Source organism: Taudactylus pleione, unplaced genomic scaffold (assembly GCF_031769625.1).
Source record: "Taudactylus pleione unplaced genomic scaffold, aTauple2 ptg000172l, whole genome shotgun sequence".
In the NCBI taxonomy this organism is placed as follows: domain Eukaryota; kingdom Metazoa; phylum Chordata; class Amphibia; order Anura; family Myobatrachidae; genus Taudactylus; species Taudactylus pleione.
Genome location: NW_028284574.1, coordinates 9,856,081 through 9,928,169, shown reverse-complemented (window position 1 = coordinate 9,928,169; position 72,089 = coordinate 9,856,081). Strand labels below are relative to the sequence as shown.

The window sequence follows — 72,089 nt, the reverse complement described above, 5'->3', positions numbered from 1 at the left end:
TTGGGGTGTGTTTGTTTTTTGTTTTTTGCAGCCTACTGCAAGCATATTTCCATTGTGTTTTTGTTTCACATTTTTAGAACATTATTTCACCAATTATAGTCATGTTTTATATTTTTGTTTTAGGCATTTAACAGGCCAGTTTGTAGTGGATCCAGGTAAGTGTCTATTTAATTAATCCTAAAAGTTTGTCAATTTTTAATTTTAAGGGTTTTATGCTGAGTTTTTAGATTTTACAAATGTTTCAGGCTGTTTATTAAAAATTTAAACAGTGATTTTGTCATTTATTTATATTGCACAATTTCAAAGTTAAGGATTGTTTTACCAATAATAGTAGTAATATACTTGTGTATGACTTATCCTTTTTTTTACTTTTCCAAAACTAACAATTATTCAGAACACAAACAACACATGTAGGGGTTCCAGAAGATGGCACAACCCAACCCTGTAAGAATATGCACCATTATTACTAAGCTAAGAATTTTTTCAATTTTTTTTAAAAAACATTCTCATGACAACTAATTTTTTGCTATTAAAACTTTACAGAGCGATGTTGGCCAGCTAATAGTGGCCATGTTGCCCCCCACCAACCTTCCTCAGCCTCCTCCTGGGCGTAGGCATAGGAGGCATGCAAGGGCCAAGATATATAGAGCACGTGTCACCCTTTTTGGAATGCCTGATGATGTGGTTTTAACCACTTATCGCCTGCGTCCAAATATTATCCTAGACACTCTTTCAATAATAAAGAATGATCTAGAAAGTCAGATTAACATTCCTACAGCAATCACACCACTTACACAGTTGTTGGCGGTGTTACATTTCTGCGCCTCAGGATCCTTCCAAACCACTGTGGGGCTGGTGGGTGGCCTCTCCCAGCCCTCATTTTCACGGATCCTGAGGTGTGTGCTAGATGCATTCTTCAATCATATAGCACATTTTATTAGTATGCCTTTGGATATGGAAGCCCTTGATGTGGTAAAGCAGAAGTTTTTTGAGATTGCAGGCTTTCCACACGTCATTGGGGTAGTGGATGGCACTCACATAGCACTTCAGCCCCCCGCATGCAGGGAACAAATCTATAGGAACCGAAAACATTTCCATTCACTAAATGTAATGGTACTATGTGATGCCTCCCTCCAGATCCTCTCCCTGAATGCCAAATTTCCAGCTGCAGCCATGATGCGTACATTATCCAGCATTCAGGGATTTGGCCTAAATTAACCACACTGCAAGCTGGTGACACGTGGCTTCTTGGTAAGTATAAATCCAGTATGTAGCTATAGTAATAGTGTAAACATGGTTTCATTAAAAAATGTTCCATTTCCAACAGGTGACAGTGGACATCCTTGCACGCCCTGGCTGCTGACTCCTTATTTGAATTCCACACCAGGGCCACAAACTCAATATAATGCCGCGTTTACTGCCACCAGGCAGGTGGTGGAGCGCTGTATCTGCCTTTTAAAGGGCCGGTTCTGGTGTCTCCATAACTCTGGTGGTGCACTCATTGTACTTGCCGGATATGGTTTCTCGCATTGTGGTACTGTGTGGGATTTTACACAACATCGTAATAAGGAGTCAAGTACCCATGCAGCCAGAGGATGCCTTGCCAGAGGATGGCCCCTCGGAGGAAGGTGTTGTGATGCTGTCAGGGGTGGGGCCAGACGTGATTATGTGGTTATAGTAGCATGAACGTATGATAATAAAACTTAATCTTTAATAGTACAAATTAATAAACATATAATTACAAACAAATCCAGCGAATTAAAATGGGTATAGATAAGTGAACAAAATAATAAAGTAAAGAAATAAGTATTAAAATAAATGCTGTAATTATCCCATTGATTAGCTGCTGATGTAGAGAAGATATAGTTCAAGTATATCAGGTTCTGTACTTGAGAATGTATCAGTCTATCAGGGAATTGTAACGAAATATAAAGAGAAACAGTGTCTCATATTTTAAATACACGCCCCACTGACACAATGTATCTCTTAATGCAGAACTCTATGATTGGTACACTTATTCAGCTATATGTGATAATTGGATTCACAGTGCTGAATATAATTAAAGCAGTCAATAACTGTATGGATTCTAATAAAAAACGCTCTCATACAAAATGAATGATAGATGAGGGAACTCAATTTATCATCTAAATTGATGGATCATTCAATATGAAATAAACAGTAATTCCACTAACAGTTGTAAAGTATTGGATAAACAAAATTGTTTCCTTTATTGACAACACTCTATCTTAACTCTTTATTAAACTGCGGAGGCTGCTATAATAATATTCCTACTGGTAATAAATATTGTAATCAAATATTCTCATGATTTCTCAGCAGTATGCATGTATTTTAAAGAAATTGTAAAATATAGCAAAGATACCACAGCCGTATTGAATGGCAGCGTGTTTCATCATTGACATTGTCCCATTGCTATAGTTTTTAGCCCCACTTGTGGTCAGTATTGTATGCACTAATGTGCGCTCACATTCATAAATCGATATACACTGGCAAAATAGCAGGGATCCCACGCATGCACTAAATGACAGCATGTGATAGCATAATCTCTATTAGATTGAGCATCATATTAGCCCCGCTCGTGGTATATATAACAAGCGCTAATACGCGCTGTCATTATGACCAATGATAAACATAAGCAGCATGTACATTTACACGGACATAGTATTATTAATCACAGCTAGACGCCGATGCGCGTCTCGCTGTAGCTTTATCAAAGAGGCAAGCTGACCGCTGCCTTTCCCGGTTCTTTTATATGTTGAATAGCCAATCCCTGTCAATATTGTTTTTCAAAAACGGCAATCCAAGTTTATGATTGGTGATCACACATCCCATTCTAATTAACTCCTTGTATATCAGTGTGGCCCATAATAGAATGAAAATAAAGATCAGTATAAATAAAAGACATTCTTAATTTTTATATATGAGTACACATTAACAAAATACACTATCTTATGGTCAATAATAAAATATACCATTTCATAATCTCATATAGACAAATATTATTTATGAATCAGCTAAAATATATACATACATATACAAATATATACGCATACATACATATATACATAAACCTACATACCTACATATAAACCCCTAAGACACATACATAAAAATATATATAATTAATAAATATACATTAATTGTGAGTAAATGATTGTAAGTGTAATGCATATAGTGTAATGAAATATCAGTGATATAATAATATTTTAAATGTGCATAATATAATTTAATATCAATGTTATAAGTGTCATAATGTCCTTGATTAAATTAACTATACTTGGTGCAAAAATAATTTTATTGTAGATCAATAAATATACGTATTAATAATATATTACAAAAATAATAATAGTAGTGCCATAATGTCCTAAATAAAGTGAAATAAAATAAAAAAAATTTATAAAATATATTCTCACATAATTAGTGCAAGTTAATAAATATTTCTGAAATATATAAATATGTTCCACATGAAACATTTTATAAAAAAAGTGTAAATTAGTAAAAATTATATATATATGTACTCATAAAAAATTATTATATGAAAATCATTCCAAAATTTCAATCATAAGGGTGTTGATATTGTATAAATAGTGGTCACCTCTACAGATAGTTATCGATTCATCTATAAAAACATTGAGAAATTGATATTTTCATTAAGTCCTAATGATGTGACACTATTCATCAAAAAAATCTGTCTGGCTTCTTTCTTAAGGAGTTCCTGAATTATATCACCTCCTCTTAAACCAAGATTTATTTTTTCCATCCCGAATGCAATTAACCCATTACTCCTGCCATGATGGTAATGTCGGAAGTGTCTGGCTACACTCGTTAAGGGTTTCATCCTGTTGTTATCCCTGTACGCATTATTGATATTGGATACATGTTCCAGTTTCCTCTTCTTCGGTTGTCTTTTTGTCATACCAACATATACCTTACCACAGGGGCAAATTAAACAATATATAACTCCCAATGTGGCGCAGTTAATGAAATCTCTTATCTCACATCTCTTCCCATATCTGTTTACATAATAGTATCTTTTAACCATAAACTCACAAGCTTTAGTGTCCACATTTATGGGAACCAGTGTTTTGTTCTCTTGGTTTCTTCTTAATCTCAAAGTGACTATGGGTGAAGCAATCCTTAAGGTTCTGTGACCTCCTCCAACTGATATTAATTCTAGTACCGAGAGCTGCTGCCAGATCCTCATTTGTTTTAAGTACATGTAGATGTTTTTGAAGGGCATTTTGTAAGCTCTTCCATTGTTTACAAAAAGTGCCCACAAAGCTTATCGGTTGTTTTTGCTCTTTTTTTCTGACAATATCATTCTGATATAGAAGTGTATCTCTATTTCTCAACTGGGTCTCATGATATGCTTTTTTAATGATCTGATTACTGTAACCACAAGATTTTAGTCTTCCTTCTAACTCCTTAGCTCTTTTCTGAAAATTTTCATCTGTAGAGCAATCCTTTTTCATCCTAAGAAATTCCCCTTTTGGAACGCTCTTTTTTGTAGCTGGGAAATGAGAACTTTTGTAATGTAGTATACTATTAGTTGCTGTCTTTTTTCTGAAAACATCTGTAACCAGATTTCCTTCGTCACTAATTTGAATAGTGAGATCCAAAAATTGTACCTGTAAAGGATTTATTTCTGCAGTTAATCTCAGATTCAAGGTGTTACTGTTCAATATGTTAATACATTCTATTAGACTATTCTCTTCTCCTTCCCAAATGATGAAGATATCATCTATGAATCTGAACCACATCATTAATTTGTCTGTATATAGAGAATTATCTTCCGAGAAGACCACCTCCTGCTCCCACCAGCCTAAATATAAATTAGCATATGTCGGGGCACATGTACTGCCCATTGCAGTTCCCCGCACCTGCAAGTAATGTCTCTCATTGAATACGAAGTAATTTTTTGTCAAAATGAAATTCAATAGTTTTACAATAAAGGCATTCAATTTATCATCTCTCCTCTCCATATTCAAGAAATATCTCACTGCTTGTAGTCCTGAGTCATGATTAATGCTTGTATATAAGCTTTCCACATCACAAGAGGCAAGTATGGTGTTCTTATTAAGGGAGATACCATCTAACGTTCCCAATAAGTCCATTGTGTCATGTAGATAAGAGGGTAATTGTGTCACATGTCTTCTCAGATGTTTGTCTACAAAAATACTAGCTTTCTCCCCAAGACTTCCAATACCAGACACTATTGGGCCTCCTGGGGGATTCTGTTCATTTTTATGTATTTTGGGTAACAAATAAAATGTTGCGGTTTTGGGGTTATCCACCCACAAAAAATCTAAATCTGTTTTAGTAATCACACCTTCTTTAAATGCATTGGTAATCATATTCTGATATGATTTCAGATAATTTTGAGTTGGATTAAAAATCAGTTCTTTGTAGCACTGAACATCAGTTAATTGCCTCTTAGCTTCCTGTAAATAGATCTCTTTAGGCCAGATAACTACGTTTCTGCCTTTGTCTGATGATTTGATTTCAACATCATCCCAATCTTCAATTTCATCAATAGCTCTTTTCTCATCCCTATTTAGATTAAATTCTCTGTTTTTCAGACATGATTAAATCTAATTCCTTAGATACCAATTTTACATACACCTCTACTTGTGGACAGATTTTCATATCTGGTGTAAATGTTGATTGTTTTTTGAGAATGGGTTTTTTATGACAGATGTCAGTATGACTTCCAGTACTTTCCTCAGCTAAATCTTCCAACATCATAAGTGCATTTTCATCTTCCTTATCCAAAATAATAGAGGAACATTCCAGTGGGGTTTCAAAGTGATAATCTACTCTTTTTTTGAAAAATTTGTGCAGGAGTAATTTGCGTGCGAAGAGGTTTACATCTTTCTCCCATTCAAACCTATCCAGATTTTTCATAGGTGAAAAGGATAATCCTTTGCTTAACAAGGAAATGTGTTCTTCACTCAGAGTTTTATTTGACAAGTTCACAATTCTAAGTGTATCTAACTGTTCATCTATCTTCTGAAATTCCTCCTCTGTCTCTGAGGCATTTCTTCCCATTTGGACTTGTTGTTTCTTTTTCTTAGATCTCTGACCCCCTCTACGTGTTTTTTTATATTTATACCTATAGGTTCCTCCACAATTTCTGTGTCTCTCCCTAAAAAACTCCTCCCTCCAAAGGAAGTATTATGTACCTCATTATCTGAAGACTCAATTTCTGAGGTTGAATAAGTAGCTGTTGGTTCCTGTCTTTTTCTACCCCTTTCTTTATTCCATCTAAAGATCAGATTTTGTGAATAGTCATTTTTATCTCTTGTAAACTTCCTTCTCTTCTGCTCTATAATGAGTTTTTCATTCTGATCTATTTCACTTTTACATTTTTCAAATGTCTTCTGAAATTTTTCCAGGTTCTCAAATGTTTTCAATTTCTCTCCTAACTTTTCTCTCTTTGGTATATTCATCAAACATTATGTTATCGTGCTTAATTAGCACTTGCATCAATTTCTGCGAGCATTTCAGTAGGGCTCCTTCCCATTCTTTCTTAAGATCTTCTGTTGCCAGATCATATGCTGGGAAGACCTTAGGTCTCAAACCTCTCGGAGTAAGATTATGTTTGATGTAACTTTCAAAAGTCGTTTTGTTCCAGAAAGTTTTGGTCTGTTTCAACCAAAAAAATTTCAACTGAAAAAGATCATCAAGCCAGTTGTCACTAGACCCTAATGACGTATTGTCCATAAATATTTGATCTTTATTATCAATCATCTGGCTTTGTCTGTTGCCTATTTCTCTAGAAATACTAAAGGTTGGTTTACTCATTTTGAAATTAAATTTTTTGTAAAAGAGAATTATTAAAGAGATTTTCAAAGTAAAAAAAAGGGGATTTTAGTTAAATTGTTATATTACATTGAAAAAGAAGGGGGGTAGGCTTTAGGTCGGTATTCGAGTATTAATATTAATATTTTATTCAATAAATGTTTTTAGTTATACTCCTTGTGCTGATCTCGAAAACTGCATAGACACAGTAGAATAATATACACAATGACACAAAAGAAAGATCGCACCAAGGGAAATTGTATCAATAATACATTCATGCAACTAAACCCATATAGATATTAATAAAATAGCTCAATTGTGTATCCTATAATATTGTGGGGTGCTATTCCCAGACCCAAAATTCGGGAGGGGTAAGTTGGGATGAGTGGGCAGAGGAGGGAGGATTACTAGGGGAGTATTGGAAGAGGGAGGGAGGGTTACTGGGGGAGTATGGTGGTGGGGAGGGAGGGCTGGCTTGAGCAGGTGGGGAAGGTGAGGGTGAGGGCTGCAGGTTGGGCCCTGTATTACACATTCTGGACAATAGGGACAACATACATGAGTGTTTGTTTACATTTAGGAAAAGAATTGGAAAAGGTACAGACATTTTTAAGGGTCCTCTAATTTAATCATTTATACAAACGCATACTTACATCGGCGTATTAGCATCCGCAAATTGGCCAAAAGGACTGGCGACCGGCGGCACAAATCTGACCACCGCCTCTCAAGTTGGGCAATATTGCAGCGAAAAACCACATGCCGAAGGGCACTCCTCACCTCCGCATAGGCCGCATGCTTTAAGCGGTTGGTAATGGGAGGCTCAGCGTTGGTTAGACGCCTGTCAAGGATATTGACCATGATGCTCAATTCACAGCGGGTAAATGCCGCGGATCTCATGATGGCAATGGCAGTTTTTACAGAAAACATGAAATATACATGGGGTAAAAGAAAGATGATTGGCTAAAATATTTACTTAGTTTCATAAACTAAATAACTATTGGACAATGCATTAATCATGTGACACGAAAAAAAAAGGACAGATTTGATTGGTTAAAACACGCACTGTGCAATTGCAAACCTAAGAGTGCAAATGATCCTAACGCAAAATGCTAATTTATTTTTAAAGTTAACACAATTATCTTCAGTACATTCAAAGATAATAAACATTACTTTGCATTAGAAACAAACAAAACACACGATAACGTGGAAACAAAAAAAAAATGTGATCAATAAAGTTTATTCACAAACTAAAAAAAGCTTGATAAAAAGAACAGCAAGAGTTAAATTGACAACAAGCTAATAAGAAGCTGTTTGATAGTCCATGTAAACATGACATATGACCATCAATACAACACATACGGCCGCAACCATCACAACATAATTAGCATACAGCGACTGACAGCGCCTGACTACGATTGACTTGATCGTTCGATCATATCAGTCGGTAGCTAGAGGGGGTGCAGTGCTAACAAATGGGAGTCACTTTGTTTACGATCAACCAGCCATATGATCGCTTCCGTTTGGGATTTTGCGGTCGTAGCCCGTACGACCGTGCGGCCGCTACGACCGCCTCTGAATGAGGTCCTAAGTCCTGTAAAGGCAAGGCCAAAATAGAAAAACCTGGGATCCACATTCTACAGTATCCACACATTCCCAAGAAGGTACGAATTTGCTGCTGGTTCTGCGGCAGCGTCATGTTCTGTATGGCCTGGATTCTGTCATTTGTGAGATGTCGTAACCCCTGGGTTAGGCAGTGTCCCAAATATTTTACTCTGGATTGGCACGGCTGTAGTTTGTCCTTAGCCACCTTGTGTCCTGTATGCGAGAGATGAAGCAACAAAAGTTTAGTATCATTTAAACATGACATAAACGAATCAGAACATAGCAATAAATTGTCTACATATTGAATTAGAATAGATCCATTGGCAGGTTGAAAAGATTGTAAACAGTCGTGCAGGGCCTGGGAGAAGATACTGGGGCTGTCTATAAAACCATGGGACAATCGTGTCCATGTGTATTGTACACCTCTGTATGTGAATGCGAATAGGTACTGACAGTCAGGATGAAGAGGCACAGAGAAGAAAGCAGAACAGAGGTCAATGACAGTGAAATGGGTTGCATTTGGTGGGATCTGCATAAGAATAACAGCTGGATTTGGCACTACGGGATATTGGCTCTCTACTACCTTATTAATACCTCTAAGGTGTTGTACCTGCCTATAATCTCTCCCACCGCTCTTCTTTATCGGAAAGATGGGACTATTGGCTACACTAGCTATACGAACTAAAATTCCCTGTTGTAATAATCGCTCAATTATTGGATAAACTCCTAATTCTACCTCCTGTTTTAGTGGGTACTGGGGAATTTTTGGAGCTTGCCTACCGCCTTTTACAGTTACCATTACAGGGCTTATGTTTGCCATTAATCCACTGTCCTGTCCATCCTTGGTCCAAAGTGAATCTGGAATTTGGGATAACATCTGACCTACCTGAGATGGATTTTCATTTACAATGGTAGAGTGATACATTATCCTTTGGGGAGTGTCCAATATATCCCTCACCTCGTGCGCAACTCTCTCTGGGATATCTAAAAATACACCATGAAATGAGTACCCCTGTCACTCTCGATGATTTTAGGGATACCGTACCTGCATATAAATTCCTGAACTATTTTCTTGGCAGTAAACGCAGCAGTATTAGTGTCCGCTGGGTAGGCCTCAACCCAGTTAGAAAATACATCTGTGCACACTAATACATACTTAAGGTTCCTGCAGGGTGGTAATTGGATGAAATCAATTAGTATCACCTGGAAAGGTCCATCAATCGGTGGAATGTGGGACGGTTCGGTAGGGATTGCTTTCCCTATGTTATTCCTAAAGCAGGTCAGACAGGACATTGCTATCTTCTCTGCTTGTGAAGAAAAACCTGGTGCGCACCAGTATTCTCTCACCAACTTGCACATACCTTGTTTGCCCAGATGAGTCAGACCATGTGCTGCCTCAGCCAGGCTGGGGTAATATGCCTTGGGGGCTACTGGCTTACCTTGTCCATCCCTCCAGAGCCCGGAGGACTCTTGCTCACATCCCTTGGACTTCCAAATGGATTTTTCCTGAATTGAACATAAATTTTGCATCTCAATTAATTTCAGCATATCAGTTGCTTGGAAAGACATAATTTTTTCAGTTGGAGAAAACATTTTTAACCCTGCTGCCCATTTAGCAGCTTCATCGGCTCTGTTGTTGCCCAGTGACACCGGATCATCCTCACATGGATGGGCTTTACATTTAATTACTGCCACCGCTTTCGGCAGTTGGATTGCTTCTAAAAGATGTTTTATGTGTCAGGAATGTGCAACTGGTGTGCCTGTTGCTGTCATAAAATTTCTCAGTTGCAATAGAGCCCCAAAATCGTGCACCACCCCAAACGCGTACCTCGAGTCAGTGTAAATGTTAACAGATTTGCCTGTTGCCAGTTCACACGTTCTTGTTAGTGCTACTAACTCTGCCACCTGGGCTGAGTGAGGAGGACCAAGAGGTTTAGCTTCTATGATGTCTGTGTCATTTACAACAGCATAACCTGTACATAATTCACCTGTGTCTGTTTGTCTATGACAACTCCCATCCATATAAAAAGTCACATCCACATTCTCTAAAGGTGTGTCGTGTATGTCAGGTCTAGCAGTAAAGGTCTGATTCAGATATTTCATACAATCGTGCGTATCATTATGTCCGCTGAACTCATCTCCCACCAGCAACTCGCCTCCTTCCATCCTTTGTACATCATGTTGTACATATGGTAAATACGTTGCTGGATTCAGCGTACTGCAACTTTTAACAGTAATCTTTGCGGGTGCGATTAGTGCTAGTTCCCATTTGGTAAACCTAGTCGAAGAGACGTGTCTGGTTTGAGCTGAGTTCAACAGAGCAGATACAGCATGGAGAGTGTAGACAATCATATCATGACCCAATACTACATCCTCACTTTTACTCACCAATAAAGCGGTAGCTGCTACACTTCTCAAACAGGTGGGGAGTGATCTTGCCACAGTGTCCAATTGGGCACTGTAGTATGCTATGGGCCTACTGGCATCACCATGTTTTTGTGTAAGGACACCTGCAGCACAACCATCGGCTTCCGTACAATACAAATCAAAAGGTTTTTCATAATCAGGTATTCCCAATGCAGGAGCTTTTGTCAGACTATCCTTAAGATTAAGGAAAGCCTGCTCTGATTCCTCTGAGTGTATGACACGATCGGGCTTTGAGGAAGAGACTAATTCCTGTAAAGGTAAGGCCAAAATAGAAAAACCTGGGATCCACATTCTACAGTATTCACACATTCCCAAGAAGGTACGAATTTGCTGTTGATTCTGCGGCAGTGTCATGTTTTGTATGGCCTGGATTCTATCCGTTGTAAGATGTCGTAAACCCTGGGTTAGGCAGTGTCTCAAATATTTTACTCTGGGCTGGCACGGCTGTAGTTTGTCCTTAGCCACCTTGTGTCCTGTATGCGAGATGAAGTAACAAAAGATTAGTATCATTCAAACATGACATAAACGAGTCAGAACATAGCAATAAATCATCCACATATTGAATTAGAACAGATCCATTGGCAGGTTGAAAAGATTGTAAACAGTCATGCAATGCCTGGGAGAAGATACTGGGGCTGTCTATGAAACCTTGGGGTAACTGTGTCCATGTGTATTGTAAACCTCTGTATGTAATTGCGAATAGATACTGACAGTCAGGGTGGAGAGGCACAGAGAAGAAAGCAGAACAGAGGTCAATGACAGTGAAATGGGTTGCATTTGATGGGATCTGCATAAGAAAGACACCTGGATTTGGCACTACAGGGAATTGGCTCTCTACCACCTTATTAACACATCTAAGGTCTTGTACTAGCCTATAACCCCTTCCAACACCCTTTTTCACTGGAAAAATGGGACTGTTGGCTATACTAACTGTACGAACTAAAATTCCCTGTTGCAAAAATCACTCAATTATTGGAAAAACCCTTAACTCTCCTCCTGTTTTAGTGGGTACTGGGGAATTTTTGGAGCTTGCCTACCGCTTTTTAAATTTACCATTACAGGGCTTACGTTTGCCATTAATCCAGTGTCCTGTCCATCCTTAGTCCAAAGAGAATCTGGAATTTGGGACAACATTTCATCTATCTGAGATGGATTTTCATTTAAACTTGTAGAGTGATACATTATCCTTTGGGGAGTGTCCAACATATCCCGCACCTCATGTGGAACTCTCTCTGGGATATCTAAAAATACACCATCAGGGGTACAATATATAACATATCCCATTTTACATAACAGATCTCTATCCAGGAGGTTAGTAGGAGCCGCAGCAGCCAGAAGGAAAGAATGCCTGGTATGCAACAGCCCAATAGTAACCTCTGTGGACTTAGTTAAAGGATAATGTTCCACTTTACCCGTTACACCCATTGTTGGTATTGTCTCGTTGGTCACCTGTACATTAACGGGAGATTTTATCACTGACCTGGTCGCCCCTGTGTCTACAAGAAAAGGATATTCAGTACCAGCTACATCAACCATCATGACCGGTTCTTCCCTAGTACTTCCCGTTAACCTGACTATCTGTAGACTACAGGTATGACCTGACCCCTAGCGTTGGCTACCATTCTCCAATAAAGCATTTACGGCCACAATTGGAGCTGGTGCCTGCTGGACATTTGCTGGTCTCTGTGCATATCCCTTATGGGGATATCCAGGTCTTCCCTGAAATGGGGTTCCTACTCTTTTTGCTGTACAGTTTCTACTTAAGTGTCCTGTTTGTTTACAATTAAAACATGTCCGTGGTTAGGGTGAAGGCATGTGTTGTTGTGAGGTTTGAGCAGAGGGTAAAGGTGGTGGATATGGGTAAGGATAGGGAGGGTAAGGGTATTGTTGTGGATATGAAGTTTGTGAGTAGTATGGGACCTGTGGTTGTATCGGATTAGTGGGATAGAGCTGTGTTTGTTGTTGCGTGGGGTTAGTGAGGGCATATACTTGTTCAGATGTAAGTGTGTGTGCAGGTGCAAGTGTGTCTGTTGGCTGTGATGTTACCGTCATTCCCTCCAGAGCTTGGATACTGACAGCCATTAGTTTTTCGCTCTGGGCTTCTCTCTTCTTTGAGATGTTTTTATCATGTTCGATGGCGGATTCTATGAGGGTATCTATTGTGAGTCCCCGCCAGCCAGGCTGTGAGGTCTGAACCCGAGTTTTTAAACTCTCTTTCAGACCGTCCACGAGTACTGTGACTATCATTCCCCGGTGGTGAGTGCTGTCTTTAATATCCTCTATCCCAGTGTACTGCCTGCAGAGCCCGATCGCAATAATCTTCTGCAGATTCACTCTTTTTGCTTAATGGTGAAAATTTTATTCCAATTGAGTTACAATACGGGAAATGTTACCTTGGTTTACTTGGTTTGTTAAGGGAACGTCACCATCCAATACACAATCCGTGATAAATTTTGTCACGTCGGTATTGCGTGGTAGACAGGCCCTTAACACCACACGCCAATCTTTATTAGTTGGCTCATGTGAACTACCCAAATTTCTCAAAAATCTTTGACATTTGGCTAGGTCCTTTTTGGGATCGGGGAAATCATTTATGATGGAATTTAGTTCTGCTCTTGTCCAAGGACAATGCATTACCACTTACCTCGTGGGCACTATACCGTTCCCATCTGCATTTCCATTTGGAACGGTTATTGTCCGAATGGGATGCAGACCGGTAGCGCTGCTACCTTTGACCTGGTTACCTGCTGGGGGTTTAATCTGCTGCTGCTACGTATGGTATGAACAACTTCCTCTACGGGTGCAGAGGGTGTTAACACTTCCCTTGCTATTACCGATGGAGATGGCGGCACCACTCGTGATTGTGGTGATGCAGCATCTATCATTTGCACAGCATGGGAAATGGCAGACATTACAATAAGCTCATCATCCACATCATAAACATTTTCTTTAAGGTTGCTTAAGAGAGGGTACAAGTTGCTTGTTACATTTTTATGGGTATTTTTGGTAACTGTACTTGCACCTCCATCCACATAAGGTGGGGGAGGTGAGCGTGAACTGCTGGCAATACTCTCCACAACACTACCTTGCCGCATGTGCGTGCCATTTTGCGGCTCGCCCATATTGCAATTTAGCGACGCGGATGTATTCTCTGGCAATGCGCTCGCAATGCTAGTTTGCGTCGCTTGCTCATTTTTAAGCCACGCATCCCCTTCATGCTGCCACAAATTTAAACATTCATAATATTTAACCTTCTCTCGGGAGCGCATCAGACTGATGTGATCCCGGACATTGTCTAGTACATTTTTATCAAAACTACCAATTCTGGGAAACGGTCTAACACTCTTCATCGTCATTTTAAACCTTACATCACAATACCTTATCGCATAAGTACCGTACTTAGTATGCATAATACGACGGGCCGATCCGATCGGCGCCTCCATTAGCAGCACATCATTGTCTAACATCTCTACTGTTTGCGCGGCTCCCATTCTGAGACAAAATCCTATGCTTTTCAATAAAAATTTAAACTGGTGAAAGACAATCAAGATACTTTCACTTACCTGTGGACGATTTAAGTCGGCGGCGCCCACACACCTGGATAAGATTTGAAAAAGGCAACTTCCACACCCGGATAAGATTTAGTAAGGCAACTTCCACACCTATGGAAGTTTGTATGTCGGCTACTTCCACGCACCTCTCTACAACAAAGACAACATGTACACCTGCTACTGTGTATAGAACGGTAAGCTGCTTACCGAGGGACTAGCACTTAGCCCTTAAAGGTCATACGGTACCTTTAACTGTAGGGAACAAGTTACCCCTACCAACAAACACTCACTGTTACACACTTTTTTTTCCTGCGCAGCACAACCGTAAGTACGTATACGCTATTGTGCGACCAGCCGCATACACAATAATGCGACTACCACACAACCGTATGACAATTTTTTAGCTGCATACGCAAAAGTGCGTCTTTGCTGTGCTCAAACCTGCGACTCAGCCGCGTACTCAATACTGCGGCACCCCTCTAAACGTTAGGTTCTATCAACAAAGGAAAACAAACTTTTTCCTCTCTTGTCCCTGGATTCTAGTCAGCTTCCTTGATTCACACAGAAATGGATAGCGATCTTTCAGCACAAAGCGGTTGCAGGTAAACCCTGCATGTGGCCACTCCACCCTTTGCTGAAATATCGATAACCGTATGTACTGTGTGAGCAGGTAAGTGACTTCACTACGAGCCCCCAACTAACGATACTGGATCAGAACCTCTATACATACCTTCTAATATCCTGCCTATACCTTCTAAGGATGACGCTAATTTGCATACGCAGTCATACAGTAAATAAAGACTTAAGACCTGGAATCTGTGGTTCCAAAGCACAAGTATTATTCAAGTAAAAGTACAGTCAGTTACACGCTTTTGATCCAGACACAATTCGGCGCAAAGGAATTATACAGACCCAAGTACAGTATACATATGCATCGCTTCCAGACCAGATGTTAGGTATCAGCAAGAAACCCCTCGTCTATCAGCATTCAGCACGAAGACTAAAACCCAGTGTTGGAGCACACATATTTATACCCCCCAGAAATAGACAACACAATAGAGAAGTTTGTGGCTGATGCCATTGGTTCCCAAGGGGGTTACATCTGTTACAGAGCATTTAACAGGCTGATTCAAATAGACACAACCCAGCCTCCAACAACTGAGGGTCCCTAGATTCCCGCCGCATGCATCATCCTAACAGTTGTTAATATAATATACATTTTGTTGCTTGAAGTCTCTGTGGTCCATAAGTTGAGAATGCATGATGCGATCTCCCCACCGATAATACCGGAATACTGTGGAAAGAGTACGCATCAGTACAATACCAAACACGGCTTACTTATCATATATAAAACCTTAGTTACCAAACAATCTTTATTTCACAGCATTTATATTAAATGAACAAACTTAAATCTTATACCTTAAAGCTTATGAAACCTTGTATGTAGATATGTAATGTGTGAGTATGCAGGGTTTGATATAAGGATGCTAGTTAACTTGGTGCGGATGCGTACGCATAGAGCTGATAAACAGCGCTTTTATATAGGATCTTATGCATTCGCTAATATGCGACTAGCTAACAGCGCAACGGTGCGTATTAATGTGTATATGAGAAATGGTGAAGGATGCAATCGCATGGTGCTAATATTAAAATCGCCATATGTACTTGATTGTGAGTTTATCTAAAATGGCGCTTGGGCGGCCATTCGCAAAATGGCATCTTGCGATTTCATTTCCAAGATGGCGGCTTGCGGCCAGTTGCAAGATGGCATCGCTGCGATTCAATTTTAAACAGATTTTTGTCTCAGACAATAATCCAGCTTCGACAGGTGCAATATATGACACATTCCATCTTACATAACAAATCTCTACCCAGTAAGTTAGTAGGAGCCGCTGCAGCCAGAAGGTAAGAATGCCTAGTATGCAGCGGCCCGATAGTAACCTCTGTGGATTTTGTTAAAGGATAATGTTGCACTTTACCAGTTACGCCCATTGCTGGTACTGTCTCGTTGGTTACATGTAAATTAACGAGAGATTTTATCACTGACCTGGTCGCCCCTGTATCTACAAGAAAAGGATATTTAGTACCAGCTACATCAACCATCATGACTGGCTCTTCCCTAGTACCTCCCGTTAACCTGACTATCTGTAGACTACAGGTATGACCTGACCCCTAGCGTTGGCTCCCACTCTCCAATAAAGCATTAACGGCAACAATTGGAGCTGGTGCCTGTTGGACATTTGCTGGGCTCTGTGCATATCCCTTATGGAGATATCAAGGTTTTCCCTGATTTGGGAGTCCTACCCTTTTTGCCGTACAGTTCCTAGTTACATGTCCTGGCTGGTTACAATTGAAGCACGTTCGTGGATTGGATGAAGAAAAGGGTTGTTGTGCGAGTTGAGCAGGAGGGGGAAGTGGTGGGTATGGGTAAGGATATTGAGGGAAAGGATATGGTGGGGGATATATGTAGTTTGTGAGTAGTATGGGACTTATGGTTGTGTAGGATAAGTGGGATAGGGTTGTGTTTGCAGTGGTGCGGGACTAGTGAGGGCATGTAACTGTTCAGGTGCAGGAGTGTGTGTGTGGGTGCAGGTGTGTCTGCTGGCTGTGATGTTACCGTCATTCCTTCCAGAGCTTGAATACTGACAGCCATTAGTTTCTCGCTCTGTGTCTCTCTCTTCTTTGAGATGTTTTTATCATGCTCTATGGCAGATTTTATGAGGGTATCTATTGTGACTCCCCTCCAGCCAGGCTGTGAGGTCTGAACCCGGGTTTTTAGGTTCTCTTTAAGGGCATCCATGAGTATGGTGACAATCATTCCCCTGTGGTGAATGCTATCTTTAATATCCTCTAACCCAGTGTACTGGGTGAGAGCCCGGTTGCAATAATCTTCTGCAAATTCACTCTCCTTTTGCTTTATGGTGAAAATTTTGTTCCAGTTAACTACTACTGGAAAATATACACCCAATTCAGTTATAATATTGGTAATGTTACCTTGATTTACTTGATCTGTTAAGGGAACGTCACCATCCAATACACAATCCGTGATAAATTTTGTCACGTCGATATTGCGTGGTAGACAGGCCCTTAACACCACCCGCCAATCTTTATTGGTGGGTTCATGAGAACTACCCAAATATCTCAAAAATCTTTGATATTTGGCTAATTCCTTCTTGGGATCGGGGAAATCATTTATGATGGAATTTAGCTCTGCTCTTGTCCAAGGACAATGCATTACCACATCCCTTGTAGTTACAACTCCGTTCGCATCCGCATTCCCATTTGGAACAGTGATTGTCTGAATGGGATGCAGACCGGCCGCAGTGCTACCTTTGACCTTATTACCTGGCTGGGGGTTTAGTCTGTTGCTGCAACGTATAGTATCAACAACTTCCTCCACGGGCGCAGAGGAGTTTAACACTTCCCGTGCTGTTACAGATGGAGATGGTGGCACCACTTGGGCTTGTCGTGGTGCCGCATCTAACATGTGTACATGTGTGGGAAACGGCAGACATAACAATAGGCTCATCATCCACATCATAAACATTTTCTTTATGGTTACTCAAGAGAGGGTATAAATTGCTTGTTACATTTTTATGAGTTTTTTCAATGACTGTACCTGCACCTCCATCCACATAAGGTGGCGGTGGTGCGCGTGAACTACTGACAATACCTTCTGCAACGCTACCTTGCCACACGTGCGCGCCATTTTGCGGCTCGCACACATTGCAATCCAGCGCCACGGGAGTATTTGCTGGCAATGCGTTCGCAACGCTAGTTTGCGCCGCTGGCACATTTTTAAGTCACGCATCCCCTTCATGCTGCCACAATTTTAAACATTCATAATATTTTACCTTTTTCTCTCGAGAACGCATCAGATTGATGTGATCCCAGACATTATCCAATACATCTTTATCAAACCTACCAATTCTGGGAAACGGTCTAGCACTCTTCATCGTTATTTTAAACCATACGTCACAATACCTTATTGCATAAGTACCGTACTTAGTATGCATAATACGACGGGCCGATCTAAGCGGCGCTTCCATTAGCAGCATATCATTGTCTAACATTTCTATTGTTTGCGTGGCTCCCATCTTGGGACAACTCCTACATTTTTCAATAAAAATTTAAACTGGTGAAAGACAATTAAGATACTTTCACTTACCTGCGGATGCCTTTAAAAAAGGGTGTATCCGCAAACCCTATGGAGGACTTCTAGACGCTTCCACTCACCTACGGAAGTAAAGGCCGCTTCCGCTCAGCAAAATCTTTTTGACTACCTTTCAACTGCTAGGGGGCATTAAAGTACCCTTTGTGTTCCAGTTGATTTCGTCCACCCTCTCACCAGCTCACAATCACAATTTAGCCAAAATTATGCGGTTCAATTATAGTGTTCAAATAAGCCAAACAGATCACACACATAGATTACTGAACGCTATAATCACGCTGGGAGCCGAACCCTAACAAAAATAACAACCCATACACCTGCTTTGTGTAAAGTAAACGGTAAGCTGCTACCGAGTCACTAGGCCAACTCCTGCGCCTAGCGCTTAAGGGTCCTACGATACCCTTAACATTTAGGTCCCGTGTTACACCCTAAACAAGTACTCACAGTTACACTTTAACCCAGTTATTGGCAACAATTGAAAAATGTAAACTCAACAGCTTTGTTCAAACACGTGGCGGCACTACCGGAAGTATGTATACGCTATTGTGCGACTAGTCGCATACACAATAATGTGACTAGTACAAAACCGTATGACCTGACATTAACTGCATACGCAAAAGTGCGTTTCTCTTGCGCGCGCAAAAATGTGACTAAGCCGCGTGCGCAATGCGGCGACACCCTTTTTAGCGTGAAATTCTATCAACAAAGGAAAACAAACTTTTTCCTTTCTTGTCCCTGGATTCTAGTCAGCGTCCCTTGCTCACACGATAACGGGTAGCGATCTCTCAGCACCGAGTGGTTGCAGGTAAAACTGCGTGTGGCCTCTATCCACCCTTTGGTGAGATATCGATAACCGTAGGTATCGTGTGAGTAGGTAAGTGACCTCACTAAGCTAATGAAAAGCTTTTGCATGCTAGGTTATGCATTTCGCTAACATGTGACATGTTAACAGCGCAACTGTGTGTATTAATGCGTGTATAAGGTATGGAAAAAGATGTGATCGCTTAATGCTAATAATAGCATCGCCATATGTACTTAAGTGTGAGTTTAGCTAAAATGGCGCTGAGTGGCCATTCGCAAAATGGCGTCCTGCCGATCACATTTCCAAAATGGTGTCTTGCTGCCATTCGCAAGATGGCGTCGTTTCGATCTTATCTTGAGCTGATCCTGTCTCAGCCAATTTTCCAGCTTCGACAGTCCCACAACGTGGGGATTAGCTAATCAATAAAATAGCTGTTTCCCCGCGTCAAAAAAACAGGACTTCCACGCAAGGAAACACTGATTCCGCGAGAACTGCAGAATCAGCGTGTTATCCACGCTCGCGCAAGGGCGAATAGGGCGGCCTCACGCAGATTTTAAAGCCTGACAGCGGGGACACCTGCGCGTGGAGTCCCCGCTAATTGAATCCTGACCTGCGCGATAATTAGCCTACTTGGATATGCCGCAAAGAATCTTCAGTACAAAACAATGTACAGTATGTTACTGCCTAAATTCCTAAATAAATAGTGCAGTACAGTTGCTTATATACACGTAATGTTATAAAACCACCATACATCACCAGGTTAACTAACAAAAGTAGTAAACCTAGTTTAACTGCTTCAGTGATAACAGACAATTCTCCCCCTGTAATTTGCAGTGAGTCTCAGATATGGGAACCCAGCAGCACTCAAACACTTGCCAAAATAGTGTTTGGAGTGTGGACTATGAAGTAGGGATGAGCGGGTTCGGATTTTTGAAATCAGAACCACCCCGATCCGAGTCGTATCCGAGTCAGGCTCGACTTTTCCCACCTGACTCGGAACTGAAATCGAGGCAAAACGTCATCATCCTGCCTTCCGGATTTTGGGGGTTTTGGACTCTATAAAAGGTCCCCGTGTCGGCGCCATTTCTGACTCCGGCTGTGGACAGTGAAGAGGGAGGGTGGGAGCTAGGGCTGGCTGGGCTGTGTTGTGCTGCTGTTGTCCATAGGGGCTGTGACCACTCAGTCCATAGTGGCTCGCTGGGCTGTGTTGTGCTGCTGCTGTTGTCCATAGGGGCTGTGACCACTCAGTCCATAGGGGCTGACTGGGCTGTGTTGTGCTGCTGTTGTCCATAGGGGCTGGCTGGGCTGTGTTGTGCTGCTGTCATAGGGACTGGCTGGGCTGTGTTGTGCAGTCAGTTGTCCATAGGGGATGTGTAAACTCCAAAGTCTATAGGGGCTGGCTGGACTGTGTTGTGCAGTGTCCCATAAAGGCTGTGCCCTAGAGAGGTGCTGTAGTGTTGTCCAGGGGGTGATCTGTGCATCAGGGGTGCTCCCCCAAAGTGCACTCCAAAAAAAATTATTATTTTTTGTGTTTGTGAATTGTGTGCGCAGTAGCCGCAAGTGCATCAACAAAGTAATGACAAGTGTGCGCCTGTGTCATAAGTAATGGGCTGGGTAGCTCATCTGTTAAAGGGTGCTGTAACCTCTAAAGTGCACTACAAACAAAATAAAAAATTATTTTCTGTATTTGTGAATTGTGTGCACTGTGGCTGCACGTGCATCAACAAAGGAGCAGCGCCAAGCGTGCGCCTGTGTCATAAGTAAAGAGCTGGCTGGCTTGACCGTTAAAGGGTGCTGTAACCCCCAAAGTGCACTCCAAACAAAATAAAAAATCATTTTCTATGTTTGTGAATTGTGTGCACTGTGGCTGCACGTGCATCAACAAAGTAGCACCAAGCGTGCACCTGTGTCATAAGCAAAGGGCCAGCTGGCTCATCTGTTAAAGGGTGGTGTAACCCCCAAAGTGCACTCCAAACCCAATTAAAAATTATTTTCTGTTTGTGAATTGTGTGCACTGTGGCCGCACGTGCATCAACAAAGTAGCACCAAGCGTGCGCCTGTGTCCCATAAGTAAAAGGCCGGCTGGCTCATTAAAGGGTGGTGTAAGCCCCCAAAGTGCACTCCAACAAAAAAAAAAAAATTTTCTTCTGTGTTTGTGAATTGTGTGCACTGTACGTGCATCCTCAAAGCAGCAGCGCCAAGCGTGCATATAACTATTAAAGGGTGGTGTAACCCCCAAAGTGCGCTCCAACAAAAATAAAATTATCTTTTTTTTCTGTGTTTGTGTGTGAAATGTATGCGCAGTACCCGCACATGCATCCTCAAAGCAGCAGCGCCAATCGTGCATCTGTCTGTTAAAGGGTGTTGTAACCCTCAAAGTGTGCTCCACAAAAAATAAAAAAATCTTCTTTTATTTCTGTCTTTGTGAATTGTGTGCACTGTAGCTGCACGTGCATCAACAAAGGAGCAGCGCCAAGCGTGCGCCTGTGTCCCATAAGTAAAGAGCCGGCTGGCTCATTTCTTAATGGGTGGTGTAACCCACAAAGTGCACTAGTCTCCCACAAAAATAAAAAAATATTTTCTGTGTTTGTGTGCGCCTTAGCCACACGTACTGTATATATCAATATAACATAAATGGAGGATCAAACTTTCTCCGATAAAAATAAAATAGGGAAAGATCAAAAACCACTTCCTCCTTGTGCTGAAGCTGCTGCCATAAGTCATGACATAGATGATAACATGCCATCAACGTCGTCTGCCAAGGCCGATGCCCAATGTCATAGTAGAGGGCATATACAATCCCAAATGACAAAGTTCAGGAAAATGACGTTAAAAAAAACATTTAAATCATCTGAGGAGAAACGTAAACTTGCCAATATGCCATTTACGACACGGAGTGGCAAGGAACGGCTAAGGTCTTTCCCTATGTTCATGACTAGTGGTTCAGCTTCACATGACGATGGAAGCCCTCATCCCGCTAAAAAAATCAAACGAGTTAAGCTGGCAAAAGCACAGCGAAGAACTGTGCGTTCTAAGAAGATATCACAAATCCCCAAGAAGAGTCCAAGTGTGGTGGCGGTTGCAATGCCTGACCTTCCCAGCACTGGATGGGAAGAGGTGGCTCTTTCCACCATTTGCACGCCGTCTGCAAGGAGCACCCACAGTCCACTTGCTGATATGCAAATTGAAGATGTCACTGTTGAAGTACAACAGAATGAGGATACCGGTGTAGCTGGCGCTGAGGAGGAAGTTGGCAAGGAGGATTCTAATGGTGATGTGGTTTGTTTAAATCAGGCTCCGGGGGAGACAGTTGTTGTCTGTGGGATGAAAAAGCCCATGCTTTCATGCTTGGGCAGAAGACCAAACATTCCACCTCTTTGGTCTGCCAATATTTCTATCCAAATCCGGACAACAACTGTCTTGCCATATGTACCATATGTAAAGGTGAAATAAGTAGGGATAGGGACATTAACCACCTAGGAACATCCTCCCTTATACGTAACCGGCAGCGCGTTCATAAAAAGTTACTGTCAAGTTCAGAAACTTTGGCTAAGGCCGTAAGCAGTCCAGGGACACCTAAATACCTTTGTCCTGTTGTATCCAAGTGCCTGCAAACCACACCGTCAACTCCCTCCTCAATTTCCTCCTTAGTCAGGATGGGAAGTAGTCCTGCAGGCCATGTCACTGGCTTGACTGACTCACCTATACGGGATTCCTCCGGAGGATCCAGCATTGCTACGCCTACTGCTTCTGCTGTTGCTGCTGGGAGTTGTTCATCATCCCAGAGAGGAAGTATGAACACCACTACTTTTACTAAACAATTGACCCTCCAATAGTCCTTAGCGAGGAGGATGAAGTACGACAGCAGTCATCCTGAAGCAAAACATATAACTGCGGCCTTGACTGCTATGTTGGTGTTAGATGTGCATCTGGTATCCGCCATTAGTGCAGTGGGATTTAGGCAATTGATGGAGGTAGTGTGTGTCCCTGGTTCCAAATCCCATGTAGATTCCACTTCACTAGGCAGGCGATACCGAGACTGTACAGAAACGTCAGAGAAAGTGTCCTCAGAGTCCTGAAAAATGCAGATGCACCCAATGTCCACTTAACCACGGACATGTGGAACAGGGCAGACTAAGGACTATATGACTGTGACAGCCCACTGGGTAGATGTATCACCTTACGCAGCAACAACAACAGCGTCACCAGTAGCAGCATCTCAGAAATGCCAGCTCGTTCCAAGGCAGGCTATGCTGTGTATCACCGGTTTCAGTAAGAGGCACACCGCCGACAACCTCTTAGAGAAACTGAGGGAAATCATCGCCCAGTGGCTTACCCCACTTAGACTTTCCTGGGGATTTGTGATATCTGACAACGCCACCAATATTGTGCGGGCATTACATCTGCGCAAATTCCAGCACGTCCCATGTTTTGCTCACACAATAAATTTGATGTTGCAGAATTTTCTGAAAAGCGACAGGGGCATGCAGGAGACGCTTTGGGTTTCCCAAAAAATTTCTGGCCACTTTCGCCATTCAGCGACTGCGTGCCTAAGACTGGAGCGCCAGCAAACACTCTTGAACCTGCCCCGCCATCACCTAAAGCAAGAGGTTGTGACGCGGTGGAACTCAACCCTCTATATGCTTCAGAGGATTGAGGAGCAGCAAAAGGACATTCAAGCCTATACATCCACCTATGACATAGGCAAAGTAGGGGGTATGCACCTGACACAAGCACAGTGGAGAATGATTTTGGTGTTGTGCAAAATTCTCCAGCCCTTCGAACTTGCCACACGCGAAGTCAGTTCAGACACTACCAGCTTGAGTCAGGTCATTCCCCTCATCAGGCTTTTCCAGAAGCAGCTGGAGAAAGTGAAGGAGGAGCTAAGACAGAGAGATTCCGCTCTGCATGTGGGACTTGTGGATTGAAGCCCTTCATTCGCTTTGTCAGGATTCCAGGGTGGTCAATCTGTTGAAATCAGACCACTACATTTTGGCCACCGTGCTCGATCCTAGGTTTAAAGCCTATGTGGTGTTTCTCTTTCTGGCCGACACAAGCCTGCAGAGGTGCAAAGACCTGCTGGTGAAAACACTGTCAGCTGAAGCAGAACGTGACACGTCAACATCTCCTTCTTCATTTTCTCCCACAACTGGGGCTGCCAGGAAAAAACTTAGGTATCCTAAGCAACCCGCTAGCGGTGATGCAGGGCAGGCAGGTCCAAGTTTGGACATGTGGTCCGGACTGAAGGACCTGGCAACAATTTCTGACATGTCTACTGTCACTGCATATGATACTGTCACCATTGACAGAATGGTGGAGGATTACATCGGTGACAGCATCCAAGTAGGCATGTCAAACAGTCCGTACCTGTACTGGGAGGAAAAAGAGGCAATTTGGAGGCCCCTGTACAAACTGGCTCTATTTTACCTGAGTTGCCCCCCTCCAGTGTGTACTCCGAATGAGTGTTTAGTGCAGCTGGGAACCTTGTCAGCGAAAGGCGTAGGAGGTTGCTTCCACAAAATGTGGAGAAGATGATGTTCATAAAAATGAATTATCAACTCTTCCAGGGACTCCAGCCTCCAGAACGTACAGAGGGACCTGTGGTGGTGGATTCCAGCGGGGATGAATTAATACTCTGTGAGGATGAGGATGTACACAACACTGAAGAGGGTGAGGAATCGGTGGATGAGGAGGATGAGAACGACATCTTGCCTCCGTAGAGACAGTTTGTGCAGGGACAGATTAATTGCCGCTTGTTTTGTGGGGGCCCAAACAAACCAATAATTTCAGCCACAGTCGTGTGGCAGACCCTGGCGCTGGAATGATTGGTTTGTTAAAGTGTGTATGTCCTGTTTATACAACATAAGGGTTGGTGGGAGGGCCCAAGGACAATTTCATCTCGCACCTTTTTTTTTTCTTTGCATTATGTACAGTTTGGGGCCTAGTTTTTCAAATTGCCATCCTGTCTGCCACTGCAGTGTCACTCCTAGATGGGCCACGTGTTTGTGCCGCCCACTCGTGTCGCTTAGCATAGTCATCCATCTACCTCGGTGCAACCTTTTGGACATTAAAACACTATTGTGAGGTGTGAGGTGTTCAGAATAGACTGGAAATTAGTGGAAATTAAGGTTATTGAGGTTAATAATAGCATAGGAGCAGAAAAACCCACAAATTCTGTGATTTTAGCTGTTTTTATGCTTTTTTAAAAAAAAATACAGATCCAAAACACAAAACCCAGAACCCAAAACACGGAAGGGTGGTTTTGGCAAAACCAATCCAGATCCAAAACACGAAGAAAGATCCAGATCCAAAACACGAAAAGTGGCCGGTGCACACCCCTATTATGAAGCCCCATGAGCCTGCTGTCAATCAACTTGCATGAGGATGTGACTGGTATGTCATCGGTATCCTGCTTCAATCAGGATGCCTGACATCATCATAGGCATTCCCTAGCCACCAGGGTCTCCCTCCGGAGATCCACAGCGCTTGTGTACAGCAGCTCTTAGTGATGACGTAATAGGCGGCGTGCCTGCATGTGCAGCGGTGCCGCATCATAAGAGCGTGGCCAACAAGCCGCCCTCTCTCAAAAAGCCCGCAGCATGCTCTTGTTCTGTAATCTCTCACGGCCCAGCGGCCCTTCGAAGGACCGGCGCCGCACTGCCACGTGAATAGTAACATGCCCAGTCGCTCTGCTAAAGCGGCGTGCCAAGAAGCTGTAATACAGCAACAAGGTCTTTACATGAGAAAATGTATCAAGCTTACCTTTTTGCCAGCTGTCCCCTCAGTTGTGTGTCTGGTATTGAGTCCCACAGGCTGTCTTTAAAGTGGGATACAGGGTTTGCACAAACCCTCTTTCTTCTTCAGGGTCCATAAGGATCCACAGGGATACCATGGGTGTAGATGGTGGATAAGGATCGGATACCAAACAGTTAAGCTTTCAACTGCCAGGATGCAATGGTCCCTCACCCTTAAACCCCGCCCCTGAGCAAATCAGTTTGCTTGGTGTCCGGCAGGAGCTTGGATCACCTTTTATTGCAGCCCAAATCTTTATTTTTCTAATTACTAATTTTAATTATCTTTATTACTGAGTGTGCAGCATCAGACTGTCCTTAGGACATCTGTGCTGCCACTCCATCACCCCCCGGGTGCCACAATTCCATAGCAGCGCTTGGTACTTCCGGTGGGGCTCCTGGGGACCTTGCTAGCTGCCCCTGAAGAGGAACCCAGACTACAACTAGACCACAAGGGTATACAGTATATGGTGCGGGTATCCAGCATCCCAGTGGTCAAAAATCAGCCAGGGTAGGTCAGCTTTCCATATTACAGCACCCCCCCCAGCTCAAGGTGCAATTCCACCACGGTCTGGACGCTCTGAGCTGCTCTCCTCCTCAGACCCTGCCCCCTCAGAGGTCTCTGGCGGCCATTTTCTGCAGGTTCAGCCACAGCTCTCTCTGGAAAACACTGGGTCCTGTCCCCCTACATACCTCTCACAAGTCATGTTATGTAGCGTTATAGTCTACCAGACATCGCATCTGAGTAGTTGAATGTAGCGCCCTTTTGAAGTTAGTGTTTTTCTGCATAGTATGTGACTTTTGCTAGCGCTATCTGTTTGTATGATTTTTCTAATCTGTCAGCCTATGCCTTTCCCTGTCCTCTCACTATAACCCTATCATACTGGTGTATTCAGGGTCTACTATACTTCACTTTTACTTATAAATGTGAAAGCTGTCAGATACTGCTTGGTTGCACTCTACACAGTACCATATTCTGTGCTATACTCTCTTGCAGCTTATTTAAGCATAGGCATGATCACTATACTGCACACCCATTTGTATACACTGTCGCATAATAGCGTTTGCATACCCATTTGTATTTGGTGTATTCTGTCGCATATTAGAGTCCTCCTTGGGCATCCCTGACTCAGGTGCTAGCTACTATTGCAGACCGCCTGACAGTCCGGGCAGTAATTCCCCCTATGGGGTTGCCTCAACAGGTACAAGCAGTACCGGTACCTCTATGGGTAGATGTCCTCTCTACTTCGGTACAGAGTCTAGCAGCTTTCTCTACAGCCTTTCAAAATATGTTGCAAGGTGTGAAGCCCCTACCCAGTAAACCTACCAAAATGTACTGTGTTGTCTTCTCAATCTACGCAACTTTCAGAATCTGAGATATCATCTGAGGCAGAAGACGCTGACGATCTCTCTGATACTGTTTCTCCCTCAGGGGAAGGAGATCATCAATCTAAAATGAATATACCTGCTTTGGTGTGAGCTGTCAGATCTATCCTTCAAATAGAAGATGATGAGACCCTACCCCAAATCAAAGCACCCACTATTTAAACGACAAAAATTGGCTTCAGCAGAGTTTCCTCTCAGCTAGCCAAACACATGGCAGCAGCTTGGCAGATGCCTGGTAAGAGGTTTCAGCTCCAAAAACGCCTGACCTATTGTTACCCTTATCTTGCAGCTCATTGCACAAAGTGGGAGGCTCCCCAGCAGTAGATTCCCATGTTACGCGATTGATTAAAAGCTCCACATTAGCTATCCCTACAGCTTCCTCATTAATTGACCCAATGGTTAGAATGATTGAGAGTGGCCTTAAATCTGTGTATTCCCTGTCAGGTGCCATTGCTCACCCAACCATGGCTATTGCCTGGGTGGTAAAAGCAATTGAGAGCTGGGCAGATGCCCTAGAAAAGTATTTCTCCCTAGAGGCCTCTAGGGATCAGATGTCTTATATACTGTAGCTCACATAAGAGATGCAGCTTCCTATATCAGAGAAGCGACCTTGGATGCTAGTCTCCTGGCCTCTAGAGCATCAGCTATGTCAGTGTCTGCCCGGCGCACTCTTTGGCTACGGTCATGGAAGGCGGATTCAGACTCTAAGAAGGCCTTAGAATCATTACCTTACACTGGTGAGATCCTGTTCGGCCCAGATCTAGACAAGATTGCAGCCACTTTGGCAGCATTAAAAACTGCTTTTCTGCCCTCAACAACTACTGCAAAGCCTCGGACAACGTCCTTCAGGTCCTTTCGTCCCCATGGAAAGCCTAAGGGCCGGTCCATTCCTCGGCAATCGGCTTCCACAAGGGCCGCCAAGCCTGGGACCAAGCAAGCCTGGGCCACCCGATATCCTGTTTCCAAAACTGAGGACAACCTTCTGCCTGACGGGATGGGCCTCCCCTGGGGGACCCCAGAGTAGGAGGCCGACCTCTTCAATTTGCTCAGTGCTGGTGTCAAACCACCACAGACGCTTGGATACAAGAAGTGATCTCTCACAGTTGCGCCCTCTCATTCCTAAGATGGCCACCCCACCAGTTTTTATACACAAGCCCTCCATCAGACCCAAGCAGGGCCCTGCTTATCCAGAAAGCCATTCACTCCTTGCTGCAAGCGGGGGTAATAGTTCCAGTTCCGCTATTGCAGCAAGGGAGCGGTTATTATTCTACCTTGTTTCTGGTGCAGAAACCATATGGGGCTTATCCTCAACCTCAAATCCCTGAACAAATTCATCAGGGTGATCAGATTTTGGATAGAAACCCTGTCCTCTATTGTACTAGCTATGGAGCCAGGGGACTTTATGGTATCTCTGGATATTCAGGACGCTTACCTACATGTACCTAAAATGCCCTCTCACCAGCGATAACTCTGGTTTGTTGTACTACAGCAACATTTCAAATTTCAGGCTCTGCCCTTTGGACTTTCTACAGCTCCACGGGTCTTTACCAAAATGATGGAGGTCATGGCAGCCCACCTGCATTGTCAGGGAGTCAGACTGCTTCCATACCTGGATGACCTTTTGCTCTTAGCACGCTCCCCAGAGGTTCTTCAATGCCATCTTAAGATAACCATTGCCTTCCTCAGAGACACAACTGGTTAATCAACTGGAAAAATTCCTCCCTGAACCCTTCACAAAGGATGGTCTATCTGGGGGCTCTTTTGAGAATCTTCCTGACACAGGACTTTCACCCCTTTCTCTCTGCGAGTTGCTGTTATCTATCGGCCACCTCAACAGTTTCTGGAACATTTTTCTGCCTGGCTCCCTCACTTCCCGTCCTCAGACATCTCCAACATCATTATGGGTGATTTCAATATCCCCATTGACAGTCCACAATCTCCTCATGCCTCCAGACTACTCTCTCTAACCTCCTCTCTTGGCTTCTCTCAATGGACTGACTCCGCTACTCATCAGTAGGGCCACTGCCTTGATCTTGTATTCACCTGACTATGCTCAGTTTCTGATTTCACTAATGCTCCTTTCCCTCTCTCAGATCACAACCTTATCATCTGCACACTCTCCTCCATTACATCAACGTCATTGAAATTCACCAAACCTAAAGCTAAAACCCGCAGAAATATAAATGCTATTAACTTTCAACCTCTCTACAATAACGACTCTCACCAATTTCTACATTCACTTCTCCTGAGACTGCTGCATCACACCTAAACCAGATTCTGGAAAAAGTTCTCAATGAAGTAGCTCCAGCTAGCCATCATCACACACCACTTAGAGTTAGACGTCAACCGTGGCATTCTAACTTAACAAGGCATCTACAAATACTCTCACGTAAAGTTGAACGTAATTGGCAACGTCTCATACTCCAACTGACTTCCTCACATATAAGACTATCTACAACTCTTATCGTACTGCTCTGGACACTGTCAAACAAACATATTTCAAATCTCTAATCTCTGCTCAAGCCTCTAATCCCAAGCAACTTTTTAATACATTTAAACTGCTTCTTACCCCTCTCTCACCTAAACCACCTGCTACTATCTGTGCACAAGATCTTGCTTCCTATTTTAGGGACAAGATTGATGAGATCCGAACTGAAATTATATTTCTTCCTCAGCTAGTGACCTGCTCCATTCCCTACATGAATCCTCTGGCACATTCTCTTCATTTGATCTCACAAATGAAGATGAAGTATCTTCCCTCTTCTCATCCTCCTACTCCATTATCTCTCCTCTAGATCCTATACCCTCACAAATCAGTAAAGCTCTGTCTCCTGTGCTTATCCCAACCCTAACTAAAATCTGTAATCTCTCTCTCTCTACTGGCAACTTTCCATCACTATTCAAGCATGCCGTGATTACTCCTATTCTGAAAAAACAAAATTCTGACCCTAACACTCTCTCAAATTACCGTCCTATCTCCTAGCTCCCATGCCCCTCCAAGCTACTTGAGAGACTTGTCTACACCCGCCTCACACACTTTCTTAACTCACACAACTTATTGGACCCACTTCAGTCCGGCTTCCGTTCCCAACACTCCACAGAGACAGCACTGACTATGGTAGTAAATGATCTGGTCACTGCCAAGGCTAATGGCCATTACTCACTCCTAATTCTTCTAGATCTCTCTGCTGCTTTTGACACTGTTGACCACTCTCTTCTCATACAAACACTACAATCCCTAGGTCTTAAGGACACAGCTCTTTCTTGGTTCTCTTCCTTCCTATCTGATCGCTCTTTTACTGTTCATTTTTCTGATTCTGCCTCGTCTTCGCTACCTCTATCAGTTGGAGTACCGCAAGGCTCTGTCTTAGGGCCTCTGTTATTCTCAATCTATACCTCCTCTCTTGGCAAACTAATCAGCTCTTTTGGATTTCAGTACCATCTGTATGTGGATGATACTCAAATCTACCTATCTTCCCCAGATTTATCACCATCTGTACTGGTCCGTGTCACTGAATGTCTTTCTGCAATTTCATCTTGGATGTCATCTCGCCACCTGAAACGTAATATTTCTAAAACAGAATTAATTATTTTTCCACCAGCCAATAACAGTTACCAACCTGATCTCTCTATCGCTGTTGATAACTCGACAATCCACCCTGCCCCACAAGCTCGCTGCCTTGGTGTCATCCTTGACTCTGAACTGTCCTTTGTTCCCCACATTCAATCTGTCTCAAAATCATTATACATACATCTAAAAACATATCCAAAATTCGACCATATCTCACACTAAACACTGCAAAAAGTCTAATCCATGTACTTATTATTTCCCACATTGACTATTGCAATAGCCTCCTTACTGGTCTTCCCAAAAACAGGCTATTGCCATTACAATCAATTATGAATGCAACTGCAAGGCTTATCTTCCTTGCCAAACGTTCATAGTCTGCTGCCCCACTCTGTCAGTCCCTCCATTGGTTGCCGGTTTTCTACCATATTCAATACAAAATACTCTTACTTACACATAAGGCTAATAACCAAACCACACCAACATACATCTCAAAATATCTCCCTACCCGACTTCTCTGCTCAGCACAAGTTCTGCGTCTCTCATCCCCACACATTACTTGCTCCCACTCACGGTTACAGGACTTTCTTCAGGCTGTACCCACTCTATGGAATGCCTTACCACGCACAATAGGACTTTCCTCTAGTCTCCAATCCTTAAAGGCGATCTCTGAAAACACCTTTTCAGCCAAGCTTATCAGATCCCAGAACCACCCACATAACCTTCATAGCTTCCATATCTAATTACATCCCCTTTCACAGTCCACACACAACCTCACACATCGTCCTTCTCTCACATCCTCATGACATTTGGCCGACATTCCTGTGTGAATGGATCACGCAGCCCACCAAAAAACTGTGCATTCTGGCTGGACCAAAATGCAATATATAGCACCTATCCTTGTGTATCAATGCCTAGTTACCTATAGATTGTAAGCTTGCGAGCAGGGCCCTCCTACCTATATAACTGTCTGTTATTACCAAGTTTTGTTCTATTAATGTTTACAATTGTAAAGCACAACGGAATATGCTGCGCTATATAAGAAACTGTTAATAAATAAAAAATAAATAAAATCATCTGATTCCACAGATGATGCTTCTGAATCCATATGCTGAACAGACCGATAAAAAGATAACTTTCGCTTAGGTGCCTTATTAACTACCGGTCTGCTTGCAACAGCTGACTGAGCCATACTCTGACTTGAGTGAGCATAAGCATCCATCCAGGAAGAATGTATAGAAGTTTCAAACATAGTATGATGTGGGTACCCCATACAAGGAGGCAGTATGGGAGTAGCCATACGATCCACAAACTGCTTCATAACTGGAGACAAGGACACTCAAGATGGCTCTTGTACATGGACTGGTATACCGGACTGGTGAGGTGGTTATTTATAACAGACAGTACACAAACCATCATTTATAAAGTCCTGAGAGGACAAGCCCACCAAACAGGCTTTACATGAAACCAGCACAGGGGCCTCCACCACCTGACTCCCTTTACTTTGTAAAATATCAATTATAAAAGGTAACAATGTATTGTGACAACCTTCACAAATAACAAATAAATATAAAGTATAAAGAAAAACCCCACACACCTGGAACCAGGGCCAGACTGGGACTAAAAATAGGCCCTGGCATTTAAACAGCAAAACAGGCCCACCTTGCGTCAGCATATGGCTCCTGGCATAGACTCCTCCCCTTACTATTCCTGACCCCTCCCCCTTCTTAATCTATACTCTTACATATATAATTAATATTAGAACAACTGACAAGTACACATCATTCTCTATTAAAATGCATACAACAGAGCACATCCTACAGGGAAGTCAAACAGTTGGTCTGGTGTTGGTTCTATTAAGCTGTGTACACACCTATAGATATATCTGTCCAATTTCTGTGGTGGGACAGGAAATCTGGGAATGTATGGGAGCAAATAACAATAGAAATTTGATCCCAGATGCTGGAAAATGGACCAGATTTTCTTTCCCACCAGAGAGATCGGACAGATATCTATAGATAAAGCTGGCACTTCACTGGTGTAGGTCATACACAAAGAAAGTGGAAGGCATTTTCCCAAGCCCTAGTTTAGCAGTTGTAGAAGATTAGATAGTGTCACTGTAGGATTTTTTTAGAGGAGGAACGCAGAGGATACATCTGTGCACACCAAAGCAGAACCGTAACTACACATTTTGACAAAAGAGCGTATGTACCGACATCTATAGGTGAAGCAGGGAAAGCGCCTGCGGTGTGGTCTTGCTGGAAAGGGGCGTAACCACCTAATTTTTCATGTTACGTCACACAGTAGTGTCTCTTTTTTACATTACGTCACACAGTAGTGCCCCATAGTCACGTTACGTCAGTGTAAATTTTGCACGTTATGTCGAACAATAGTTTCCCTTATTCACATACACAAACATGAATATTTGCAGATTATAATATTTCTATTTTATAATAATTAACAATATATTGTATACAATTAATATTAATACTACATGGATCTGCAGGTCTGAAATAGCAACATACTAAAAGGAATAGGGGGAGACAGGAAGAGAGGAGGAAAGGGGGAGCCAGGAGAAAAAGGAGGAATTTGGGCAGCTAGGGAGAGAGAAGGTTAGAGGGGACCCAACATAGGAGAATTAGAGAGCCAGGAGAGAGAGCGGAGGAATAGGAGGGACTGGGGTAGAGAGAGAGAGAGAATATGGAGAGCCAGGAGAGACATAGGAGAAATATGGGGAGTGGGAAGAGAGAGAGAGAAGAAATAGGGAGAGCCAGGAGAGAAAGAGAAGGTATAGGTTAGCCCGAGAGAGAGCAGAAATAGGGAGAGCCGCGAGAGACAGTGAAGAAACTGGTTGAGCCGAGAGAAAGAGAGGATGAATTGGGGAAGCTAGAGAGACATAGGATGAGCTGGGAGAAAGAAGGAATAGGGGAAGTCGGGAGAAAGAGAGAAGAAATTGGGGAGGCCGGGAAACACATAGGAGAAGGGAGCTGGGAGAAAGTAGGAAGGAATAGGGAAAGATGAGAGCGAGGAGGAATAGGGGGAGAGAGAGAGAATGAATACGGGGAGACGGGAGAGACAGGAGAAATAGGGGGAGTTGGGAGAGAGAGAGAGAAGGAACGGGGAGCTAGGAGAGAGAGAGAAGGAATAGGGGGAGCCAGGAGAGACATAGGAGATGAAGGGGAACCTGGGAGAGAGAAGAGGAATAGGGGAAGACGGGAGAGACATAGGAGAATAAGGGGAGGCTGGGAGAGAGAGAGAAAAAGAGTGGAGGAATAGGAGAAGCTGGGAGAGACATGGGAGAAATAGGGGGAGCTGGGAGAGAGGAATAGGGGGAGCTGGGAGAGAGAAGAAATAGGGGAACCTGGGAGAGAGAAGAGGAATACGGGGAGACGGGAGAGACATAGGAGAAAGAGGGGAAGCTGGGAGAGAGAGAGAAGGAATGGGGAAAGCCGGGAGAGACATAGGAGAAAGAGGGGAAGCTGGGAGAGAGAGGATGAATAGGGGGAGATGGGAGAGACATAGGATAAAGAGGGGAAGCTGGGGGAGAGAGAGAGAGAGCAAGGAGGAATAGGAGAAGGAGGGAGAGGTATAGGAGAAATAGGGGGAGCTGGGAGAGAGCGAAGGAATAGGGGGAGCTGGGAGAGACATAGGAGAAAGAGGGGATGCTGGGAGAGAGGGTAGGAATAGGGGGAGACAGGAGAGACATAGGAGAAATAGGGGGAGCTGGGAGAGAGAGAGAAGAAATTGGGGAAGCCAGGACTAATAGGAGAAAGAGGGAGAGCTGGGAGAGAGAGAGAAGAAATTGGGGAAACCAGGACTAATAGGAGAAAGAGGGAGAGCTGGGAGAGAGAAGAAATTGGGGAAGCCAGGACTAATAGGAGAAAGAGGGAGAGCTGGGAGAGAGAAGAAATTGGGGAAGCCAGGACTAATAGGAGAAAGAGGGAGAGCTGGGAGAGAGAGAGAAGAAATTGGGGAAGCCGGGAGAGACTTAGGAGAAAGAAGGGAAGCTGGGAGAGAGAGGAGGAATAGGGGGAGACAGGAGAGACATAGGAGAAATAGGGGGAGCTGGGAGAGAGAGAGAAGGAATAGGGGAAGCCGGGAGAGACAGGAGAAAGAGGAGGAATAGGGGGAGAATGGAGACAGGAGAAATAAGGGCAGGCAGCAGAGTTTAGGAATAGGGGGAGATGAGAGGGGAATAGGGGGAAACAGAAAAGAGAGGGAAGAAATAAGTGGAGATGGAAGAGAGAGTAAGAGGAGGAATAAGGTGAGATGAGAGAGACAGAAGGAAATTAATGGCGGCGATGGCAGAGAGACATACCTCATGTAGTTTTGAAGTGTGAAGTAGTGTCCTGCTGCAGTGCCCGGGTTTCATTATCAGCATTAGAACCCGGAATTCGGCTCCTCTGAATGGCATGTATTCTGCCTCAGTTCCTCGTGTGGTTCCACCTCCCGGGCAGCAGACTGTCTGGATAGCGCTCCCCCCGCCCAGTTTCCCACTGCTCCCATTGCCATGGCGCTTGGTCGTGGCATTGCGCAATGACGTCATGACGCAGTCGCTCATGACGCGGCCGTGCATTCCTGAAATCTGTTTGCTGAGGAAGGCGCTGCCCGGGAGGTTGTACTGCCGGGTAAGCCTGTGCTCAGCCAAAGCGGCCCATTTGGCCATCGGCCCTTCTAGCATTTGCCAGAAGTGCCCGATGGCCAGTCAGAAATAAAAGGCAGTATAAACACAGCAGCTAGCAGTCACATACAATGCATATGTAAATATAGTTGCACTGGGCTCTGAATCAACTACTCAAAACAAGATGCTTTGTAGGATATAGAGCACCATATACCTGGCCCATGAGAGAGGTATACAGGGAGACTGTCCCAAAACCTCCTGAGACTAACAGCTACAGCAGCGCACAGATAGTGGACTGTGAGCATCTCATATACACAAGGCGGGTAGGAGGAGCGACACAGGCATGCAAAAACCTTTGAAGGGACTGCTTCTTTGTCGGGGGAGAAGCACCTACCTCCCCTAAGCTGCACCAACTGACCGGGTATGCTGGCCTCGTGGCAGCAGAAGCGTCTGCTGCCGATCACCGGCATCAGACAATTAGGTTCCGGTGGTCTAGTGAGGACGCGGACGATCTGGGCCCTGACTGCAGCGGCTTCTGGTGCGTCTCCTGCGCCGGAAGCAAGGACTGCTGCGCGTGATTCCCCGTGAGCGAGGAATCTTCTTACCGGATATCTCCATGCAGCAGTTGCAGTCCGGGTCCCAGCATGGCTGCTAGCAAGCTCAGCCGAGACACGCTGAAATCAGCATTTTTGTTACTGGTGTTGCGGCCCAGTGGAGATAGACTGAGTCACAGTACGTGCGTCTTAATTCAGATGCTCAGTACTGCCAACCCAAAAACATAGAAAAATAAAACATAAAAATAAAAGCTTAGGACTGCCTGAGCAGTCCCGTTACAAAGGTGCGTCTGAATCCTGCCGCACCAAATGAACAACTGAAGGCCTCTGGCTAGGGGAAGGGTATATATGGAGGACCCGAGGCATCCTGGGAACTGAAAGCTTTAACTGTTTGGAGCCTGGATCTCTCCAACCACATTACCCCATGGTATCCCTGTGGATCCCTATGGACCCTGAAGAAGAAAAAAAGGCTTTTCCTGGAACAGTTAGCAACCTGGCAAGGAAGCCATCCTGAGACTGCATATATGAGTGTCTGAGTGCTGGGTTGTTCTGTCACATTCATGTCTGCCTCCCCTCCACCAACTACTCCTTGACATACCCCATCTACAGCAAGTTATTCCACACATGCCCACCTCACAAGCCTCTAGCTTCTCCTTAACATGCCCCCGCCACAACTGTGGTGTGGGGGTGCAGCTGGCCACCATTCCAGGAAACAGGGCCCGGCCAGTCTGCAGTAAACTTCAGCTACCTAAGCCTGGCCAAATGAACAACCATTGCGACCATCATTCATGATGGTTGCGATGGTGATCCCAGGCTGGTACATCAGTCACAGCGCTGGGATCGCAGATGCAGCAAGGAAGTGTCAGTTTCCTACAGACATCTCCTGCTGCATTTGAGATGGACGGAATTGCACAGTCGCCTGTGTGCAGCTCTGCAATTCTGTCCATCTCTGAATAGGGCCCAAAATTCGTACAATTGAATATATCTGTACAGGTCAGACGGAGAAGCTTCTGCATAAGGTTTTCAGCTGAATTGAGGTGTGTAGGCCATTCCAAGACTTAAATTTCCCTTTTTTGAAGGCATATCTTAGTTGACTTGGATGTATGCTTGGGACCATTATATTGGAAGATGAAATTTCTCTTCATGTTGAGCTTTTACAGACGTTGGAAGATTGCATTGTGCTCTCTCTCTTAAATTGGTTCTCATAAGCAGGGCTCCTGTTTATACTTTGTCTCACGTTTCCACCTCCTTTGTCAACCTAGGGTCTCATTCAGTGATATACGCTAACCCAATGGTTAGCATACATCTCCGATGGTGGGAGGGCTATGTGTGTGCAGCCATCCATCTACTAGTTCACTCAAATTCTCTGCATGCCGCAGCCTGATTGACATGCTTCGGCATTTGGGGGTGAAGCGGGGGCATTCCTGGAAATGGGGGGCATGTTCCGAGAGAGATGAAGCCAGGTGGATGCAGATTTACTGGCCTCGCAAGCTGCCAAGAACTGCCAGGCTGATTAAGTCTCAGCTTATGCAGCCTGGCAAAAAGGAGCAAGCATCACTACCAATGGTCATCGTGGTAATTCCAGGCAGCGTCTACGGATGATGCACTCGGTTGGCAGGTGCAGCAAGCAGCTTTCTATTTCATACAAATACCTACTGCTGCATTTCAGTTGGACGGTATTGCACAGCCACATTCTTGCGCCTGTGCAATACTGTCCATCTCTAAGCAGGCCCCTAGTCTGTATATGTTCTAATTTTTTTCCACTAATGGAACTCCCTCCCTCTCCCTATTAAACTTCCCACCTCTCTGAAAAGCTTCAAATGGGCTCTCTAAACTTATTTATCAAAGCCTACAAGATCTCATCCCAAGCCACTGTTATTCCTTGCACACTGCTTCACCCTTCTGTATTGCCCATGTCCGTCTGCCCCTCCCCTACAGGTTGTAAGATCTCATGAGCAGGGCCCTCTTCCCTTGTAGAACTTCCTTTCCATATTTATACCATCACCTCCCCCTTCTTGCTTACAGTGGCTCTGACCCCAACTGCTGCACCCATCAACTAGGGTGGTGCCAGACAATGCACTCTTACATCCCTGCATTCCTTTAAGATTTTGTATGAAAGTGTATCCCTAAGCAGTAGCTAAAAATAAAAATGACAACATCTGCATTAGCAATAGGAAATTTTACTTTTTACAAAAAATACATATATTAAAAAGGCAAATAAGAATGGCATGGAAGAAATTTTTTGTACAAAAGCAGGTTTTGCAGGAAAGCTAATAACAGCAATGAATTTAACATAACTCATTTAATTTGCATATTTGACAATTAGAAGATAAATGTTGATAACGCATTAAAATAATAAATAAGTATCAACTACTTTAGAGGATGCTAAAATATGCAAAAAAGACTGTTGCTGCATATGCCAAAGAAATTCCAGCTTTCTCCAGGCAAATAATGCATATATTTTACCGAAGTTTCAGTCTGTATAGATAAACAAAAAATTTGAATTAAACAAAGGTCATTAAAATAAAAATAAAGAAATATAAAAAACTCTTTCTACTGTAGATATTTGGGAAGGTGCTAGTACAAGCATAAGGTAAGTACGGTTTGACTTATGCACAGATAAAAAGGTAGGCTAAAGTTGGCTCCATTAATATCCAGCACTATTCTGTTGTCCAGCACTAAGGAAGATCTTGGAGTACATCTTTTAAACTGCAAATAAAAGTCAGAGTAATCTATGCCCTAGTAATCCAACTGTAGCATAGAACACTAGCTCATTCTTCTTGGACAGTCTTCCCAAAGTTATATCTTATTGCATCACTGAGCTTGCAGTGCCTGAGCCATGTGAAGGTTTGCTGCTTGTAGAATTGGTGGCTGCATGTTTCCCTGCTGCAGTAGTGGCCAAGCATCTGGACCTTGGTGGTTCTGTAGAAGGCGGTAAAGCTGCTTGAGGTGGGCAACAATGTTGTCTTTGATATCAGGAACAGAAATTTGCAAGCGAACGCTTCCACTTTCAAAGGAACGAGTGACATCTCCAGAAAACATCTCAAGAATCATCCGAGCCACCACTGGAATGATCTGTGAACAAAAGGATTATATTTTTCAAAATGTGACAAGTGTCATCGCAGAGGAAATTAAAAACAGATAAAAATAATAATATTCATTATAAAAAGGCAACTGGAGACTTAGAAGGAAAAGATTCATACGACATAGCTAAAATAGAATGTATAGTTCTTGATCACTAAATGTATTTAGTTCTTCACAGTGGCTCACCACAGCCCCTGGCAGCCTGGACTAATTTATAGACCCCAGCTACAGGGGCATTCCCCTTCCAACACTAGAGGCCAGTGGACTAAAGTTTGTATTGTTTAGTGCTGCGCACCACATGTGGCATCATAACGTCACTCCGTTGAGAAGCAGAGAGGAGCAGTGGTGTGAGGACCAGCTGCCCAGCAGCCGGAAGATGCAGATATAAGGTAAGTGACAGTGGGCTGGAGCCGGAGGGATTTAGGGTACTGGAGAGACACTGGGGGGGTTGGAGCGAAGGCGACACAAGGGGGGCTGGAGTGACAAAAGGAGGCTGGAGCTAGAAAGAAAAATGGGAGCTGGAGAGAAACTGGAGAACTAAACAGACAAAAGGAATCTGGATAGACACTGGGGAGATAATAGGGGGCTGGTGAGATCAAAGGATGCTGGAACTGGAGAGATCGGGGGTTAGGGTGAGGCTGGAGAGGCACAGGGAAATGAGTAGAAGGAAAGGCTCAGGGACAGTAATCTTCATTAAGACACTAATTCTAAGGAAACCATATTACTGATATAAATGTTATACCAAATTAGCAAATACAATTTAAGAATATAAAACAGTATGAACAGGGAAGTTCACACTGAGCTCTGCCCCAAAACTCCTGTAAATATGTATTATCTACTTGAATCTCTGTTATATGATAGTCACCATCTGCCTAAGGAAGGATCAATTTCTTCAGAGGTTCCCCTTTGCAGAGAAACCACCATACAGGTGAGGAAGACTCTCAAACGACCTGTACCTGCCTAGGACCCGAAGATCATCTCAGAAACAGGATTTATGTTGCCGGCCCTGCCGATTCATAACTGCCGCTATTGAAGCTCAGCTTTGATAGGGCAGCATTCAGTGCTTCTGCACATACTAATTGTATAGTATGAGTGAAATGGTCAAGGGGGAGCTGCTGCATGTGCCCAGCGGCTCCAGCAACAACACAGGAGATAAGGGGCGGTTGGCACTGGTGCTCTGACTGTCACACTGTCAGCAAAAGCTACATAATCTAGTTATATATTGTAACAAAAGCACTTGTTAGGTTATACAAGAGAGATATGTTGGTCCCAGGTTCCTTACTTATATGCATTAAAACCCCAGGAAAATGTCTGATTACAAAACAGACTTGATAGATTTTGGGCTTTAGTAAAAGCCAGATACCCTGAAGCTGGGTACACACGTAAAGATTATCTGTCCAACCAGCCAACTAGTTGATTGGTTGGAATGAAAATCTGGTAAGGTATGAAAGCAAATGACAATCAGCAATTTGCTCCCAAATGCCAGAAAATGGACAAAAACTGTTGTTTGAACAAATTGTTTAGACCAAACATTTAACAAACTTGTCTGAACGACCATTTTCATCAGTTTTCTGGCATTTAGGAGCAAATTGCTGTTCATCATTTACTCCCATACCTTACCAGATTTTCATTCCAACCAATCAACTAGCTGGCTGGTTGGACAGAAAATCTTTAGATGTGTGGCCAGCTTAAGGGTTCCTAGGGCTATGGATGGCGAGTGAGGGCGGGCTCTATCCATTAGGCCCATCTTGAGTCTTCAGCCTGAGAACATGCTAATTAGTACTTGCACCTGTGGCTGATAAAGGTGTGTCAGGGATTTTTCTAGGGGTCTCACTACCTGGGGAAACAGCCTGTACAAGCTTCTTAAGAGACATTGGGGTAGATGTATGAAGTCTAGAAGCGGTATCAGCGCACGTTATATGTTCGCTGATACCGCTTCTTCCCGATGTATGATCGGGGGTCTGGGCAGTAAATGACAGGAGCGCTATGCGCATCTGTCATTATCGGCGCTGCTATCTACATGACCGTTCGGTCGGCTGTAGCTGTCGTTATCGACAGCTACAGCCTGGCGCTAGCCTATCCCCACAGCAGGGACAGCGCTGTTCCTGCTGCCAGCTCCAGGCTGCACGCGGGGATCTCGCGATACTTGCGAGATCCCACGCATGCTCAGTGGAGCCGGCCGGGACAGAGACACAGCGCATCAGCACTAGGCTGATGCGCTGCTGTCTCTAGCGGGTAGCGCCGGAGGGGGAGTTAACGCTCCCACCCGCCTGCCGATGAGATGTTCTTACATCTCATCGGTAGTGCTTCCTACTTCGCCTCGGTAAAGAGGCAAAGCAGGAAGCGTTATAGCGGCACTTAACGTGCCGCTTTCATACATCTACCCCATTGTGATGTACTGACCGTGAGAACTGTGCATATGTCTATGTTTGTGGTAGGGGCATTAGGTCTTACCACAGTTAAGAGAGGGATCCTATTTGTGTAGTTAGAACCCAGACAGGTTAGGATTGTGTTTTTTTGATCTATTTTTACTGCACAATAAACTAGATTCAGCTACTTACACCGTGGACTGGTGTGATGTTTAATGACTGCTGTGTGTCTGGAAGTGCCCATCTACCCCAGGAGAGGTCACCCCTAACTTGATCGCCTCACAATATCTATATCTATCTATACACACACACACACACACACAGGTTGAGCCGAAATACGGAATATTTTTAGCATAACAGATAGTGAAACCTTTGCTTTTTGATGGTTCAATGTACACAAACTTTGTTTAAGGCACAAAATTAAAAATATTGTATAAAATTACCTGCAGGCCGTGTGTACAGTATAAGTTGTATATAAAACAAATGCATTCCACAGATATTTCATTATGGTATGCAAATATTCCAAAATACGGAATATTCCAATATCCAAAATAACCCTGGTCCCAAGCATTTTGGATATGAGAGACTCAACCTGTCTACACAAACACACACACACACTTTGAGATTATATAGATATACACAGAGCCAGCACACCACAGAATACAATAACACTTGCCTAGGTGCCCTCAGTAGTAGTAGAAATAGTAGATACTATACATGAATGTAAAGAAGCAAAGGCACTCACAGAACTTATGACCAGAAGAATAACACTACACAAGGGTAGTTCTGTTCAAACGTTTCAGTTGATAGACTGTGTTCTTGACAAAAGTCTATCAACTGAAACGTTTGAACAGAACTACCCTAGTGTAGTATTATTCTTCTGGTCATAAGTCCTGTGAGTGCCTTTGCTTCTTTACATCACACACACACACACTTAGAAGAAACTAAAATGCTTTTTCTCAGGGGAGCGCCTAATTTTTCAATTTAATATAGTCCACTTTTCACTAATTATTTTCTATAAATATGATGAGAGTTTGACAATTCTTAATCTTGAATAATCTTTGGAACCGAAAGATACCCCTAAAAAAGTAATATATCGACGAAAAGCGTTTGACGATACGGTTGTTCAAAATAAACCTGATTGGTTGATAACAAGCTAGCCCATGTGAAGGCAAAAACATAAGCAAAATCTTTGTTAGGTAAAACCCCTGTTATGAAATGGTGAATTTTGTATTATGTGAGAAAAGTTTTTTCAATGGTTTTATTGACAATCAAACTGTTTTTTAATTGTATATGGAATATTAAAATATTATTGGGTGTACTCGGGAAAGTATATATTGTATCTGGGAAAGCGATACAAGATTAAGAATTGACAAACTCATCATATTTCTAAAAATAATAAGTAGTGAAAAGTGGACTATATTAAATTGAAAAATTAGGCGCTCCGCAGAAAAAAAATTATAATTTTTGTTCTTTAAATTCAATTCATTCTGGTCCTACTGGCGAAGGACCTATTTTGGGGAAGAGCAGCCCACTATTTTTAAGAAATCTGATATATTGACAGCAATAATATTATTGATATACAGTGCATATAGCGCATTAAAGGTCATTTATAATGATAGATAGATATCGATCTATCTATCCAAGACAAAAAAGGGGGCAGATAGTGTAGTATGTTAAAAGCAAAATGGTTTTGTTAGGATAAAATCACATGTACATCTGAGGATATTAGAAGCTGGTTCCTGGTTTGAAAATAGCGGCACGTGCTTTCTATTAACAGGCTTGTTTGCTCCTGATAATGCCTGTTTTGTAGTGGCATTAGCATAGTCAGACGTAACTACAGCAAAAGACACAAGGAAGGCCTCCGACTTCGAATCAGGCCCTAGGAGGAGGGAGTATTCTGTCCCCCTCCACAGACTGCGCACCTATTAAGGCTGCTTCCAGACATTTCCCGGGCTGATTTTCCATCTTAGGAAGACACAGACGGATGTGCCTATTGTCACTGCTGAGAAACAGTTCAGTACACAACATATATGTTTCTACTCATGGGCATTATAATGCTGGGCATACGCTGCCAGATAAAATGCCTGTAAGACCAACAGACATTTTATATGGCAGCCTGACACCCACCAGCAGATATAACGGGCATACACAGATATCTCACATTGTATCGGCCTCGATATCTGTGCTCCTCCCCTGGGGAGGAGACATTTCTCCTTCTCTCCCTTTGAAGGAACAGGAAATTGCTGTCAGTCGGCCATGGCTGGGCATACACTGTCCAATGCAGCTGACATTTAACTTACAAAATATCACATCGGACGGGCATGGTGTCTCCAACAACGAGTGCTTATAAATACGTAATAGGCATATTCACTCTGCAATTAACTTTTAGCAAAAGCTCAACAGTCCACAGTTGCCATTTGCTGTAATTTTTGGTCAAGGCTGCTAGCTTCAAAAGTTTTTGGCAGAAAAATTAATATTTCAGCGCTTCTACATATATGGTGGGCAAAGTTCCAGACCGTAAGGGACAGTGTAATACTCAGGTGTTAAAAAGTACAATTCCCAGCAACCTAGGGCTGTTAGGAAATTAATTACAGCCTGACAAAAATCAAAGCTAGAGAGTCAATGGGAACCTGTTGTCAGTTTAGAAGTCCTAATGCCACCCAGAGAAACAGAGACTGCACAGAACTTGGTCACTGAAGCTGTTGAGAAAGACCAAACACACAGAGGGGGTCATTCAGAGTCGGTCGCAAGCGCTGAGCGCTCGCAACCGACTCGATGTTGCCCCACTGGGCATGCGCACGACAGAGCCGGCTCCATCGTGCACATGCGCGAGACCCGGTTAGCGATGGACGCTCCGTCGCTAGGGGTCTCCCAGCAGGCGGGTCGAGCTGTCGATGGTGAGTGACAGCTTGCCCCGTTTGGGAGGCGGGCAGGGGGCGTGCCTACCCAAACTGAGGTGTTCCCGCCGGAACGCTTGCCGTTTGGGGGCGGCCCCACTGACATCATTGCTGATGTCAGTGGGGAGCTTCCTGATCGATCAGAGCAGGGAGCTCCCTGGGGCTTACAAGTGCCCAGACCCAACCTTAGGGTCTGGTCGTAAGCCCCGATGGTCGCGAGGGACTTGACTATCGCGACCATCACCCATGTCGGTCGCTAGAGCTGTGGGTGTTAATCCACAGCTTAGCGATCGACAAGGAGGTGGTCGTTCAGGATGCAAGCGGCCGCCCTGATTCAGAGCGACCGCTTGCAACTAACGACCACCTCTGAATGAGGTCCAGAGTACTTTGAATGTGAGATCTTGCCACCAGTCAACACAATAGACTTTACCACTCTTCGGGGCATAGTTATCACAATCCGCATCGCCCAAATTCGCAATGTGATATTTGAATACATTGCAAGGACGTATGTATCAAATATCACACGCAGGGATAGAGCAGTGAAAGCGCTGTCCCAGAGAATTATCTCTGCACTGTTCTCAGGGTAATTTTTGCAAAAAATACTCAGTGTGACTGCACATGCACCGCCGCCGGCTACCGCTACACTTTGCACATACTGCCTGCCAATACAGGAACTTTACTCACATCAGACAGATATAGGTATCATTGTTCTTATTATCAGTGTTTTATGCATTTTCAAAAGTGCCCACCTCGCAGATACATAAAAGACAGCACTGCTCTAGCTTGACACAGGTTGTAAGTAGCTATTAAATTTCAATCATATCATTATCACTGCATTGTTGCCTGTCCATGTCTATTAGTATTGCATTAATATACGAGGTCTATGCTTTTATGCATTTTACAGTGAACTCTATTCAGTCGTTACTCCATTTTGACATATGGGCTGTATTAGGAAACTTGCATCCTATCCTAAGTGTTTGCTTTTGCTACACTTAAATCACAACATCTTATACTACTCAATACCATTTCCATATTGATTGTTACAAAAAATAATTTAAATGTACCACTGACCAATCAAAGGCTGTCAGGCCATATGTTATAGTGCCTTTAGCCTTATTATACATGCCAAGTGTTTAATCTGTTTTAAGTGGGTAGGTGAGCTTTGTGTTCCTGCAAGTGCTTTTTAGGTAGTAAGGCATAGATTTCCTATGTGTTATGAGGAAAACCCAGTGCAGGTAAAATAAGACTAATTATGATGTTACGCACCCATCTTTGCACGGTGTACAGTGTGTCACGCATGTAACCTCATCAAATCTCTTACCCATATAAACAGATAACAAAAAATTTAAAAAAAGATAGCTGGACATCTAGGATGATATAGCTAGAAAGCCACTTTAAATGCCTAGCAGCATTCCGGCTTCCAGTTTTAACTTCAATTTTTTGTGTGTCAAATGTACAGTTTTTACAGCAAAGTCTAAGTAATTCACCTGAACAATTATCAGTTTCCTCTCCTTTGGTTTACCATCAGGCCACTCCTCTCCGAAGCAAAGGTAGATTTCATAGGGAGGCTGTTTGGTTCCACTCCCCCTCTGATGGGAAATCAACTCTGTTAAGAAAAAAACACAAATATAGATGAAAGGGTCTCTGGGAGAAAGGACACCTGCTATGATGTATATTGGCAAAGCATGTTCAGTACTTAAGGTGCATGTTCCAAATGCATAGACAAATGTGAATTTTCAGCATTCATGCAGTAATCTACAGTTTGTATGAGTTTACACTTACTTAGTGTGCTGTGTACAACTCAAGAAATGTGATGCAACTATGTACTTTAATATAAGCATGTAAGAATTTCAAGTATTTATATTTATGAACTATGCGTGACAATTATTGTGATATAGTTCAAATAAAATGGATACACAAAATTAGACATACAGCTAATTACAATAAAATGATCTTTACATTAGTGAAAATAAAACTCACCACTTAAAAAGGTTTCCAGACAGAATAGTTTCACCCTCTTCTGCCTTTCAATCAGATTTGGTGTATTTGGACAGGGGGAAGATGGCCCTGTCCAGTACACCTTGCATTGGCACAACCTGATGGCATAGATGGCATGCCCGCTGACTTCTAGGATAAGACCCCTGTCCATGACATCTAGGAGGCGGCTAGTGTACAATTTCTGCCTTTCGTTACCAATTGGCTCTGGACCAGGGAATCGAACCTGCTCAAGGCTGATAGGACCAAACAGCTCTTCTTGATTAGGCATTGGACCTAGGTCTCCATAGAAAAGTCGGCAACCTTGAGGGTTGCTGACTGTGTTAGTTGGGCCCATCTCTTTCCCTCTGTACAGAAACTGGATCTCCAAATCAGTCACTGCAAAATAAAAAACACATTCTAATAGGAACTGAGATACTAGATTGTTAAAATAAAGGCTATACTAAGAATGTCATCCATTGTGCTGCTATATGCATTTTTTACAGTAAAGGAAAGCTTTTTTTTGTACAATATGTTACTTCAACCGCCTTTTCTCTTTCTAGAGCTAACCTGCAAAGTACATGTAGGGCAGTCTGCCCAACAGAGGTCTCCTAAAAGGAGGTGGCTTCTTTGAATTAACTGTTTTGTATTACAACTGGTTTACTCTCAGTGTTTTATTTAGATCACATAGATATTGTATTAACATGGTTAAATATTCTGAGCACTTACAATATTTTCAATGGATATAAAATATATTTTCACACTTTTAGATCACATGTAGATAGTTTGTGCAGTTTCTAATTCATGCACAAGATTTACTCACTTGGTAGGGAGCTGATCCACAACTCAGGAGAGCTGAAAAACTCAGCAGGGCCTGGGGTCTGAGGGACCTCCATGTCTTGTGGCTCAGATTTTGGCCAGGTCTCTTCTGGAGAACAGCTACCTAGACTGGCTGGGCCCATGGGAGAATCTGAGAAGTTAAATTTAGATTTTTAAATTGCATGCAAGAATAGATTTTTATATGCATTTAAAATCATTGCAATATATATTAATACACACACACAAAGAACATTTTTATGTATTCATTTCTATGGCAGAAATCCCATGTGTCTGGAGCTCCTTTTATGCTTTTACCCAAGGCTAATGCAGACAATAAGAACAAGGGGACGGAATGGAGTTTGTAGTATTATACCTGTTGACATGCATTTAACTACTGTTAAAATTATTAGCAAATTAGCTGTTATTAATTCCAGTGGATATGATGCCCAGGGCTGTAGCTAGGGTGGTGCGATCTGTGCCATGCCATGGCAAAGGGCACCGCATTGCTGGGTGTACTGTTTGGGCCTGTCAATTTTCCTGTTTATTATCATTCTCATTTGTAGCTTCCTCTTCTTTTAACCCCAGCAACTCCTGGCTGCCCCTCTCTCTTCCCTGGCCCTTCCCCATTAGGCCATTGCCCTTTTTCAGGTGCCCCGTCTTATGTCCCTATTTAAAAAATGTGTGGGGGGGGGGGCAATACCATCTCTGGCACAGGGCACCAAAAAGTCTAGTTACGGCTCTGATGATGCCTAATATCTTTATGTAAACAATCACATGATGATTGGAGGACACCAAAATATATTCAGTATCTATACATATCTGTTTAAGTCAGATTACTTTCAGGTCACCTGGACTCTAGTTTAGCATAATTGATAAACAAAATACTTGGATTTTTTTGGAAACTGAAAATCTAACTTTACCTTTTAATTATTAAGAAAACTGGTGACATTAACAAGTAATATTAAATAGCTTCTTTCAATACATACGATTTAGTTTCAGAAGCAATTACAGTGCATGTTGAAGGCCAACACAGGTTACATATTTCTGACATAAGCAACATCATTCCTAAACCTTGAAAGACTGGCTGGACAACATTACTAAACTGTGTTGGTGTCCAAAGCTTATAACGAGCAAATAGGTTCAGTGTTTTACAAAGACAAAGCTTTGTTTAACGGAAATAAAATTTAAAAAATAAACACACCAGAAAATAGTCATCATTTGTGCAAATTGTATTTATCTTAAATTTTTGCATAAAGATTTTTCTGATTTTGAAGTACAGTATGCTGAAGGAACAAGAGGAGGTCTGAACCTCGGCCAGGACCGCCACTTCTATGAGTGCATTCGTGAGTGGAAAGGTTGGGATGCCTGTTCCACTGTTGAATTTTTAATACTAGAAGAAAGTCAGTGGCAAATTACTGTTACACTGCAGGACTCCTACTGGGCTGCACACAAATACACACAAGAGGAAAACCTACAGTGATTTAATACCTCAAAATCAAACGTGCATTTGCATGCATACCCACCAAGCTCAAGTGGTTGCCCCTCCCCATTGCTATGGAGTAAACATTTTACTCCAACATGGCTTACCACTGAAACCCTGCACTGGTTGAGATGGGGCAGGGATAGATTAGATAGACAGAGGTCAGTAGGATTAAAAAAAAAAAAAAAGAGAGTTTATTGTTTTTTGATTAAGTTAATTTCCAAAAGGAGAAAGTAGTTAAAGTTTAAACGTAGAACATTGCCCAAATTAGGGAGATTACAATTGTGAATTAAATTTACAAATATACTGACACAAACCATTGATTGTTAATCCATTGAAAGGCTCCTGTATTGGGACATGAAGTTGAGATTGGTTTATATCATCTTCTTCATATTCATCATCATCCCATCGAGATGAGCCAGTAGAACCTGCAAGCAAATAGGCGCATTATAAATGGCAACAGGACTGCCCAAATGGCATATCAATTAAAAAACATTTTTATAAGAGACTGAACTGTGACATAAAATCATATCTGGCAACAATTCGTAATATCCAGAGAACGCTAGGAGTCTTTGTTTGACACAATCAAGAAATCTTTGAAAAAGGCCTCAGTATCTAGATATACATCTATAGTATGAGCCACATAAAAAAAAAAAAAATAAATCTTATTCCCTTATCTGGAATAACCCTGCGTACATACAGTATCTCTAGGCTAATTTGCAGAGTTCCTAGTCTAAAGGACTTAGGCCCTCATTCAGAGCCACTCGCTATTTACGGTCGTTCGTTCTAAAACAAGGGTGTGGCTATTCAAATGAACCGTTCGCTGTTTGCGGTCTGTTCACGCCTCTATGTCTGAATGAGCGAACAAAACTTGCGTTCGTTTTTTGGAAAAATACGCCCCCTGGCCGCTCGCATCCTACGTCATGTCCGTTATTTATTAGATTAATCGAGTACATCGACAAGGGTATGAACTGCTCGCTATTCTTGGGGTTGGTGTTTGCTACCACAATTTTGCGAGCAGTTCTGACTATAAAATAACCCAGTGACGTGGTCAATGACGCTGCTGTTTTAAATATGCACACCAATAAAACGCCCGTTTTGACCTTTAAGCACGCCTGCGTTCTGATTTCCACTCCCCATTTTCAAGCACCTTCCCCTGTTACCACCCACATACGCCTCTTTCTGTCACTCAAAATAGCAGGCATTCGCTATTTTGCGAGCACATGAATTTCGGCCACACTGACTGGTTAGCGCATGCGTATAACGATCCGTACGCATGCGCAGTTGGGCTAACATCGCTCGGAACGAACGAGCGGCCGCTTACGAGCGGCTCTGAATCAGGCCCTTAGTCAGGTAAATTGCATTCATATGTTTCTCAGATATGATGGGAAAAAAAAACCTAGCACCTTTCCATAAATGGGCATGGATGATCGGCAATCTGTCAGGGTCAAATTTATGTTAAAAATCCCCACATTGACGGTCCTAATCATTATGAGGTCGGGATCAGCAACTCCTGGAAATCCAACATGTTGTATTTCCCCAATACCCCGACCCAGTCATCTGGGGATCGGGGAATTGCAACAATCTGTCACAGATATAAGGGAGCTATAAGCCAACAATATGAATAGCACACCCAGAATCTATGGTTTTCCCATTACCCGATTAAGACAAGAGGTAATTATAAGCATGTAATGTGCTCATTATACAGGTTTTCCTCATATCTCCTAATAAACTGAACTAAAAAGGCACTCCTAACAGTATGAGGCTGTACACTGTTTCTTGTAACATTTCACTTTCATCTCCTTTGTTCCAACAGGAGGAAAGTAATCATCTGTCCTGCTAAGGCAGTTCAGTTAACATAAAGGGCAGAAACTGCAGTATTTGGACTTTTTATAGACTTACCGCAAAAAGTGTGGGACCAAGATACTCAAATTTCTCCCAAAAAAATATTAATGCTTTATTTTTTTTGTCTTTAAAAGGTTTTGCTTTCTAGATTTGATATTATAACTCTTACCTGGGTTGATAATGGATCCTTGGGATTGAGGAATGTCACAGACCTCATAGATTTTAACTGGGTTCATAGGAACCTCTTTTGTTCCATCATAAATCAGTTTAAATTCTCGACTCTTATTAAGTGCACAGCGCAGCTGGGCTTTCCACTTTGCTGGATCGGGATCATCAGCACCTTCTTGATATTTGCCAGTCTCCACAGCCCATGCCTGAAAAAATATTGGTCTGCAATCAATCATTTTTTTACAAGTATTAGCTGCAAAAAGTCCTGTAGCTAAAATAAAAGTTATACCAATAATAATGATTTACTAGCATTAGCTCTAAATTTCAGCCTACTGCCATTTAAAAAAGATGAACTTTCCAACTTAGGAAAGTGTTGGATGACAACAGTGTATCACTGTGCATCCAGCCAAGCATAGGCAGACCCTGAAGCTCCACCTTCAGGCTGATCATTTAATGTGGCCTACTAAATGTGAGAGTCACTGTCTACTACATTGCAGACTGTAAGGGAGGTCAGACTGTTGGCGGTAATAATTTAGCCATATTTTCGGTCATCTGGATAATGAGACAATTTTTGTGGTTGTTTGGAACCCTGAACATTTGGATTATGTCCAATTTAGATATTTACAGGTGTGACTAAAATGGATACGGATTCTGTTGCCCAGTAATAGTGCACAATGTCAAGTTACATTATGTATGGTTAGATTTATACTGTACATACAGAAATTGAGTCAATCAACACGCTTTAGAAGGATTTAGCCATAAATCTTTTATGTATAGATTTGTTTGATAACACAAATCTGCCCAATTAAAATGTCATTGCTTTTAATCTCTCAAATACAAAAATGTTGTCAGTTGATGGCTGCATGGTTATGCTATTGTACCATTACTAGCTCTCACCTGCGGATCCATCCAGTTTGGTCTAGTCTAGACAGTTACTATGGCTATAAACATGGCAATAGGTATAATGACAATAACATTTAGATAGTGTGAATGTTAGAGTAAACAAGTTTTTAAAAATCAGTTTAGGATGTTTTTAATGTATGTCACTAATCCACTGTACTCTAAACAGTTGTAGCAATTGTTCTTTGTTTTCATTTTTCTGTAACCCAATTACAGATTAGACATATGTATGCGTGTTTAGGGATCAGTTTGTAAAGGTTATGGTAAACCCAAATAGGAGATCTGATAAATGGTGTCTGGGTAAACACTTAAAGAACATACTCAGACTAAAAGAGTAGCCCATTCCGAGACTGTCAAAGGTGACAGAGTATTAATAGAGAGTTGTCACTCAAAAGGGGATTTGTCATTTATAAAGGGAACAGAACAGAAAATCAAGAGAGAACTAATGAAGTGGAAGAGGTACCACAATACTCAGCTAGAATTAATTAATATAGATGTGTTTTCTGCATGATACAGAGGAGAACATTTATGGGGGATAACTGAAAAATAGTTAGATTATCTCTAGCAAGGATAAATAAGTTTGCTTATACTTTCCTGAAATCACAAAATAAGATCTCATATTAACTTTGATGGCCCTTTAAACACAAAGCAATTAGAGTTTGTAAGTATCATTGAATGCATATGGCACTTGTACAATAAAGGATATTGCTGCATATTTAAATTAGCCATTGTATTATCTACCTTGAAGATGGTGCTTTCCTCTTCGTGCTGAGGGCTGTGGCGTGTTGCATGTTTCCATGGGATCTGAAACCTCTTTGCCTCCCTGTCCATCCATACAAGCCCTGGATACATCCCACTGTCCACCTGAGCCACCAGCCATGGCTTTAGACGAACGCGACGAGGATGAAGTGCCATTATCTAAAAGAAACCATATACAAGCAGTTAAACAGGAGGTTTAAAGATGGAATTCCTTTTTTGGAATGTTCTAGAACATCATTAGTCAGTAAGAATAGGTTATTAAAGAGGTAACAGTCTCTTCCTGGTTCACATAATGTAGCTCTACTATTTACAGATTCCTTTTAGACTGGTCATCGAACAAACATTTAGGACACTCATGATTTCCAGGGCACCTTCTACAATGACTGACCTGTAACCCATGAAACAAACATATACAATTCAATTAATCAAACCATCCAAGTAGGGGCACCATTTCACTGTCATTTCTAAGAATCATGAAATAAATGAGAACAAAGTTAAAATAAATAAATAAAAGCAGGTATGCCAACAGAAGTTTACCCGTCACATTTAATGTGACATTACCACATATAAACAGTGATATATCAAGTGATAGCCCCAGTTTGGAATATGATCACATAGGGTACATAAAGCTAGGTACACACCTATACAATCGGCAGACCATTCTTTTGATTCCCGACCCATACATGTGGTATTGTAAAAGTGCGTACGCAATGTTTTCTCGGAAGGAAACTAGTCGCATCGAAAGTTCAGATTTTACGTGCAGTTTAATTTTAACCAGATTTGATAGTACAGCATAGGACAAAAAGTGTCCATTCTGTCTGATACTTCTGTCCATACTCCTCCAGCAGTAGCGCCACCTTTAATAATCGCACTGGCCGCGTCCAGAAGTACTAGGTTTAGCTGCTATACCAGTCTAAAATTCGGGTTAGGGAGTCCACTGATTTTTTGGATATTTCTGCTCGTCACCTCAAGTTACTAACGGACACCCAAGGAAACAATTGACTTCCCCCCTCTAAATAACTTTGGCTCTGTTAGAGCAAAATGAAATTGTGAAGCAATTTAATCTTCAAATAATTATAAATATTTTTAAACAGGGGAAAAAAAAAAAAAAAGATACATTAAGATTTTAAGATTCCTAAAGTAACATTTAAGCAAAGACAAGACAAGTAAATATTTTAAAAATCATACATATAATAACCCTAAGTAAATTAGTACACTACATATTTTTCTTTTTTATTGTTTTACTTAAATGTTATTGTCTAGACCAACAATTTTATATGAAATATTGCAGGTCATGTGTGATCAAGTTGCACAATAGTTATGCTTGAAAAAACATGTGACTACCTACTGAATGATTACACACTGGTAACAAGTAACAACTACAGGTTGAAACAGAGAAACTCGAAAAAAAAAACAGATGGAAGGTGGGCAAATCAGGTATCAATGCACTTTGATGTTTTAATTGTGAGAAAGACGAAAAGCAAGTGGCAATTAAGTGTATGTACAACAATTCAATAACCATAACTTTTTGAAAACAAAATTAAATGTGTATTGCTAATTACATATGCATGCACATAGATATAGGCCATCACTGGAAACACAGACAAGTATTCAAACATATATGACAAGAGGTTAAATATCTACCATTCATTCGAAACATTATTTACAATACCATATTGCTGTGTGTGTTTAAAATATATAGATGAGAGAGAGAGAGAGAGAGAGACAGACAGAGAACGAGAGACAGAGAACGAGAGACAGAGAACGAGAGACAGAGAACGAGAGACAGAGAACGAGAGACAGAGAACGAGAGACAGAGAACGAGAGACAGAGAACGAGAGACAGAGAACGAGAGAGAACGAGAACAGTGCCTTTAGTACCCAGTTAATTAATGAAAATGTATTGGTACCTGATTTACTTGAAGAGCTATGTGGGATATATGGATGTATGTTCTTAGTCTAATATTGGAATCTTAAATAGTGATTTAGATATGTCATGCATTTGCCTTTAATTACAACACTTTTTTAATATGGTATAGAACATGACCTATCCCTAGTGGAGAGAGACAGCCAAGTATGTACAGTATATACAGGTTGTAAAGTAAAAAGGAAGGGCAGAAACATTCTCCGATTTACATGGCAAAATTAAACAAGAGTTATAATAGGCTGTGTGCAAACAGCACACTAAAACATTTGTCAACAATTGTATTTAAAATATGTTTATTTCCTCTACATATTTGCCAACAGCTAGATTAAGCATTTAAACATGGCAGATTAGAAATTCCCGTCATTATGTAATTTTCCCAATTTTTTATGGGCTTGTCTAATGTAACGATTTAAGAAAATCTATAAAAGGAACTTTGGTCCACTTTGATTATTTGCTTATTGGCAAATGTAACCATTAACTAACACCACCTGTGTAATCTGGGACTAGAAGGTAACTGTATACAAAACAGGTTCATCTCACAATGCAATTATATTATGTGACAATATGCAATCAGCACTGATTAAGTGGCACACAATGGATTTTAGTGGAAAAGATTGAGCAAATACATATTCACCCAAAGTTTGAAGACAACTGTATTTCATGTGCGTGCCCAGAAAGTATAAACAATGTGCACCAATCTCCTTCACACAAAATCGATTATCAAGTACACCAAGTTACAAAATGGATGCCATTTTTCTATCCAATAAAATCACAAGCAATAACTGTGGGCCAACACAGCTAAAAACATTCTGTACCTATATTATCTCTGCATTGAAGCAGCTCAATTTACAACTGAAAAGTAAAAAAGGCCGGAAGCTCAGAAAGTAACTGTACAGTGAAAACATAGGGTGTGTGAGATGATCTTTTACAAGGACATGGTGACAATATGAATCCAGGGGGGTATACAAAACTTAAGTTTTATAAAGAATGTTCACCTTAAAGGCTTTTATCTAGATGCAAAATGGAATATATTACTCAATGTACTAGAAAACCATTAACAGACAATAGTTTTGGTACAAAAATAATAAAGATCAAAACAAAATATTAAAATGAGAATCCCTAATTTTAACAACAATATTCATGTATTTACTCTAACAACAACAAAACATTGACATAACCACCATAATACATTCTCCCAGCAATTATTTTATCAATATTCATAGCTATATTAAAACATGGAATGTCAAATATATACGAATCCAAATGGTGGAGGAAACATATATCCATCAAATACATAAACCTCACAGATCTGTTGTGAAAGTTGTTAAATGTCAAGTAACACAGCTGAAGTTTCGTGTTCTCTATATCCCCATGAAAGGGACAATATAAGTAATAGAGAAACTATAGACTATAAACCAGCTGCATGTACATTGTACTAATAACTAGGGCTCTTTAGTATAAACATGGCGAAGCCATAACAACCAGGAAACAAGATCACACAATAATAATAACACTGATCACAGAACACACCTTACACCGAAACTGCAATATGGCAGCTGGTCCTGAGAGCAGGAGCTCCTCCTAAGGACACCAGCCGCCGGGAAATACAGTGTGAGCCTCCTCCCGCACCTGGGCTCTCCGGGGCTGCTCACAGCTCTCTGTAGGACACGAAAGGTAATGAGACTCCTCCGGAGCTGATAACCTTCTCTTCTCCTTTCCTCTCCTGCTGTTGCTGCTCCTCCTCCTCCTCCTCCCGGTGATTCCTGTGCTAATTGCCCGCTCCTGCCCCCGCCGCCGCTTCCTGCCTGCTTGGCTCAGGTACTGCTGACGTCACGTGGCCCGGGGCAGCAACAGGACACACCTTAGCCCGCGGCGGCTGCCGGCTGCTCTGTCTATCATCCCTTGTACACATACAGCATGACTCAGGTGTGGTAGTGTCTGTAGGAGTGTACAGCCATATACATACACTGTACTGGTGTAACTTGTAACAGAGAGCACTGTGTGCCTCTATGTCATTTCTCAGCCGTGTGTACTTACACTGTACTGCTGTAACAGAAGGCACTGTCTCCCTCGATGTTATAATCTATTGTAGTTACTCTATGGAAACATAGGTGACCAAAAAGAATCTTTTACATATTTCTATGACAGGAACACCAGTGTGGTGAATTTAGAAGACATGTGACTTCTGCGATGTTTAACATACTACAAGAATAACAAAACAGCTCAATGTAAAATAAGCATAACAATGAAAGAAATGACATTCAATTAATAAGACAACAAAAAATTTATTAATGGGGAAAAAAAAACAATAATGTAGGCAACAAAGTGATATTGGTAGAACATGTTTGGTCACAATAGATGTCAGCAGAAAGTGAAAAGGAGGTTCGTCCACACAGATGTCCTTAACAAGGATGGTAGGTTTATTTGGTAACAGTGGTATTCACAGGGTTAACTGCGGCAGGGCCGTAACTAGGGTAGTGCGACCAGTGCCATGGCACTGCACCGCAGGGCAGGGGGCGCTGTTTGGGTCTGTCAATTTTCCTGTCTATTATCATTCTCACTTGTGGCTTCCTCTTTTATCCCAAGCATCTCCTGGCATACCCTATCTCTTCCCTGGCCCTTCCCGAATGCTCTCTATGACCCTATATCAGTGTTTTTATTGCATAACACAGAGGTTCCCAAAAGCGGTCCTTAAGGCACTTCAACAGTTCAGGTTTTAGAGATAACCATGTCTGATCACAGGTGGTTAAATCAAATTGACTGAGGTACTAAATAAGCCACCTGTGATCAATCATGGATATCTTTAAAACCTGGAATGTTAGGGTGCCTTGAGGACCGAGTTTGGGAACCTCAGGCATAACACCTAATGTCTTTGAGGGAACCATTCAATATCCTGACAGTCGGGGTGCCGGTGCCGGAATCCCGACACCTGTCAGAATCCTGGCTGCGTCATCCTGATCAATGGCATCCTGACGTTAAGTATTGGGGTTAGGGGGAGGGTTAGGCTTAGGTTAGGTTTAGGGTGCAGGGAGGGGGAGGTTAGGTTCAGGCACAGAGGAGGGAGGGTTACAGTAGGGTGAGGGTTAGCATACTGACCGACAAGTGTCGATATCCTAAACCTGTTGGGTTGCCAATGTCGGGATTCTGACTGCCGGGATCCCGAGTGCCGGCATCCTGTACCCAATCCGTCTTTGGTTACAGGCGGACTTTGCTAACAAATCCTTAAGTGTCAATATTTTTATGTGTCCGTACACAACCTTGAGCAAGGGTGGGTGTTGGAGAGAAGTATTTTCCTGAGCTCTCCTCCTGTACAGCAACACGCCGGTAGGATGATGTCACTGCCGGGCTAGTAAGCAGTTCTCACTGTGTACAGTGCAGCACAGTTGTGCAATACTTAACTTCAGTGAGACCCGTTCCCGCTCAGGGCTGGATTAACAGGGGGGGGGGGGCGACAAGGGCGATCGTCCCTGGGCCTCCACACCCATCGGGGTTAAAGTGGACCGGAGGAGACGGAACCAGTTCCGCCTTTTCCAGCCAATCTAACCCCGGCGCCGCAGGGAGGCTCCATTTACCAGCGGCAGCCGGAGGCTTGAGCTCACGTGAGCTCCAGCTTCCGGCTAACGCAGTGCACTAAGGGAGAGACGTCATGACGTCTCTGCCATAGTGCAGAGGAGCAGCCGAGCGGACTGCAGCGGATGCGAGGCTTAGCTTAAGGTAAGTATGAGCTTTATTTTTATTTTTTTTAGTGCAAGCGGCCTATTGGGGGCATTACTGGCGGGGGGCATTACTACAGGGGACATTACTCGGGGTGGAAGCATTACACCTGGGGCATTACTCGGGGAGGGGGGAGGCATTACTACTGGGAGCATTACTGGTGGGGGCATTACTCAGGGGGGAGCATTACTACTGGGGCATTACTCAGGGAGGGGGGAGGAATTACTACTGGGGGCATTACTGGGGGGGAATTACTACTGGGGGCATTACTGGGGGGAGGCATTACTACTTGAGGCATTAATCAGGGGGCATTACTATTGGGGGCTCTACTAGAGAGGGAGCATTAGTATTGGAGGCACTAATAGAGGGGCATTTCTACAGAGGGCTCTACTAAAGGGGGAATGACTACTGGGGGCATTACTATTGGGGGCACAACTACATGGGTATTACTACTGGGGGATTTATACACAGGGCATTACTGCTAGGGCATTACTATTGGGCACACGCCCAATTACTACTGGGGTGCATTACTATTTAGGGCACAACTACAGGGGTATTACTACTGGGGTATTTATACAGAGGGCATTACTACAGGGGGCACTACTAAGGGGAGTATTGCATAGGGGGCACTTCATACGGGGTACTACCACTGTGGGCACTGACACTACTGGGGGCTCTACATAAGATCCCCATTGCGCATACCCCCAGTTTGTCACATTTAATAGGGGCCCCCACGTGTTTGTTGCCCAGGGGCCCCCACAGACCTTAATCCGGCCCTGTTCCAGCTATCTACATCCATTACCTATGATACCGCAGTTCAGAGCCGTAACTAGACTCTTGTACTTAGGCATTTTTCGCTTAGTGTCCTTTGGGCCTCATTCAGAGAGGTGCACAAATCCAATGGTTTACATACATCTCCAATGGTGTGAGTCTGAATGCGCAGATGCCGCACTACGAATGTGCATATCTCATTTTGCAAGATTGCTTGCATGGCCCTGGACGCTGCAGACTGTGGCCCTTTGGGGGTGGTGTGGGTGCGGTGACAGCAGTGTGAATTCCCCAATCATTCTGAGTAACCTGAGGGTTACTTAGATGATCCATTGTTCACTCAGATGATCTAATGCAGCAGACAAGAGAAGCCGTCAGGAGGTGTCTATTTACACATGATGCCTCCTGCGACATTAGCATATTATCACACAGCTTCTGCATACAAGACGCAGTGGCTGTGTGATTAGCGTACATCTCTGAATCAGACTGCCCTTGGTTTTCTTTTGTTTTCCACTACGGGTCACTCGTGCAAAGGCTTCCAACCCCGCCATCAGCAGTATGGGGAATTGCTCCAATCTGTCATAGATGTATGACCAGGGGCGTAATTATAATAGGCGCAAGGTGTGCGGACCACACACCGCACTCCCTGCCCCCATTTAAAATATACGTACCCAGGGGCTGGCTGGCAACTTTTGGCCTGGGGGGCAGACACAAGTAAGTGGCCCGATTTCTCCACCAGCGCATTGCAATGGAAAAAAGACACATTATAATAGCCTAATTAGGTGTGCCTAATGTGGGTGTGCTTTAAATAATGTAGAGAGGTTTGCAGTGACAGCCAGATTAGGGAGCATCGCAGTGACTGCCATATAATGCAGAGAGGTTCGCAGGGACCATCAGATTAGGGAGCATCGCAGTGACTGCCATATAATGCAGAGATGTTCGCAAGGACCATCAGATCAGGGAGTGTCGCAGTGACTGCCATATAATGCAGAGAGGTTCGCAAGGACCATCAGATCAGGGAGTGTCGCAGTGACTGCCATATAATGCAGAGAGGTTCGCAAGGACCATCAGATCAGGGAGTGTCGCAGTGACTGCCATATAATGCAAAGAGGTTCGCAAGGACCATCAGATCAGGGAGTGTCGCAGTGACTGCCATATAATGCAGAGAGGTTCGCAGGGACCATCAGATCAGGGAGTGTCGCAGTGACTGCCATATAATGCAGAGAGGTTCGCAAGTACCAACAGATCAGGGAGTGTCGCAGTGACTGCCATATAATGCAGAGAGGTTCGCAAGGACCATCAGATTAGGGAGTATCGCAGAGACTGCCATATAATGCAGAGAGGTTCGCTGCCAGATAACACAGTAATCACCAGATTATGCAGAAATCATCAGTGACCCACATATAACACAGGTATTCTGAGTATACAGTAGCCCTCACACACAATAATAATACCCCCCCCCACATTCACACACATTACTACATCACCCCCAGCACCGACAGTATTAAAACACCCCATCCCCCCAAAGATAAAAATAACTACAGCCCCCCATTGCATAAGTATTCCCACCCCCCCCCCCTTCCCTCTCAAATGTTATGTAAACATGTAGTCCTCCACTGGCACTTACCTGACTGGAAGGCTGCTCTGTCTCTGGTCCCTGCGGAGCTCCAGGGTACAGGAAGAGATGTCACAGACAGGATAGATAGATAGACTAATGAAAGGGCGGAGACTCGGGGTGAGGGGGCGGGGTCTTCAGCAGGAACAGGAGGTGATAGATTAATATAGTCAGTCAGGGTAGGAGAGGGGGCGGGGCCTCCCAGAGAGGGGGCGGAGCCTTAGCCGGGGAGAGGAAGGAGCCCGGGGAAGGGACAGAGGACACAGAAGTAGTTGCACAGCCCCTGCAGCGGAGTGGCCTCGGAAGGAGCGCTGCTACATAGGACATAGGGTGACAGACAGCTCGGTAACAGGCAGAGAATGCTGCCCAGCCGCTCTGATGCTGCTATAGTCGAGCGACTGAGAGCACTTTCTGCCTGTCACCTGGCCGTCAGTCATGCCTGTGCACTATACCGGCCCTCACTGAGGCAAAAGTCTACCGGCCCAGCCCGCCACTGAACGTACCTCTCCGTCGGCCCGACGCTGTTTGTTGAGCTGCAGAATTCACTGTGAAAGTGGGCACCGCACCCATTTTCCAGTTATTCACGCATGCCCAGAAGACTCTGGCACATTACTGCACCGCTGGAACGGACCCTGCACACGGACCCCCTCCTCTCTTAAAGCACCTCTGATGGGGGCCATTAGTTAATATAGTATAATAAGCAAGTCATTTCCCAAAACAGATAGTAATAACCCTCAGATCATAGCTCATCTAAAATACTAGAATCTATATGAAGTACACATTGCTTGGGCTGCTGAAGCCATTGGCGTATCTTTAATGGGTGCAGGGCTTGTGGTGCATAAGGGGCCCTGGGTCCAGGGGGCGCACACCCTGCACCTATATAATTAATATACTTACCTCTCCGGAGTCTCACTTCCGCCGGTTATGCTTACTTTAATCACATGGAAAATGTTATGGCAGCCATTTTCGCGGTGACTTGTGCATGCGCAGTAGTTAAGTACCTGGGAATAAGGCGCAGGCGCCATGTTACAGGAGACCTGCAGATGCGCAGTAGACTCTGGACCAAAGCCAGAGTCTACTGCGCTGCCGACTGCACACGGGCCCCCTCATGTCTTAAAACACATCTGGCTCAGGCCATCTTATTGATCAAAAATTACATCCCCTATAACATAATGTGATCTCCAGAAATAACTGCGATACAAGTATTTTTTAATTAAATTATCTTCAATAAATCTTATCTAAACCCAGCAGACGGTACAAGAATAGTAATGTTATAAATTACATCTATGCTAGATAACACTGACATTTGGTCACTTAAAAAATGCACAGACATCTATGTAAAGCTCTTTAAAAAGTGTGATAGCCATAGCAAACCAAGTATTTCTAGCAATTATGTATTTGCCATGTGTTGCTCACCTGCTAGAGAATAGTTCATACAGTACCATGAATGGCCTACACAATAATGCTAGGGAGATAGAAAGCTAACAGTTGGCCAACCTTCTGACAAAAATATATAAATTGAATTGCCTCACTTCACTCAACTTAGAAAAACAACTGTTATTATTATTGAACTTTATCATGGTGTCTTATTGTAAAACAATTGATACTATCACACAGTGGGTTAAAGCTATACCAGGAAGGGCAACATTTTCAGGATATTGTGAATGTGTTCTTTGTTTGGATTTAAATGGCTCTAGGAGGAGAAGAATGTCAGCTGTCAGCAGACCCAAAATACAGTACACAGTGCCACTGTTTTGTGCTTCATTTTTGAAAGCAGAGGTTGTACTTAGGAGGTTGATCTGAGGGTGTCTCACAAGAATATTGTTCTACGTGGGCCTGAATAATGCACTCATCTCTTATGAGAAGTCTCTGATTCACTTGCTAGTGCCCTGTCTGTTGGCATCCTCCCAGAATGCTTGGCATCATTGATATCTCACCCCCGCCTCCCATGTCATATCCTGACACAGTGCACATAAACTTTTGAGAATACACCCATGGCTGTCCTAATCCTTTTAATCTATATCTGCAAGAGACGAGTTACAATATTAAACATGATATTAGGGGCAATTCGTGTCATTGTGGTAATCCTGATTAGGTGTTAAGTCTTTTTTAGGGAGGCACTATATGCAAATCTCTCTTCAAGAGGTGTAAAAAGACTTAGTTCACATGTAGCTTAGAGCTCAACAAGGCCTCTTAACATACGTAAAGAGACAGACAATATCATTAAGGTCTTTGGTGGCTACTGGGATATGTGAACTGCAGATCTGAATCATTACCATATTGTTTTGCAGGCCATTCAAAATCCTTTTCTTTGATATGTAAAATGACCACAGTGACAATATACACTGAATATATCGGAGCATTATAAGGAGAGTGATTTAAAAAAAAATGATACTATATTCTCCTAAAAACAAGTATGTTACTGTATGTTCAGCCTTATGTATGTATGTATGTATGTATGTTGATTGGTGCTGTATTTTATTTTTTAAACAGATTTCATAGCATAATGTTTGTGTATCTGAAGATGGCATTAGCCATTGTAGCCTATAGGCTACAATCCGCAAAAAGTACCAGAAGATGGATCGGTAAGATCCCTCCCCATCACTCACCACTTGGGCATGTGAGGTCAGCAGCAAATGAAAATAAAGTGATAGCCAATGAGACATCACAGGGACGAGCTCCTATAATTATTGGGTCAAAATACCTGATTATTATTTGGCCCCATAGTAACACCCGTGTGTGTGTTTGTGTCATACTTACCTACTCTCCCGGAAGATGCGAGAGGCTCCCAAATTTTCATACAGTACATGCGCAAAAGAGTGTCTGGATTTCCCACATCCCACCCACTTCCTAGTGAAGTGGGCAGGATGGGAAAATAATTGGCGGGAATCCTAGCTCCATATGGAGGGAGCTCGGCTAAATAGGCAAAAACGCTAAAGAGGCAAAAACGCCAACCATAGTGGCCAGCTATATCTACTCTCCAGGCTTCTCCCGGAGAGAAACTTACTTTAGGGACTTAAAAATATGCTAGTACCCATTTTCATGTACCCCAAATTTGATGGGACCACTTAAAAAAACGAAAAAAAATAACCTAAGTGCTCTTCTGCATCACTTATTCAATGTCGGGAAAAAAACACCTGCTGCGGCTATTTAAATCTCCAATTTTCAATTAAAGGCTAAAACGGGGGTACCCATAGTGTTCCCCCATGTTTTTACAACTTTAGGGGGGTCTTACAATTATTTTAAAGAAAAATTTGTAACTTTACGCAAATCCAACTTCGGAGTTTCCCGTTTTCGTTAATTTTATATTGAATACGGGGATAAGCAGGAGCGCGCACCATACTTTAACGCAGGAAAAAACTCCGATATGAAACGTTAACTTCGACAATGAAGTTAACGTTTCATATTGAATACCCCTCTTAAACTCAGAAAGCAGAAATCACATTGTTGTCTTTTTTTACAAGCCGGACGAGTGCCTTATATTTCTGAGTCATATATGTATATATATATATATATATATATATATATTTATTTATTTATATACATATATACTGTGTGTGTGTATATGTGTGTATATATATATATATATATATATATATATACAGTCAGGTGCATAAATATTGGGACATTGATAGAATTCTCAAATTTTGGCCTCTATTCACCACCACAATGGCTTTGAAATGAAGCAAACAAGATGTGCGTTAACTGCAGACTTTCAGATCTAATTTGAGGGTAATTACATCCAAATCAGGTGAACGGTGTAGGAATTACAACGGTTTCTATATGTGCAAAAGTAATGGGACAAACTAAACAATCCTAAATCTAACTTTCACTTTTTAATACTTTGTTGCATTTCCTTTGCAGACAATTACGGCCTGAAGTCTGGAACGCATAGACATCACCAGACGCTGGGTTTCATCCCTGGTGATGCTCTGCCAGGCCTCTACTGCAAATGTCTTCAGTTCCTGCTTGTTCTTGGGGCATTTTCCCTTCAGTTTTGTCTTCATCAAGTGAAATGCATACTCAATCAGATTCAGGTCAGAGGATTGACTTGGCCATTGCATAACATTCCACATTTTAGCCTTAAAAAACTCTTTGGTTGCTTTTGCAGTATGCTTCGAGTTATTGTCAATCTGCACTGTGAAGCGCCGTCCAATGAGTTCTGAAGCATTTGACTGAATATGAGCATATAATATTGCCCGAAACACTTCAGAATTAATTCTGCTGCTTTTGTCAGCAGTCGCATCATCAATAAATACAAGGGAACCAGTTCCATTGGCAGCCATACATGCCCACGCCATGACACTTCCACCAAGATGCTTCACTGATGAGGTGGTATGTTTTGGATCATGAGCAGTTCCTTTCCTTCTCCATACTCTTCTCATCCCATCACTCTGGTACAAGTTGATCTTTGTCTCATCTGTTCATAGGATGTTGTTCCAGAACTGTAATGGCTTTTTTAGATGTTGTTTGGCAAACTCTAATCTGGTCTTCCTGTTTTTGAGGCTCACCAATGGTTTACATCTTGTGGTGAACCCTCTATATTCACTCTTGTGAAGTCTTCTCTTGATTGTTGACTTTGACACATATACACCTACCTCCTGGAGAGTGTTCTTCATTTGGCCAACTGTTGTGAAGGGGTTTTTCTTCACCAGGGAAATAATTCTTCTGTCATCCACCACAGTTGTTTTCCATGGTCTACCGGGTCTTTTGGTGTTGCTGAGCTCTCCGGTGCGTTCTTTCTTTTTAAGAATGTTCCAAACAGTTGATTTGGCCACACCTAATGTTTTTGCTATCTCTCTGATGGGTTTGTTTTGATTTTTCAGCCTAATGATGGCTTGCTTCACTAATAGTGACAGCGCTTTGGATCTCATATTGAGAGTCAACAGCAACTGATTCCAAATGCAAATGTCACACCTAGAATCAACTCCAGACCTTTTACCTGCTTAATTGATAATGAAATAATGAGGGAATAGCCCACACCTGTCCATGAAATAGCTTTTGAGTTGATAGTCCCATTACTTTTGGCCCCTTAAAAAGTGGGAGGCACATCTGGAAACCGTTGTAATTCCTACACCATACATGCCTACCCTCCTGGTTTTCGCGGGAGGCTCCCGATTTTTCGGGTAACCCCCCGCACCCCCGGAAGGGTAGGCATTTCTCCCGTATTCTGCCCACTTCCTAGTGAAGTGGGCAGAATGAGGAGAATACCCGCGGCGATCGTGGGTCTCCCGGTAGGGGGCGGGGCTTAAAATGTGATTCTACATGAATCACGTCATTTGGCCCCACCCCCTATGCAAATTCTAGCCAATCGCGGCAATTTAACCGAGAGGGGGCGGGGCTTAATGACGTGAATCATCAGGCCCCGTCACCCATTGCCTCCCTCCTGCTTCTCTTACCCGGGCTTCTCCCGGGAAGAGATCTTCAAAGGTAGGCAACTCTGTCCTACACCGTTCACCTGATTTGGATGTAATTACCCTCAAATTAAATCTGAAAGTCTGCAGTTAAAGCACATCTTGTTTGTTTCAGTTCAAAGCCATTGTGGTGGTGAATAGAGGCCAAAATATGAGAATTCTGTCAATGTCCCAATATTTATGCACCTGACTGTATTTTGTGTATATATACATTGTATTTATGGCAATACATTGTACACAAGAGTCCATATGGTGGAACATAACAAAACTAATTGAAATAATGTCCCAAGACAACATACTCTCCCTTCAATTCATGTGGCAGCCATTTATCTCCTCATGGACTGTTGCTCTAGTCTTGAAAAAGGAATTACTGATGAGGGTGAGATAAGCCGCCTTCTAGTGTGGTGATTATAATTTCATATATTCAAACAACAATACAGTGATCCATAAGATTAAAACCAAAAGATGAAATACAAGAAGCTTATCTGAAATTCTTTATCCAATCAACCAACCACGAAAATTCCTCCACGAAGTTCACTCTGTAGTCCAGAAAGCTCTCATAAATATCCACAAAATATACTTCAAAGTTCAATATTATTAAAACATTAAATAATGTGCATTTTCACCAAAAATGTGTAAACTGAACATCGCATCTAAATAATATTGTGTTTATAACCCTAAACATCACATGGTAAAAACATTTCTTATCGTGCTCTTAAAAATAAATATGCATACCAGATGTGGTATTATCTTTAGCCCATTTGTTGCCTTATAGGTTCATAGGTCCATATGGCGTATCCACACAATGAAGATCCAGCATAAAATTATAAAACATCTTTTTAACACTAATTTAATTCTCATAAAAATCACACAAATAAAATATAATGCCTGTACATCATTAAAAAGATAAAGGTTTAACTGAAACCAGTGTCCATATGATGACAGGAGTAAGCTTAGGAGTAAATTTACTAAGATGGGAGTTCTATTAAGAAGTGATGTTGCCCACAGCAACCAATCAGATTCCAGGTATTATCTTCTAGAAGGTGCTAGATAAATGAGAAGTAAAATCTGATTCGTTGCTATGGGCAACATCACTTTTTAAATAGAACCTCCCATCTTAGTAAATTTAACCCTTAGTATTACTATTAATTTATATAGCGCCGCAAGTGTTCCGCAGCACCTTACGAAGTACATAAACAAATAAGTGACCAATGACTTACAATACAATACAGTGCAGGACAAGGACATGGATAATATACATTACTACATTAGTGACCATAAGACCCAGATAGCAACAGCTTAAGCAACCAAGTGTTAGGTGCCCTAGTGGGGAGTAAGGAGTACATAAAAATAAAAAAAGAGAAGCACAAGAGTGTAGAATGCACACTAGGTGGACGGCTCAGCCCTTCAGCCGACCCACTGACTTATCTCAGGATTAGTAAGTGTATACAAACTTAGCAATCATCTATCTGAGGTGCTGGGCTTGACAGCTCAACTAGGCAGACATTTAAATTGGCCGCCTAGTAGAGCTGTCAAGCACCGCCAGGTCCCTGCAGAATGTGTACGGGCGATCGGCGGGTCACCTGTACACACCAGCAGGTGACCGATATACTTTTCAGATATATTGCACAGCAGATCAGATATGTCTATGAATGACGTTGTTCACAGACATATTCGCTGTACACACCCGGCGATGAACTATAGACATATTGTCTGTTCAATGGAATGGGAGATATATCTATCAGTGTCCCCGGCTTAAGTCTTGGAGGGGCAGATATACTAAGCCTTGTAGTGTGATAAAGTGGGGAGAGATAAACTACCAACCAATCAGCTCCTAACTCATTTTTTAAACAGCCTGTAACATGGCAGTTAGGAGCAGATTGGTTGGTACTTTTACTATCTCCACTTTATTTCTCTCCAAGTCTTAGTACATCTTGCCCAGGGAGAGTAGGGTTCCACAATCATTCAAACACATTTTATCCTACAGTCTTTGCCTTGGACTTCATCAGGGGGGATATAAATATATATTTATCAATTCACAGTTTTTTATATTGATTTTCAAAACAATAAAGGAATCCCACAGCATGTAGTAATTATGTCAATATATAGAATGTCGACAACAGAATGTCTGATTGTTGACATTCACAGGACCGGATTAACGGGGGGGGGGGGGGGGCGACAAGGGCAGTCTTCCCGGGGCTCCCACATATAAAAGGCCCCCACACCCACCAGGGGTTAAAGTGAGCCGGAACAGGAGATAGAACCAGTACCGTCTCCTCCAGTCTACCTTAGCCCAGTGCCACAGGAAGGCTCCATTTGAGGGCGCCTGCTGAAATTTTGTTACCAACGGGCGATTGGCTCCATCCCCACAACGTCAGCGGCATCCAGAGGCTGGAGCTCACTCTTGAGCTCTGGCTACTGGCTCCCGAAGTGTGCATTGCACTATGGGAGAGACGTCTCTCCCATAGTTCCGAGGAGCAGCCTGTCGGACGGATGCAGATGCAGGAGCGGGGCTTAAGGTAAGTATTGTTTTTTTTTTTTCATGTAAGCGGCTTCGCTATAGGGGGCATTACTACAGGGTAACTACTACAGGGGGCATTACTACAGGGGGCATTAATATTAGGGGTACTACTACAGGGAGCATGACTATTGGGGGCACTACTACTGGGGCATTACTATTGGGGGAATTACTACTGGGGGCATTACTACCGGGGGGGCACTACTACTGGGGGCATTGCAGAGGGGGGTACTGCTTAAGGGGCACTACTACTGGGGGCACTGCATAAAGGGCACCACTACTGTGGGCTCTGCATAAGGGGTACTACCACTGTGGGCATTGTCATTACAGGGGACACTGAATAAGGGGCACTACCACTGGGGGCACTGCCACTACTGGGGGCACTGCATAAGGGGCACCACTACTGGGGGCACTGCATAATGGGCACTACTGGTGTGGGCATTGTATAAGAGGCACTACTGTGGGCATTATGTGTATTAGGGGCACTACTGTAGGCATTATGTATAAGGAGCACTATTGTGGGCATTGTGTAATAGGGGCACTACTGTGTGTCATAACATTAATAAGGGAAACTACTATGTGGTGTAATATGAATCAGGGGCACTATGGACCTGATTCAGACCCACAAGCTAATGCGCGATCGTTCGCTGTGAGCGATTTTCGCCCATCTGCGCATGCGTATAATTCGCAGTGCGCGTGTGCAAGCCATTGATTTTTATCTGATTTTGGGAGTTTGGAAGCCACTATCAGATCGCTACTTTGAGTGACAGAATGCACCGTTTGTGGGTGGTAACAGGGGAAGGTGCTTGTGAATGGGGGAGTGGATGTGCGAATGCAGGCATGTCAGGCTCCCAAAACGCAGACAGTAAAAAAGAGTCTCAGCAGGTAGCACCTCACATTGTGCTTAGGGTGTGCAATCTAGGGCCTCTCCCCACATGATGAGATTTAACCTATACTCAACTTGGGAAAGTAAGCAACTAAGCTAGAAATCTACAAGTGATTGGACCCTCCATCCCAGCCAGCAAAAGAGATCAACAAATAGCAGCAAAGTAAAAATAAACCAAGGGGCAGATTGGGGGGGGAAGGCGAGCACCAGCAACACAGGAACATTAGACACGCAGTGCTTTATATTACATTTTCAAAATTTTACAAAACCAAACAAATTGAGGGAGAATATAACGTTCAGTGAATAAATGCCCAGGAGCACAGAACCAAGGGCCTGGGTGAAGTGATTTCTGGTAGGGTCAGAGAAGAAAAGGGTTTGGCCATTATCCTGAACCCATAGCTTAGCAGGATACATAAGTTGAAAGCTCTTGTTATTATCATGGAGCAATTTATATATATCAGTAAATTACTTGCTCTTTTGGAAAACAGAGGCTGAAAAATTCTGAAAGATTAAAATTCGAGAAACGTCTACTTCCAATTATGGAACCCTATGATAAGCAACTAGGATCGCCTCTGCGATACTCAAGGAATTTAGCTATCAAGGGATGGGACCTAGTAGCAGAATTTGGTCTATCTGGGCCAAGGCAATGGGCCCATTCAATGTGGTAAAGGGGACCCATCCAAAATCTGCAACTCCCTAGGAAGGGCAGCCATGAGAAATTCAATAAACTGGGGCCCCTTAACAGCTTCAAGGCTCCCAATAAAGCTAAGGTTGTGACGCCTATGGTGGCGGTTTGCCAAGTCATCAATCTTGGCCCGGATAGATTGAATGGAGGTAACCTGGGTATCAACCAAGTTTTGTAAAGAATTGGTACGATCCTCGGATTCACTGGTCCTCTGCTCTAAGGAGGTGATCCGGGATGTATTATTGTAAATTTTAGCTAATGCAGCATCAATATATATATATATTGTTTCATTATTTTTACTAAAATGGGATTGAAGTTTAGTTGCGAATGCACAAGCAGGCAAGTTGGCTCATGCAAGAGCACATCTATAATTATTATACACACATATTAATCCAAACTAAGCAGAGTTTGGTAACCAAGTAAAAATGCTGCACAAAGTAAAGCTGGAGAGTCATGGGGAGGAGTTCTGGTGATTCAGAGACAATGGGGCAGTTGGTGTTGAAGAGATGTGGGGATGTGCTAGAGAGACACGGGGGGATGGGGCTGAGAGATGGAGTGATGTACTGGAGAGACAAAAAGGAATGTGCTGGAGAGAAATGGGGGAATTTGAGGCTGAGAGACTGGTGGGATGAGGCTGAGAGACACGGGAGATGTGGCTGAAAGACAGGGGGGGGGGTGAGGCTGAAAGACACATGGGGAGTTGAGGTTGAGAGATATGGGGGATGAGCCAATGGATGAAGATGGAGAGTCATGTGGAATGAAGCAGGAGAGACATAGGGGGACAGTATTGAAGACAAAGAGATTGGACAGGAGAGACACACGCTAGGATGAGGCTAGACATACATGAGGGATGAGCCGATGGCAGACTGGCATGTACCAGCTGGGGAGAAATGGGGGGCCCCAATATAAGATTTTTGTTGCTGATCTTTAGAACAGTTAAATAGTGAAAAGTCACATGGTCTATGACGAAACGCATTAGCTGGACACTTCTCTGACACACTGTTGCATTGATTATATGCTTTGCTTACACTGATTTCAGCTACCGCTGAATGACACACTTATCTTCATTATCCGCCCAGTCTTCAAACATTCCAGCTGACTAAACGGGACTCTGGATATTACTATCAAGGGGTGCCTCCACAACGTTCTACCAGTTCTCCATGAGTACATGCCAAAGCTCCTGACGAACGCGGTCTTGATACCAGAGACACGCGGACTGAGTGTGGCTAAGGTTGTATGCCTGATTGACTGACTATTTTACATTTGGCACTGAAGCCTTGTATAGCTCACTACTGCTGTAGGCCAAATAAGTGTCTTAGACCACTATGAACAGCTGATTTATATACTCACGAAGGATGATCCGTAAGTGACATTTTCACTATATTTTACTAAAACAATTAATGCATGCTAATCTTCTCTATATATAGATAGGAGGAGGCTCAGCATCTTAAAAGTCAGTGTGCATATATTTGGATATTGGCACTAACAAAAGCCAAATGTAAATGCTGTTAACAAACATATTGGAGTGACCCGGTGATCTTATTGATTTAATCCTCACACTTGGGAAGGGTTATTTTACTAAATATTTTGCCAGACTCATTGTGATAACTGTTATTATCCTAGAGCAGTGGTTCCCAAACTGCGCCGTGGCACCCTGGGGTGCCTCAGGACACTTGCAGGGGTGCCTCAGGTTGGTGGTCCAGCACCAAATCAAAATTTTTATGGTTAATGTAATGTAAATATGTGGACAAACAGAAGTGCAAACCTGTCCACCACCACGTTACTGAACCTAAGGATGACAGGTAAACAATATTTACTTAACTTTATTAGTTTACTATTTTTTTTTTCAGAATTTCTAAATAAGAAACTTTTGGCCCTGGTGTGCCGTGAAAACAATACTGATACTCTAGGGTGCCATGATTCAAAAAAGTTTGGGAACCACTGTCCTAGAGGCTTTCTATTCAGAAAATGCCTAA

At 42.8% G+C, this 72,089-nt stretch overlaps 2 protein-coding genes across 5 annotated transcripts in view; one reads left to right on the top strand and one right to left on the bottom strand.

Annotated features, from left to right (window-relative positions):
* Positions 1-3,110, top strand: part of LOC148521250 (uncharacterized) — a 51,674-nt gene extending 48,564 nt beyond the window's left edge. For all 3 annotated transcript variants that reach the window (XR_015878849.1, XR_015878848.1, XM_088475444.1), the window contains 3 exons: positions 124-155; positions 1,138-1,251; positions 1,328-3,110. Coding sequence is in view for 1 of the 3 variants with exons in the window: in XM_088475444.1 (XP_088331570.1) it covers positions 124-155; positions 1,138-1,251; positions 1,328-1,686 (505 nt within the window). In the remaining 2 variants the exon portion in view is untranslated. The remainder of the gene's footprint in view (positions 1-123; positions 156-1,137; positions 1,252-1,327) is intronic.
* Positions 3,111-38,475: 35,365 nt separating this feature from the next.
* IRF6 (interferon regulatory factor 6) lies at positions 38,476-56,426 on the bottom strand. 2 transcript variants are annotated; one of them, XM_088475432.1, is made up of 8 exons: positions 56,044-56,426; positions 52,570-52,746; positions 50,930-51,134; positions 49,227-49,343; positions 47,440-47,586; positions 46,623-47,015; positions 46,130-46,248; positions 38,476-39,364 (listed from the first exon to the last, which is right to left on the bottom strand). In XM_088475432.1, exons 2-8 carry the CDS (start codon positions 52,741-52,743, stop codon positions 39,104-39,106), a joined length of 1,416 nt encoding a protein of 471 aa, XP_088331558.1. In that variant the 5' UTR covers positions 52,744-52,746; positions 56,044-56,426; the 3' UTR covers positions 38,476-39,103. The 2 variants fall into 2 exon arrangements, with proteins under 2 accessions (XP_088331558.1, XP_088331559.1); XM_088475433.1 differs by having other exon boundaries at positions 38,477-39,364; positions 49,233-49,343; positions 56,044-56,422.
* Positions 56,427-72,089: the final 15,663 nt, after the last annotated feature.

Excerpts from the sequence above, each read along its gene's own strand:
- IRF6 (XM_088475432.1), bottom strand. The coding sequence starts at position 52,743 with ATGGCACTTCATCCTCGTCGCGTTCGTCTAAAGCCATGGCTGGTGGCT. Across the intron at positions 51,135-52,569 it reads AGGAAAGCACCATCTTCAAG|GCATGGGCTGTGGAGACTGG; the intron begins GTAGATAATACA and ends ATATTTTTTCAG. Across the intron at positions 49,344-50,929 it reads AGGATCCATTATCAACCCAG|GTTCTACTGGCTCATCTCGA; the intron begins GTAAGAGTTATA and ends ATTTGCTTGCAG.